The following is a 72,089-nucleotide window of genomic DNA, read 5'->3' as shown; positions in this document are numbered from 1 at the left end:
TTGGTCTCTGCGTTTGTGGAGAGGTGGCATCCAGAGACCAACACCTTCCATATGCCATTTGGGGAGATGACTGTGACTTTGGATAATGTCTCCCAAATCCTAGGCATTGCAATTAGAGGCAGAGCAGTGAGAGGGAACACAGAGTTGACCTGTTCACAATCGGAGAGTCTCCTACACCGTGCTTTGGGTGTCTCGGAGCTTGTGATTAAAGTGGAGATGGACGCGAGCCGGTTCATTTCAAAGGTAAGGCTGGAATTCCTGCGGAGCCAGTTTGCTGGGAAGGTCCGCGATAAAGGGGAAGGTGTCAACTTTGACGGAGGTACATAGGGCTATAAGAGATTATCTACTGTTTTTCTTTGGATGTACCATCTTCTCCAACAAGTCTGGGATTGGAGTGCCTGTTTATTATTTGACCAAGTTGCTGAAATTCAAAGAGATCGGCGAGTATGCTTGGGGTGCAGCAATTTTGGCCTTTTTGTATAGAGCACTTGGGACTGACACGTGTGCGAAGGTGAAAGGTGTTTCGGGCTTCCTGACTCTTCTATAGGTAAAACTTAAATATTTTGCAGATTCTTTTTAATATTAATTATATTATTCTATTAGTATGTTAACTGTGTGTGTATATATCTAGGCGTGGATCTATGAGTATTTCTCGCTATTCAGGCCAATCCCAAACTTTGAGTATCAGTTGGGTGGGTCACGTGTTCTTAGACATGCAGTTGGCGTTGTGCACTATGAGAACTCATGTCATGCATTGCAGTATTACCGAGCTATAATTGATGATATGACGGTGTGGAATGTAAGTATTTCAAATTTTTTCGATTTTTTTTTTTTGTAATTGATTATTTGAGTATGTGATTAATGACACATTTTATTTTGTTTAAGGTTGATTGGTGTCCATACGAGAATGTCAGAGCTAGCTATACGCCTAGTCAATGAAATTACCTTTTTTGAGGGAGTGATCTGCTTTTATGATGTTGTGGAGATTTACTGCATTGCAAGGGTTATGCGTCAGTTGGGTCATGTGCAGTTTATACCTGCAACTCCTCCAACACCAAATTACACGATCAAGACTGTAGCCAGACGCGGGTATGAAGTGAAATGGACATTGACAACTGTTGGGCCTGTATATTGGGAGTCGTGACAGAATCATGTGATCCAACCCAACAATCGAGGACCCATCTGTACTTATCCATGGGAGTGTTATTCAGAGTACATGGAGTGGTATGTGAGGCATTCTCACATTCGATTGATAAATCACGAGCAGTTTTCTATCCATTTCTCCATGGAGACACTTCCATCTTATGCACCGATTGTGAGTATTGTGATTTTCTAATTGTGTTTTGGTTACAGTCTTTTAAAATGGTAATTAATAATTGTTTTGTATTCTTATTTCGATAGAACAATGTCATCGATGAAACAAGTCAATTGCTAGAGAGAGGTTTGCAATTGGGTGAGAATAATATTCCCGAAGAAGCAAGGTTCTTGTTCGAGGAGGCGTACAACTTGACTAGGTGCAAATATAGTGGTGGGCGGTACAGACACAACTGATTTTTGAGTGCGGCTTCCTCCGATGTTGATGTTGAGTATGTATTTTTGAATTTGATGTATTTTGAAGTGGAAATTGATGTATTCGATTTGAATTTGATGTGGAAATTGATGTATTTGAAATTTTGTTTTGTTAAACAGGAGGAAGTAAGGTCGGAGCTCCTTAACTATAGCTCTCTCAGTTATGCCATGCGTGCGTCGTTCATGGAGTCCTCTCGTCAGAGTTGGAGAATGCTGGAAGTGCCACACCTCTACCAGAGATTGTTGTTTGTAATAACTGTCTAGTTTAGTCCTCTCCTCTCGTCTAGTTTGTAATAACTATGCGCCATTACTTGTAATATGGCGTTTGGGATTGTTATTTGTAACGACTTCTTTATTAGCAGGTTTATATTGATGAGTTTTGGATATGAATATGTCAATAAAACAAAGGAGGTTATGGCAAAAAAAATTCAGGAATTATAAGTTAGGTTTTTTACAGAGTTTATGTATTTGAATTTGATGGCGTATTCGAATTGAATTTGAAGTGGAATTTGATGTTTTGAAATGAATTTGAAAGTGTATATGAATTTGATGTTTTGAAAGTGGAATTTGTTTGTTTTTTTGGATATAAAAGTGTTGTAAAAACAAAATGAAAATCGAATTTTTTTTTGTCCAAACAACCTAGCCATGTCGTTCGGTATAAAGTCCGAACGACCCAGCCACATCGTTTGGTATAAAGACCAAACGACTAGCTCAAATTGTTTGGTGTAAAAACATAGAGCCCTGTCTTAAACGACCAACTCAGACCATTTGGTGTAATGGTCAAATGAACAGCCCACATCGTTTGGTTCGAAGGTGAAACGATTTGACCATGTCGTTTGGGGTAAAATCAAATTAAATTACACTTATTCCAAATTACATCAAAATATCATATTAACAAATAAAATCAAATTACACTTATTCCAAATCACTCGATTGCCGTCCGAATTAACTTAGTCAATCACTTGATTTCAAAATAAAATCAAATAAAAGCCCTAACATTATTTCCAAATAACATAAAAATAAAATAAAATTACACTTGTTCCAAATTACACCAAAATAACATGTCAAAATGAATTTACAAATTACATCAAAAATATTATATCGACAACATTATTTCCAAATCACTCGATTACTGTCCGATTTCCAAAATATCATATCGACAACATACGAACAACTTAGTCGATAACATGTACTTTTGGGTCTTCAACGGGCTTGTTTTTCCATATTAGATTGGGGATGTTCAATGCCATAAATTGCAATTGCCTTGCTGTGAATGCCAAATTCCAACTTTTAGTAATATCATATCGAGCTCTAAGTCATTGGTGCATTACTGGAGGAACCGAACAATCTTCAACAAGTTCAACATTGACAAAATGATTTCCACCAACATGTGCGCTACCCAACACTTTTTTCACTCTCTCAGGATTTATTTGGGTTCTCAGTGGCATGATAAGAAAGCACTGACGAGCTCCTAAATACAAGAGGACAACATTAAATCTTGAAGCAAATAGGTATCTAGCAAAGGGCATGCTCATCCACTTATTTAAGGGTGCATAACCTTCTTCATGTAGGATTTCCTTCATCGTATAAACAACCTCACTTTGACTGTACAAAATACAATAAAGGGGGAGGTTGTCAATAAGCTCTTGGTACAAGTCCTTTCTCATTTACGGCCATTCTTCTTGACTTTTTCCTAATACAATACAGAAAGCTCTATAACCGCAGTTGCCATCTCCAACAAGGTTATCGACTCTAACAATGTATTTATGTATTTCTTCAGGAATATCCAACCCGTAATCCTTAGGACCCTTCATTTTTCCAAAGTTTAACCTATCTTTCACATTTCGTGGTGTGGCTGTTTTTGGAGAAGTCTTATTTCTAAGTGTGGTTATTTTTGGTGTTTTTGGAGAACGCTTATTTCTTGGTGTGGTTGTTTTTGGTGTTGTTGGAGAAACCTTATTTGTTAGTGTGGTGTGAGCATTTTGGGTTGGTATTTTTGGAGAAGGCTTCTTTTTTGGTGTGGTGTGGATGTTTTGGGTGGGCGTAGTGTTTGGTTGTGACGAGACCCACTCCTTATGGTCACGTTGAGAATGTTCAAAATGAGATGGATCTCGCTTTGAAGAGTTCTCATCTCCAGTTGGTAGCTTTCTACTGCAGCTACCTTTCGGCCGACCTTTGGTTTTTGCTTCCTCACGAGGCGGTACTAGCCATGTACTTTTTGGTACGACAATCTCCATAAGCTTCCTAATCATAACCCTCTGCTCTTCTTCAGAAACCATTGCAAACCTTTTCATGAACAAGTCCATCGAAGGTGTAACATTGGGACCAACACCCACTGACACATTGGGAGAAACAGACAATGTTTTCTAAAAGGGGTCGATAGCAGTCAAAGGGATGGACCGCTCTTACTTTTCAAACTCAATTAATTCATGAGCACATGGCAGTCCATGGCTCGTGCGCAAATAACACCAACACCTGATCTCTCCATCTTTAACACGCTTTACGTTGATATCTATTTCTTCAAATAGCAAGTCCAAATACTTGCGGGAGACAAGGCCTCTGAGTTCACGAAACAAAGGAATCTGGTAGTGGTGTTGAGTTACAATCATACTTCTCTCGAAGGTAGCTCTAATCTCGGACATCTGGATCTTTAGAATCGGGTGGATTAAGCTAAACATACTCAAAAAATCATGATAGTTTGCATTTCCTAGTACACGCTTCACCTGAGCATGAGACCCTTCAACTTTATTGGTCGTTGTACTCCCAAAGTGAATGTGTTGGTTAGTCTAACATCATACGAATCGATCCCTGTGAGGAAACCAAGTCTCTCTCAAATAACTAACAAAATTGGAGTACTTAACCCCGTAATATTTTTCCAAAGCATCCCATCTACGCTGAAAAATAACCTCTGTCTTCGATTTGACTACAGTGTTCCACGAGAACTTGGCCTTCTCTACAAGTTCTGTAGTTGGAAAAATATTGTAACATTTTGAAAGGACACACGTAGCGATATGCCATCTACATTGATGCTTGTGTGCATTAAAGAAAACTTTGTCAGCGACACTCATCAGGGCCAAGTCCCTGTCAGACACGATCACGGATGGGCTTATGTCACCAAGCAAGCCACTAAACTGATGCAAGGCCTACTCATAGTCGACTGTTGTTTCAGACTGAAGCAGCACCTAACACATGGTGAAAGACTTCCACGTTGAACTCAACCCAACAAATTGTACAAAAGGCCACCAATACATGTTAGTTTTGTAGGTAGTGTCTAACATGAAAACTGTTAGAAAAGTCTGAGCCAACTTAACACCTTCTGGATGGGCCCATAACAATCCCATTATCTCATCGGTATTCTCATCCTGTCTCAACTCTTCAAAATAATGTTCTTTTGCTAACAACTCACACAATCTCTATAATTGTGTGAAACCGTTCATATCCAATTTCCTCACCTTCTGCCTTGCATGTAGACTTGGGATATACTAGATATGTTTTCATGATACATATTCTTGATGGAATCCAAAATTTGTTTAGGCTTTATTCCACACTTACTTATCTCTGACAAGTACTCGAACTCTGGAACGGTCAAACGAGTAGCAAATGCATGTCCTTCAAGGGTCTTCACCAATACATGGTTGTGAATACCATTTCTAATTTATATTTTCCAACTATTGACAGTGCCGCATTGGAAAACACCTTGTAACTTAAATGGACATCCTAATTTCTTGGTTTTTGACCTTCTCATATTAGCCCTCCCTTCGCCTTCCTTCTTGTGTGACCGATACACACCCGAGCACTCGCAAGCCATATTCAATCTTGCTACTCGGTTTTCCTTGGCCCACTCCGACTTTTCAATGACCACAACAACATTAACTTGTTTTCCTCTAGCGGTTGCCCAACCGATTGCCTCGCTACGTGTATGAAAGACCTAAACACATAAAAAACAACTATTATTAATACACTAATAAAATTATATTTAGAAAATTAAAAAAAAAAAAAATGAAATCAATGCCTACTCCATCATACCTCTTTTGTTGTAAAAATTTCTGTTGTATAACTTAAAATTGGTTGACAATCTACGTCATTTAAGTTTGCAGAGGATCGGTTCTCGGATAGTGCCAAAGAATCCTACATATAGAATAAAACAAGAGTCTCAAACAATTTGCATTTAGGTAATGAGGGATTTCAAAGTCACCAAAAAAAATGAACTTCTCATTAAATTTAGTCCAAACGACCCAGCCATGTAGTTCCATAGAGGGTCCAAATGACCCAGCCATGTAGTTCCATAGTGTCCCCAAACGACCCAGCCATGTAGTTCCATAGTGTACCCAAACAACCCAGCCATGTCGTTTGGGCTCGGGTTTTGCATTCATTCATTCAATCAATCAAGTGATTTGCATTCATTCAAATCAATGCTCTCTTGTAGATTCATTCATTCATTAATTCAATCAATCAAGTGTTTTTGTATTCATTATAATCAAGTGTTACCCCATTATTTAGGTTTGTACTTTGTTATCGATGATTTCTTGGCATCTCATTTGCTCTACTAGTCGCATCTTCAAATTCTTCACCTTCACCTTCAATATTTTGTGCCACTTCTTCACTTTCAACATTTCGTCTATTTTTTCCTTCTCTAATTTGTTGTTGCACCTCAAGTATTACCTCAAATGCTTCTTCTTCATCTTCATGTTCCATTTAGGATTTTGATTGAGTATTCTATATAGAGAAACTTGAGTATTCTATGTAAGGAGTAAAAGATTTTGATGAAAAAGGGAGTAAGGATAAGTAAATGAGAAACTTGAGTATTCTATGTAGAGATATTTGAAATTTTAATATATTTCAAATAATTGAGTGAAATATGTTTGTAAATCTTAAACCCTAAAACTAGTTTATTATTCACAATTGAAAAAAAAAAAGAAGAAAATAACAAGTTTAGATATAAAACAAATTATTATTTTAGATTTGGATAATTGAGTGAAATATGTTTGAAATAATTTTTTTTTATGTCGGTACGAAATTTGTAAACCCTAAACCCTAAACCAAAAACCCCCAAACTAGTTTATGATTCAAAATTTGAAAAAGAAAATAAAAAATAACAAGTTTAGATATAAAATAATTTATTATTTTGAATAATTAAGTGAAATATGTTGGTACGAAATTTGTAAATCCTGAACCCTAAACCCTAAACTCCAAACCCCCAAACTAGTTTATGATTCACAATTTGAAAAATAAAATAACAAATAATAAGTTTAGATATAAAACAAATTATTATTTCGAATAATTAATTGAAATATGTTGGTACGAAATTTGTGAACCCTGAACCCCAAACTAGTTTATGATTGACAATTGAAAAATAAAATAAAAAATAACAAGTTTCGATATAAAACAAATTATTATTTTAGATTTTGACATGTTTGATTACATTATTTTAGAGTTTGACATGTTTGATTACATATTTTAACTTGGTTATATAGATACTATGTCATAACAGATAAAGAGTGCAGAGTGCATGTAATTGTGTTGGTGTAACTAATTGTGTTGTTCCTAACCCAATTTTTTAAATCGGATTTCAATTTTCCTAATTCAATTGGGATGTGTTGATAATTGATCATTACTAATTCAATTTTGCAGATAATTGTTTAAATAAATTATTGTACACTTATGATTGATTAATGATTTGTATTATAAGAAAAGTGTTCGGTGTTTATGTATAAGAAAAGTGTAATTGGTGTTTATGTAATTAATTTTTATTGATTAATCGGGTTAATAATTGGTTAATCAGGAATTTCCTTGGTTGAGAACTTCTCAATTATTTTAGTCCAAACGACTTCACCATATTGTCCCAATTAGGGGTGACTTCGGATCGGATAAAGGGCTTTCGGAAAAAATTCCAACTTTTTTCAGGTGGCAATATCCTTTCCAAATCCGATCAAATTATTTTTCGGATGGCAATTTTTTTTCCGAATTCGGAAAGTTCAGAAAATCGGAATTTTTTTGAAAATTTCGAAATCCGCAAAATATGGAAGTAAATCGGAAATTTGAATTATATAATCGGATTCTCTTTTAGGATAACCATTTTTTTTTATCCAGTTAATACATTCATTTAGCAATAATTGTGAAATGTATTGATTCAATAAACAAGTTACACCTTTTAACATGTTCATTCAGGAAGTTTTTTTCTTCATGTTAATACATTAATTCAGTAAATAGGAAGATGGGAGAAATTGAGACATGTACTAGAATGACAATATTGACTTTTTGAAATTGTGAGAGAGACAATGTTCTACTTCTCTAGGGTTTTTATTTGGTTTGTAAACTATCTGCAGTTTTAATTTAGTAACTATATGAAATAGACAACTATATGTTAAAAATTTAGAAATTAATCGGAAATCGAATCGGATCGGATTTTGAAAACACATCCAATTCCGATCCAATTATTTTTTCGGAAAGATCGGATATCGGAATTTCGGATATTGGAACACAAATATCATGGCCAAATTCGGAAAAATTAGGTTTCCGAAAAAAAGAGACACCCCTATGCCCCATAGAAACCCTAAACGACCCAGCCATATTGCTTCCATGTGATACCAAATGGCATGGCATAGCCGTTTCAATGCACACACAAACGATGTGGTCAAGCCGTTTGAGTGTACACTCAAACGATATGGTGGTACCGTTTGAGTGTACACTCAAACGACATGCTCAGACCGTTCCATGGAGATTCCAGAGAGCCAAGTCTCAAAGGACAGGCTCAGACCGAGTGCGTGTATACTCAAACGATATGGCGGTATTATTTGAGTATACACTCAAACGATATAGCTATATCGTTTGAGTGTATACTTAAACGACATAGCGGGATCGTTTGAGTGCACACCCAAACGGCCCGAGGGGTTCGTTTTGGCGAGATCGGTTAAATTGGTTGCTGGGCCAGGGCTTTGATGGTAAACTTGTAATATGGCAAACTTGTAAAATTTCTTTTTTTTAGGAGTTGCCCAATCCAATTTGATGAGTGCCCGATTGAATCACCTATGAAAGATGTTCCAAATGACATATCACGACTTATTTCGTCTTTTTTGTCAACCACTGTCAAAGTGGGAACACAGTAATTAAAAAGATTATTTTTTCCCTATACAATGTAATATCAGGAAGCATGTGCACATTTTTTTTCACTATCGATTGTTCTCCCGTACAGTTTGGACCATGTTCCAAATGACGTAGGGCACCCCCTATCTTCTTTGCTGTGAAGAACTCTCCAAGTGGGAACAAAGCAATTTTAAAAATTATCGCCTTCGTATACAATGAAATATCAAGAAGATTATGCACTTTTCTTTGCACAATCTATTATTCTCCCCGACAACTATCATTGCAGAAAAATGAGGGCACTATGTATTTAAGTTATAATTAATCTCAAACACATTTGTGTTTTTCTTAACTAATATTGAAGTTTTTATTTATATAATTAACCAAGTTTTGTCATTCGAAGAATTTGATGGGTTTGTTTGTAAATTTTGAGTTTGTCAGACAATGGATTATATCATAACAATGTCAGTTGTTTTTAATGTGTATTGATTTGTACTATTTTCTTTTGATATCATTAGTAAGCGCAACTTTTTCGTACAGTTAGTTTGACTATTAACTTTAGAATTTGAATTTATTGATAATCGAAAAAAAGTGGTGGGGTAGTAAACAAAATTCGTTGTATATAAATCTCAAACACATGGGTGTATCTCAACTAATATTCAATATACTATTTATATAGTAAACCAAGTTTTGTCATTCGAAGAATTGAATGGACTTCTTTGTAAATATTGAGTTTAGTCAGACAATGGGTTATATCATAACAGTGTCCATTGTTTTTCATGTGTATTGATTTGTACTTTTTTTTCTATATCAATAGTGAGCGCAACTTTTTCGTACAGTTAGTTTGACTATTAAATTTAGACGTTGAATTTTTTGATAACTGAAAAAAAGTGGTGGGGTAGTAAACAAAATACATTATATATAAAGGCTTTCATGTGTATTGTTCTATACTCTTTTCTTTTGATATCAATAGTGAGCGCAACTTTTCCGTACAGTTAGTTTGATTATTAACTTTAGAATTTGAATTTATTGATAACCGAAACAAAGTGGTGGGGTAGTAAAGAAAATTCATTGTATATAAAGGCAATAGTATACATACTTATGGTAGGGTTGGATGAACGACGACGACAAAATTTCAAATTCCTATTATAGAGAAAGGTTGTATAATTTTATTTTATTTTGCATCTTATCCTAAATTATTTGGTTGAGCATATGAGTATGAGAATAAGATATAAATTTTTCGGATTGTACTGGGTAACTTGGGTGGTGTTATTTATTTTGGAAGAGAGAGGCTCGAGAAAATTGTCGGGATGGCATGAGAAAAATGGGTTGGTGTTAGGCTTTCATTTTTGATTTCTTTAATATACAAGTGTTGATTTGAAAGAAAATAGTTTGAAAATTGAAGAAAAAAATGGTTGGCCCATTGTTATAGTCCTATTTAATTTTTAAGAGAAACCAAGAAAATACCAAACCAAACCAAACCAAACACCAAACCAAAAAAACACCAACCATCTTTAAGAGAAACATTAAATTTTTGACATCAAATGACGCAGTTATGGATAAACTGCGCCATATAGCCCACACGGTTTTCTTAAAACCGCGCCACTTATGGTTTTCTCAAAGCCCAAGCCCACGCGGTTTTCCAGAAACCGCGTGCTATAATATTTGAACTCTCTTAATCTTGCGTGGTTCTCTTCATTTTTCATGTTCCCTCTAATCCTAAACTCATCTCCTTAGCAAAAAAAAAAAAAAACCAAACTCTTGACGATTTTTCAATGGATCATTCATCTTCTTCTGATTCTTCATCGAGCTCGAGCTCGAGCTATTCAAATGATAACACTGCAATTAAAACTTGTAAATTAATGGTTATTGCTCTACCTTTGGTTCGACATCGTCTGAGTTTATTATGTCAGCAAGAAGCGGAGTCTTCTTATAAACCACATGGTGGTTCGAAGAAAGGAAGAAAATACAAGAATCGTCAGTACGAGACAACACTGGCTCGTGTAAATGCTACCTACTTCGGCGCAAATCTTATATTTCGTGACCATGACTTTCAACGCCGATTTCGTATGGGTGAGTCATTGTTTACTTGTATTTTCAATCATCTTAACCATAATGTACCATATTTTCAACAAAAAATTAATAATGTGGGTAAGTTTGGGGATTAACCCAAAAATCAAAGTAATTGCTGCTATACGAATGCTTGCTTATGTGTCTCCAGTTGATCTAGTACGTAGATGACATGTTACATGTTGCTGAGCTAACTGTTCATGAATGCATGCGCTATTTCTATGATGGAATTATTAGAATTTTTGGAGGTGAATACTTGCGCAAACCAAATGCTGCAGATATTCAGCATTTACTTGAAGAGTCTGAGGAACGCGGATGGCCTAGAATGCTAAGAAGCATTGATTGCATGCACTAACAATGGAAGAATTGCCTATCCGCATGGCAAGGGTCTCACACTGGCCATGTGCATAAACCAACAGTGATTTTAGAGGTGGTTGCTTCTCGTGACACGTGGATTTGGCATGCTTTTTTTGGAATGGCGGGTTTTCACAATGATCTTAATGTGCTTGACCGCTCACCAATATTTGATGATATAGTCAATGATGAAGCTATTTCTTGCAACTACACTATGAATGGCCATCATTATGATATGGGCTATTACTTGGCTGACGGTATTTATCCTAATTATGCCACTTTGATTCAAACGATTGCTAAACCGACTGTTGCATAAGACAAATATTTTTCAAAGAAGCAAGAAGCTTCTAGAAAAGACATAGAGCGGGCGTTTGGTATATTGAAGTCGCGTTGGCAATTTTAGCGAATCCGTGCAGGTTATGGTATTTGGAGACCATGGCTACTGTTATGAAGGCTTGCATCATTTTACACACTATGATTGTGGAAGATGAATGCAAAACGGATATCCCGTAGTATATTCCTGAGTATGAAGTGCCATGTAGGGAAGGTGCATCTGAAGATCAATGCCACTTTGTTCTATCTCGTTGGGCATCTGGCGTCAAGAGGGTTCGTTCAAAAGTTGTTCATGATAGATTGAAGAATGACTTGGTCGAGCATTTGTGGAGTAGGCGTGGGCGGCGTGGTCAGGCTTGATTTCTATTTCTATTTGCACTTCATTTGGACTTTGTGTTTATTTATCATTTCAATTTCTATGTATTTGTGTTCCAAGTTTATTTCTATGTATTTGTGGTTTTATGAAAGGATTTGTGTATATGAGAATTTTGAAAATACAAAGTAGACTCTGCCGAATTTTTTTTAGAATGATAAAAAGTGTCAACTTTATATTAAGGTAACTTAACTCAAATTAAAAGAAAATATTCAATGAAAGTACATTCTAATTAAAATCAAAATACAAACTCAAATTAAAGTACGTCATAAATTAAAAGACAAATTAAACGACTCAAATTAAAAGACATACAAACTCAAATTTAAACTATGCACTATTTTGACTACTACCAGTGATATTGCCAAGTCGATTATTCATTTTTCGTAAAATTTCTGCCTTTTTGAGTTGCCAAATTTCGCGCTCATATTCGGGTAGTTCTTCTAATTTCATTCTTAGTATTTTCGCATCATTTTCATCTTCTCGAACTCGGAGCGCATCTTTCTTCAATTGAAGTTTTTCTTTTTGGATTTGGAGCTTCCAATCAATCTTACTTTTCTTTAATTGAAGTTTTTCGGATTCCATCTCATCTTTCTTCAATTGTCTTTGAGCTTCCAATTTTAGCCTTCTTTGGTGGTTTTAGAAAGTTCCACCAGAAAATTATCAAGTTTCTTAGCGAATTCCTCAACTTTAGAATCACCTTATTCTTTCTCTTTTTGCCTTATTCTCTTTTCTTCTTTCTTTCGAACATGCCTATCCTCAAGCCCATCAACTTGGTGTGGATCATAATCCATTGGTTGAGTTATGTTGTCGCAGTTGATATTGGAACTGATGAACCTCCTTCCCAACTGTTTGACTTTGACTTTTTAGGTGGGTCGCAAATCATTTCTCAATTGTAGCCTCTTCCATTTGGGTGAGTCTTTCACCATATTATAGCATTGCATCCATTTCCAAACCCCATTATGCATCCCATATGCACTTATTGCTTCCTCAACCTACCAATTAAGAAAAAACTAAATTAGAATTGAAAAATATATTTGTGAATCAAAATAACAAATAAATAGTAAATACTTACAATCATATTGTCATTATAGCCATTTGGAGGAGATTCTTGAATCTTAGAAAGAATAGCATGGAACTTGTTGATATTAGCTTGAATGAGAGTCTAACGGTGTTTTATGCCCGTCAAGTTGCGTTCGGTCATTCTTCCTAGATTTGCATGAAATGCATTTAGAATCATACTCCAAAATTCGTTTGACTTTTGCTCATTTCCTAATACACCATCATGACTAACGTGTAGCCAACTATTGGTGAGAGCAACATCTTCTTCTTGTATCCATGAAGCCCCCTCTAGATTTTGCTTTTGGTTTTTCACTAGCTATTGTTGTTTTAAGAGTAGAGAGTAGAGAGTAGAGAGTAGAGAGTAAAGAGTAAAGAAAAGAAGTGAGTGTAAAATCTATTGTGTGAGGGTTTCAATTTATAGTGTTAGAAAGATATAGCCGTTTTTTGCCTGTTTTTTCATTGAGAGTACGCAATGTTGGAAAAACCGCACCATAGAAGCCCACTTAGCAGCCCAAGTCCATGCGGTGTTAGAAAAACCGCAAGGGGGTTTTTGCCAAAACCGCATGAGAAATTTGATACAATACCAAAGCTAGAACCAAATTTTGGCCCATTTGGTGTTTGGTTTGGTGTTTTCATCAACATGTGACTTTCCTGAAGATGAAAAAACACCAAATTGTTGGAAATTTGGTGTTTGATACTAGGAAAGTATCTCACCTAAAGATGCTCTTAGGGCATAGTGCAAGCATTGATTAATGTGACAACCAATATGTTGTAGTTCTTACTCATAGGCCAGAGGTTCAAGAAACAAAGTAGGTCTACTTTGCAAGTGAGAAACTAATAATAATAATTTTAGATGAATAGATACTCATTTCGAGAAATAGCGTTAGCTTGAGAAATAATCTAAGGACACATGTAGGAATTCACTTATTTTGTTTGAGAGTTTGTACATTTTCTTAAAGCAGGTTGTTTTGTTTTTTGTTTTTTTCCTCAACAATAATTGGATATCAGAAGTCCACTTGAAAAATTAGGCCTAGCAGTCCGTACTGCAAGAAAACCATAATTGATTTGAAGATTGTCAACCTGAAAATAGTTTGAAAATTGAAGAAAGCGATAATGGCATTAAAAGATGTGCCCACAAAAAGTTAAGCATTGTAGTCCTATTAGGGCATAGTGCAAGCATTGATTAATGCGACAACCAATATGTTGTAGTTCTTACTCAAAGACTAGAGGTTCAAGAAACAAAGTAGGCCTACTTGGCCTACTTTGCAAGTGAGAAACTAATAATAATTTTAGATAAATAGATACTCATTTCGAGAAACAACGTTAGCTTGAGAAACAATCTAAGGACACATGTAGGAATTCACTTATTTTGTTGGGGAGTTTGTATATCTTCTTAAAGCAGGTGGTTTTTTTTTTTTTTTTTTTTTTTTTTTGGTTCCTCAACAATAATGGGATATTATAAGTCCACTTCAAAAATTAGGCCTAGCAGTTCGTATTGCAAGAAAACCATAGTTGTTTAATTGACCGGTGTAAAAAGGCGGACAGATTTATTTCAATGTTGAAGACTGGAAAACAAGTTTTAAAACTTTAACAAAACTTTAGAAGGCGTGCAAAGGAAATGCCAAGCACATTTATTTATGTTTTAAAATGTAAATGTATTTAACAACATGCCAAATTACAAAGACCTAAAGCCTTTTAAAAAAACATTACCATAAGAAATTAGTTAAGCATATCTATTCGATTTCTTATACACGCAATTGTATTTAACAATCATGTATGTTTAATCGAAAGATTTATCAGTTGACTCTGTTCATGAACGAACAACAAAAGTATAATGCCCATAACATTTCAACGTACAATATTTCCTTAAGGTTGTCACATATACAATATAATTTTCCTTTGCAATAAATTTGCATGTTCATCCAACGGTCAAAAAATATTTGTCGTTGGGGGTTGTCTCAGTTGTTGTACTATAAGAGTTCAATCAAAAAATTTATTTTTGAATAATTTTCTTTGTACATGTACCTTCCAAACTTGTTTATCACTTAAGCATAAATGGGTGGAGCTCCTGTCCGAACATTTGTAGCACCGAAGGTAATAGAAAAACTTAATTCCAAAATCGATCATAGGAAAAAAATTGAGTCATACCAAACCTAAATTTACCCATTTAAAGGAAAGGATTCATCTTTAATGATGATATTATGACATGTACTAATTTGTAACATTTTCTCAACATGTTTTTCTTTTACATATTTGTCAGCTATGTGAGCAAGAAGGACACACATGTCCAACTTGTCCCTACCTTAATCGAAGATGTAGGGAGGAAAATTGCAGAGGCATTATGTATTTGGTCAAAGTTTGGGATCGATCAGGCAAAGTAGTTGAAATGTGGCTCAAATGCAATTGGGTTGGATATTTTAGTAAGGAAATGCAATATACTGATTGCAACCAACCTATGCTTCCTAATGAGAAGAAGATCACACTTGTCCTAAATTGTTGTCTGTGTGGTATTAAATGTTGCTGTGTTGTTATCTATCCTAAGTGAAGTTTTATGTGTCTTAGGGGTGATGTCAGTGCTAAATGTGTTGTTGTCAACGTGAGGTAGGTGCGAAATAAAAGTTGTTTGTACTCACATAAAGATGACATACAACAATTGAAAGTTTAAATTTATGTCATAAAAATATGACACCACTTTGAAATTGTATAACTAATAGTAACTTCCCAATATGTAGTTGTCAACTTTTAACTTGACACAGAATCAGATGACGAAGGAACTCGTGGACAATGACGATGGGTAGTTTGAGGAATCAAAGTAGTCACAATAGCTTGTAGTTCATTGATACGTTGTAGAACTTGCTGCTGAAGGTCTCCCTGGTTCTCAAAAATTTGTCTCGGTTCCCCACAATTTGGGCGTGGTTTTCTAAAAATTGGGCTTGATTATACAAGAATTGTAACTGTTCTTCACCATACACCTCCACATGATCTTGCAAATTCATCAATTGTGCATGAATGAAGCCCTGACGCTTGTACATTGCCCTCATAACCTGGTCAAGAAAACGGATACCAACTGTAGGATTAACTATGTCCCTCAATGCATCTTCAGCAAAGTAATCTACTTGGGCTGGAGGTGAGTCCTCTTGCTCATGTTGAGTATTTCGCATCTCAATAGGAGTCCAAAAACCCGCAGCGTAAGTTCTGTAGCTGCTGTCGTTGCCTGCCTTTGAAATTTTCAGCCTAGAAAAACCAGTATAAAAACCCCAGCGTAACATGATTTTTGTGATTAAAGTTGGTAAGGGAGCATAATTCTTTCGAGCCTGTGTAATTGTGTTCCAAAGAAACTGCACCATACAAAATTCTTCTTTTTTGTTCTGCAAAACTCATAGTAGGTGGAGGATGGTCTTCGTAATGTCGCATGCTTTTGATGTACCGACTACATTGTGAGCCAACCACTATGTCACTGCTAGTTGGTTTCGCCTTAGGGAGTTTTGGTAAACACAACGTGATCCTCAATTGTATTCGCCATTAATGATGGTGTCAATCATCAATGTTTTGATAGTATCGTACGGTGACTTTTGGAGTGTTAGTACATTGTCCTTCATTGCAATGTGTGTACTCTTGGAAGCCAGTTGCTGAGTGAACTCAAACTCGTGTTTATTCAAATGAAGGAAAAAAACAACCGTTTTCAAATCTACCATTATTGTAAAACATTAAAACTAATTCCGGTGAATATGCAGCATCGGGGTGATGTAAAAGAGGTAACCAACCTTCACGTTGTAGTTCGATATAAAAAAGGTTAGAATAGGCCTTGATTGTAATTCTGTAAAAAAAACTTTGCTCAGGAACAATTTGTCTGTTTTGGGCCATTGATAAGTTAGGTTTTTGATGAGAAAGAGAGATGAGCATGGACGTAGGAAAATAAATATTGTTTTAGGGCATAAAACTCATGGGGGTGGATGGGTGTGTGTATAGGTGATTGGAGTTTCTTTTAGAGAGGGGGAGAGATAAGAAGGTGTTTTTTTTTTTTTTTTTTTTTTTTTTTTTTTTTTTTTTTTACAGCCGTACGTTGCAAGTTTTTTTTTTTAAATAAACATATTTGTATCCCTTATTTTCTTTTTCTTTAACAATTTTTTTTTTATAATATATATATAGTTTAAGCATGAGGGATGTCGCATGAGGGATTTCAAAAAATTGTTATATTGTTTAGCATAGCCGGAGAATTATTTAACATAAGCTATACTTAGGCATGACTGTAAAAGAATTATTTAATAAAGAAAAATCAATTTGTCAAACAAACTTTTTTTTTACACTTGTTTTTAAGTATAATATAAAAAAAAAATCACAACGTCATTAACTTCATAAAATCAGTGCGAATGCATGTGTGTCAATGCTATCAGTGGTTTGATATAATGGAGCCAGTTTTAAATAATGTAAGATCAATTATTGTCAAGGGATAAGAACGCACGTGTCACTTTATGACGCATGATTTATTGCATACTGTAATTTAATATAAAGTTTGACAAAATTGAAAAAAGTAGAAGGAGAAGGGTCTTTATAGGGATTAAAGCATTGGATTTGCTTCTTTCAAATTGACAGCACGCAGTTCATTATTTGAATGAGACTTGTGTAATTAATATAGTAACATAAATTGTTTTCCCTTGTACAATATCAAAGCAACACTTTCGGGTACACTATATTGGTAGTACTGTTAGATGGACCGGGTGGTAAGATAACATTAATCCTCTTGGAAGATGTGCATCTTGATAGTGCGACATATAGTTGTCCATGACTGAATGCGGGTGTTTGTAGGTCAACGCCAACGTACTTCACCGATTGTCCTTGGGACTTATTTATTGTCATAGCAAATGCTAGTCTCACTGGAAATTGACATCCGGACATTTGAAAAGGCATCTCAATAGCAGATGGAGACAGAGATATTCTAGGAATAAACACAGTTTCTCCGGCTTTTGCCCTAGTTAAAATTATTGCTTGAATCACTCTTTTTTCACCACGAAGCACGATTAGTCGTGTCCCGTTGCAGAGTCCATCCCTCGGTGCAATATTCCTAAGCAACTTTATAGGGCATCCGACCTTCAGCTGTAGATTAAAAGGCGGTAAGCTGGCCGGGGGGATCAAGAGAGTTAAGAAACTCACTTGGATAACGGGATCCGTTGTTTTCAGAATTGTTAACATCGTCGATGATTTTATCTGCCGCTAAGTAAGAAAGCTTTTCTCCAGGAAACAAATTTAGAGTTGCTTCGTTGATTACACTGACGTCGTCGTTTCGTGCAGAGAGTATAGTTCGTTCATTTAGAAAAGCTGGTGATGCTATGCCCGCCACATCCAAATTTGGATAAACTGATGAAATGAGTTCTTCTTGATTTCCACACTTACGTATGCCTGTAGGCAGCTCAACCATTTTCGTAGGATTCATTCCAATCTAAAAGTTTAGAAAAAACAAAATTAGATGTCGCTCAACTTTGACTAAAGATATATCTATAGTAAAACACCATAACTAAAGATTTGAATTAACAACTTACCTCGACCAAGTAATTGGCAAAGTTTGCATTATCAGGGTCTAACACATCAAGGTGTATGTTTTGGACCAAGTGCACAACATTCACATGCCGCCATAGCTGAGATCTCCTCAATGATGCACCTATAAATTGCTCCTGAACCCCTTTTGGTATAATAGGGAGGGTTTGTCTAAAATCACCTCCAAGAACAACAGTTATTCCACCGAATGGATTTGAATTATCCCTGATATCTCGAAGTTTCCTTTCAACAGCTTCCACACAGTGTCTATGTTGCATCGACACTTCATCCTAAATTATTAAGCTTGTCTCTTTGAAAATATCAGCATGTATTGAGTTCTTGGTAAAACTGCAAAATGTTTCATCCATCACATTTAAAGGAATTTTAAAAGTCGAATGTGCCGTTCTTCCACCAGACAACAACAACGCTGCAATTCCAAATGAAGCAACTGTTATTACTATATGGCCAAGACTGCGACAAGTTGCAGCAATTGTGTTGTACACAAATGTTTTACCAGACCCTGCTGCTCCATCCAAAAAAAAACTTCTCCTCAATTGTTTACCACTGAATCTGTTATCTTGGTATGGGCGTCATGTTGTTTGTCATTTAGTTGCAAGGCATTCGAGGTGGCCTCTGCGTGGAGCCCATTATGCTGGAGTTGTCTTTGCTCCCAAATGAGTATGTTATTTGTAACTACATCCCAGTTTCTTCTGGGTTTAGGCATGTCTGGGAAATCAGATAATGTTCTTCCTGGTTAAAAAAGCAATTGGTTCAACAAATATAAACCATAATCAGCTACTTGTTATTCGATTGGGAATTGGGAAAGTGTTACGTATTTTCATTGCAAGGTCATCACAGATACTTGTTGCAGATTCATTCCACAATAGTACAGGACTTGTGGGGGAACATTCCAAAAGCATAATGCTGAACAACCTTCGCAGTTGATTGCCAGTGTTGATTATAGACACCTCTTGTAGACATTGCCTCCATTCATCGTCATCTTCTAACAAACCACGTGTAACACATGTCGCTTTAAATGTACTATATTCAGATCCGTTAACAGTACGAAGATCTGAAAAGGATGTAGGACCTCTGACCACTGTCAAGAGTAAGTGGAGGTAGAAACGTTCTCCAACATTTGGATTTACAAAGTACATTCTCCCAATAGCGCAACACTGATCTCTCTTCTTCCATTTTTTTTTTAAACATAGCGGAATTCCTGATAAGTAAATGCACGGGCCTCTGCATCTCGAGCACACTGTTAAAAAAAAGTTGTTAGAGTTGATTTATGTCTTTCTGCTCTAGCAACAACTGCAGCCTTGGTGTCTCTTGCATTGAAAACAACATGATGTATTCCTTCAAGATGAACTGCTAATCTTTCAACTTTTGGGTATTCTATGTGCAAAGGAAATTCAAGCAAACGCCATGCTGCCTCTGGTGGTCCCATATACCTTGCATTAATGTACTGTTGGATCTCGTCATCAGAGCCAAATATCACCATAGTTGCCCTATTGTGACCTTTGTATATGTATTTGTGAATAAATTTAATGGCACGGACCAATGAACATACTTCAACGTTTATATGGCAATTGAACATTTCTGATAAGAAGGTTGTAAGGCACTACATCCATGTTATCAACTTTATAATTCCAAACTTCGTACTCCTTACCAGTATTGCGTCTATGGTAAATAGGATACCCAACTTGATCCATTGTTGTTTCATTGATGAATGCACATAGATAATGTTTGGTACACTTTCCATTCTCCATGCATGGGGCTTGTGGATTCTTGGCGCCACAGGGTCCGTGAACCATACACCTCTTTACAGTTTCAAAAAGTGTTCATTGGGAGATAGGGTTCGGAGAATTCTGCACACACTATCTTATCCACCTGTTTGAGAAAGATAAGGGCATGCATGTGTGGCAGACCTCGTTTCTAGAATTCAATTGTATATAGATGTGCAACTGCTTCGCCGAACACACCATTTATGAGTATTTATTCCATAATGGCTTTCCTTTTCAACTTAAATACACGTGCGACCACTTCAGGACGATCCGAAGTAGTTTGGTGCTGCTTGAGTGCTCTTCTAATCTCTGGACAGTTTGGGTTTGTCATAGCAGTAAGAAACACATCCGGATGTTTATTGTAACGCATTATGGCCATGGAGTCCTGGTAAATTTTGTACATTTGTCTTGGGTTCCCTGTATGACTCGACGAGAGAATGTAACGCTGGCCGATATCTTCTAGAGGTAATCCTTCTATGGAAATGTCTGTCAAACACTTATACAAATCCACACGAATGTTGTCTTGGTTCATCCGAACATAACGCAAATGGTTATGTTCAATTGTAGCCCAGGCATCCACTATCCACTGTTGAAATAGAGAACCTCCCCTTAAAATAGATGAGTATTCTGTGGGCCGATCAAATAAACGATAAGCGTAATATTGTACTTGAGTCAAACAGTCTTCACCTGGACAATTGTTAGCAATATCCCATTAACGCAGATCTGGTGCCCAACCAAGGTCTCCTCTAGGGAAAAGTAGCACATAATGTAGAGGTGAACATGCTGGGTGATACTCACTTATCCTTTCTAGTCCACCTTCTTTATAATGCAGAATGATGCCTCGTAACATATCACATTTACTTTCATCCCCAGGCAACACAACGACAATTTCAGAAGTCGATGGAAGATTATACCGACGTCGATCAATACCAGGCGTGTATTATATGTGTAACTTGTATTTGTAATATGTATTTATTTATTTATTTATTAATTAAATTTTTTTAAAATTTGTTTGATTGGATTTGGGATATGTGGGCATGATTTCTGGGCCCGAGTCTGTGTTGGGCTTATGTTTCAAACCCAGGAATATATATTCATATTTTTCCAGAGAATAGGGTTTTTGGATAAAAATAAAATAAAATGGAGGCGGAGATAAGAAAACTCGCTTGCTAGAGAGTTGGAGTGTAATGATTCAAACTATGAGGGATTCGTGGAGCTTTTAATTAATGTGAGTAGTTAGTTTTTCTACTTCACGTGTATACAGAAACAACTTTACTGTCCAATGTTTTCACTCATTTTTATTGTTTATTCTTCATCATCCTGTCGTTATTGTTAAACTGGTTAAATGTTAGTATATTGTTTTGTTATTATTGAAACTGTCATAACTGGTGGAACTCTGAAAATGAAGTGCTAAAAATGAAGTGCTGAGAATCGTCCTGTAAAGTATGTTTGAACTTGTATATAGTATTGATTTGGTTGATTGTGGATTGTTGATGTTTGGTTGATGTCGGGGGCTGTTAGAGCTTTGAAAAGGCATTAATGGCAGCCAGAGAAATCGCCCAGTAGCTTAGATTATTTAAATTTTGTTGTTGGGGTTTTGGTTATGTACTTGAATGGATTATTGGTGATGGGGTAGTGTAGTGTGTGTGTGAGGGCTGTTAATGGGTGCTGTTGAAGCTTGGAAATGGTGTTAATGGCGGACGAGATCTGTTGGGGAGTGATTTCAAAAATTAGTGAACTCGAGTTTGGTGTTTATGAAAGGGGTAGGGTTTTGGTCCAGGAGTCAAACCGCTGGGGTAAGGGTGGCTGAAGAGAGGAGTGGTGGTGGCTAGAATTCGCGCTGGTGCACTGGTGAGGGTGAGGGGAATCAAGGTTGATTATGTCTAGGGGTTGGGTTTTCCTTGGGGTTCAAAACCAAATGGTTTCGGTTAGGTTTGGAGTGGTGGCGGACGAGTGGTGGCTAGTGGTGGAGGAGAGCTGCTCACTTGGTGAGGAAGATGACTCTGTTGGGTCTTGGGTCAAAAAGTTTAAGTTTTGTTTGGGCCGGTTCAATTAGTTGTTTTGGGCTGGAACTTAGTTTTGTTTCTTTGGGGCCAGTTTCTATTTTTGGTTGGGCCGGACCACATTAGTTGTTTTGGGCCAGTTTCTAATTCTTTTGTTTTGGGCCAAACTAATTAGTGTGTTGGGTCAGTTTCTATTTTTGGTTTCGGGCCTTGGTTTTTGGGGCTTGTATTGTTTAATTAGATTAGGACAATGGGCTGAACTGTTTTAAATATGGGTTTGGTTTTGAACCTTGATTTTGGACTATTGACTGTTTAGTTACTTACCATTTTATGTTGTAAATTGTATGAACCAGTCCAATAATAGAATATTGTGAAAGCCTATATAAATTGGTTTGTCATTATCTAAGAAAGATTTGACGTTGATGTTGTGTATTTTAACACGAGACGAGATAGAAAATCTTAGGAGACATAATATTTCTAAAACGCTATAAAAATGTTATGCGGTACGTTTGGAGAAATTGTGACATTATGTGGTATGTGGAAATTGTTGTTATGTTAAATGATATCATATGTTAGGATATCTATTAAATGCAATATCTTTGAGAAATTGATATAAATGCTCCATTATTATATATGTGAGATGCTACTAAGAGGTAGTATAGTATTTGTGGATATTTTCCCACGGGATTGTGGCTTAGTGCAATAATATATTGGCACGTGAAAGAATGAAAGTTGTTATGAGATGTATTGAAATATATTGTGGCTTAGTGCAATAACGTATTTGACATGCACGTGATATAGTGAAATGATTATGAGATATAAATGTATGACACCTGAATAAATTACGTAACGAAAATCCTAGAACCTAGCTACCACAACTCATGTGATTTGGCCCTTGTGATGGGCGTATGTGATATGCTTGGCCCTTCTAGGCGTTTCAGTGAATCTGAATGGCCCTTCTAGCGTAAGTAATTTGATTGGCCTTTCTGGCGTTTCAGTGAATCTGAATGGCCTTTCTAGCATAGCCGAATAGTGGCTTGATTATTCCGTTCGCAAAATTAGAACGAGATGCGCGATATTTTATGCCGAATAGTGGCAGTACTCACATAATAGCGTTGGTGTGGGGGTTACCTGGTATGCGATATCCCGCTTAGGGTAACTACGCACGGAGTGGTTCATTATGTGAGGGGAGGCATGTGGATGTACATGTTCGGAGTTGGGTAGCAATTGTGGTAGCCAGGGAAACTAGGTAAGACATAGAGATGACGTGATTCTAGAGACACTTGAAGAAACTCTAAACAATAATTGTGATGATATATCAAAGTGTACGTTAAATCTATAATAAATGATTGATGGTGGTTGTGAAATTGGTTCAATGAGATGATTGGAATTATGTATATGATATGTTTGGTTTATTGTAATTTATGTTGCATTCACAAAGGTTTTGCAGAAGGGTGGGTTAAATTGATTATTTATGCAGGTGTGACCCACTTTGTGATTTGGTTTACACCAGTGTAAGTATATAGTAAGTTTTAGTTTGGTTATTATATTATTAGATACAGTTAATCTAGTACGGTTTAAAGTTAAGGCGCCTCAGTGGAGGAACTAAATGCCTTATTATTATTAAGTTGGAAGCTAAGGCGCCTCAATGGAGGAACTACCTGCCTTAACTATTATAATTAAGAATGTTGTATTAGTCGTTGGAAGTTAAGGCGCCTCGGTGGAGGAACTAACTGCCTTATGGATTGTGTATATATATGTATAATTATATGTTGTATTTTAGGGCTACTCACACCAGCATTGTTTATAATGTTGACCAGATTTGCATGTTTGCTTATCTGGTGTGTTCATTAAATGAACATAGTTGATAAGTCTTGGCAGAATTAGTGTTGAGGAAGGTTGGTTGCTGCTTGTGGTTTGCATTAGCGTCACATTCAGGATATGTTTTGTTTTCTCTTAAGGTGTAATAGATTTTAGTTGAGACAAATGTTGTTTGTATTTTCAGTTGTAATTATAATTAAAGAGTTATTGAAAGGAGATTTGTAACCTAATCATATTTGTGAATTTTTGTAATGAAGATGACTTTTGTTTATTTGAAATTTTTATTGGTTTTAAATTATCCGCATATTTAAACTGATTTTGGGTTTTTGGAAGTTGAGAGTGCATCACACCTCGAAAATCGAAGAGTCAAGAACAAATATTGTTTTTCCGATTTTGTCAAAATTTGGGGTGTGACAGTATGTACGCTGGAATATTATTGTCTATAGTTGCATTTGACATTAGGATGTCATTTGTATTTTTAAAAAACTTGGACCATGCATTCGCTTGAATAAGCACCCCCTGAATAATACTTAACACCTCTGTTAACAAATGTGGATTGCGTTGCCTTCTATATTCCAGAGCGACACTTGCATCGTAAATGTATAGTTGGGCCTATTTCGAGTCAACATCACCGTTTGGTAATAGTGATCCAATTTTATGGCACAATTCTCCATGAATAGTAAATGATTTTGGACCATGGCCTCTGAGGACACGATCATTTGCTTTAACACCCAGGCTTGTAAAGGCATTGCATGCGTTGTACCCTCGAATGTTTTTACGGAAATCTTTTGCTAGCCAATCAACACCTTCGAATAGTGATTTTAGGGGTTAGGGTAAAGGTTGAAGGAAAGGGACTTTTATTTTTCCTTGTAGACAACACGACCCAAATAAAGACTTCTTCTTGGTAGACCTGGTCAATTGCTCAGCTCTCCAATGGAGGGCAAAGCAAGACTAACATTGGATGTTCATTTCGCCAAGATCATGGCGCACATCTGGAACAACAGGCAGGGACCCAAATGGGTTCCCAAGCTCAAATACATCATAATCTTCTTCGTCGGACGTTTTTGTGTCGCCTTCAGAGATTTGGTTAAATTCCACCTCCTTTTGAGAATGTATTAAGTCTATATCAGACATACTCATAAGAGTAGTATCAACTGATCTGAAATTCAAAATATAGAACCAATCATATTTTACTGACCACAAGATACCAAAACAAAGATCGAGATTCCAATAATAATTTATATCAGACTTACTAGCCATTATGCAAGGAAGAAGATCCAAGTTGGAAAGCAAAAGTGAGATTACGTGTAGAACGTGGAGAATGATGACACATATTTTCGGCGCCAGAATGTGATGCAAACAATTTTTTACAAATTGCCTATCATTTGGACGTTGTAAAATTGGTGTCTCATCATCAACGACATTTTTACCTTTGTCGCTCTGTTTAGACGGGTTAATATAGAATGTTAGGAACCTTTGAAAACATTGTCTGTAGTGGATGAAGAATAACACTTTGCACTTGAGAAACGCTCAGCAATCGTAAAGTTATTTCCCTCTCTCTACGCGCACGTTGAGCCAGTGCATATCGATTGGGTTGTTCAATTATGTTTGAACGATTAACCATTACGACTTGATGTAGGCCTTGATGGTTTTCGTCACAATTTATATCTTTTTGAGAATGTAAGTCTATCTCAGACGTACTCACAGGAGTAGTATTAACTGATCTGAAATTCAAAATAGAGGTACCAATGAGGTTTTAATCACCATAAAATAACAATATGAAAAGTTTATAGGAGTAATATTAGACTTACTGGCTGCTTTGCAAGGGAGATGATCTAAGTTGGAGGCCGGAGGTAAAACTATGTGTCGATACTGGAGAAGCGTGGTGCAAGTATTCGCAGGTAGAATGTAATGGTGACAATTGATTGCCAAATTGCATATCATTTGGACACTGTGATATCAACATGGGATCATGTGTGGAACCTCCTGAAACATAGTTTGTAACTGACGAAGGAACAAAAGTTCCAACTGGAGAAGTGAGCTGCAATCGCAAAGTTCGTTCCCTTTCTTTACGCACACGATGAGCTAGTTCATATCGATTTGGTCATTCAATAATGGAAGAATGATTTACGATGACGACCTCAAGTGGCAGTGGATGTTCTGTTGTTGGGCGTAATGTTGGAGTTACAATCTTCTTTGCTCTTTGACGACGTATTTGCAATTGGGGTGTTCTTCGATGACAAAGTTGCTCCAAAATGGAACCATGAAGAATCTGTAGTAGCAGTAGCTTTAAAACCAGTATGATTTTATTTCACCTGAGTTGATGTTATACAAAGAAAAACTAAGTTTTGATAGTGGGTTTACCTCAATTTGTGTTGATGTTTGCATTCGAATGTACTCTTGCACTATTTCTTAATTCACTAGCGCTATTGTTTCACAATCCATGTTTAACTTATGGAGTAAATTTGAATCAATTTGTGTGATTGTTTGAATCAGCATACTGAAAACAAATATAATGTTACATTAGATATACATTGGAAGTTAGATTGTATGTTGAGACGAAAACAATAAGGATTAACTCATGAATGAACATTGAATCGGGGAATCTTACCACCGCCCGGACAACTGTTTGTGTTACCTTATACCTGAAACTCAATAAAGTTGTTATCTTGAAACTAAAAACCAAGCAAGGGAAAACATCGTCATATACTAAATCCATTAAATCCATTCTGTCTGAACTGAAAACATTCTTAAAAAAACAAAATAACCTTGTATCTTCAATGGAAGACATCATCATAAAGCAACACTGACCATCGTTGTGGCAATCAATTTTTTTTTGGTTTCTCTATGTATTTTTTCCCAAGGAAAACTGACCTATCATGCTGGAAATTGAGGCGAGGCATAACAGAAAATAGTTTTGTAAAGTAATGAATGGCATACCAACTACGACAGAAGCAGTTAGAGGAGAGAATCTGGATGCAAAAAAGGTGGGGTTGAAATTTTTTCCCAATGGACTATGGTGGTTGAGGTATACAATTTGAGGTAGGGACTATGGTGGGGTATACAATTTGAATAGAGACACAGAAAAAAGTCCGACCTATGTAAATAGTTTTTCTACTAACTTTCATTTATGGAACTATGCATTGTGTATAGAATGCACGAAATGTGGCTCAAAATAGAATCTTGTGCATTGAAGAGTTATTATTTGTTTTTATTTTTGGTTTTTTTACTGGTAGGAACATGGTGTCCGTGGAGTTGATACGGAACATCTGTGAAATAATTTCTTTATATGTTAATTGTTGGATGATCTGACATTTGTTGCACAGTACTTTCTGTATAGATTAGTAACTATGGCATGATCTGGCATCTGTTGCACAGTGGAAATCATACTGTATTTTATTGTATAGACTAGGTATAACCCGTGCCTTCGGCACGAGTGTTTTTATGTTTTTTAGAAAAAGAAAGTTGATATATATAATTACTCAATATCATTTGTTTAATGTTCACAAAAAAAACATATATTCCTAAGACATGTCAACTTTAATATGTAGTTGCAGTTTTTGACTTAATTGAGTAATTTTTAATTATATTAATATGAGCTTTTATTGTCAACACAGTACATATTTTTATTTAGATACTTTAGTAGGATTTTTTTTTTTCAATAAAAAAAATATAGCTAATTGTTAATGATGTTATTAGATTCATTTGATCTACATTTCTAGTGGCCATGCTTATTGGTATAGATTTTTAAAATCATGGAATATGTCTAGAAACTTGACAATGGTATATGTACGTATTTTGCAAAATAGACCTCATTAATTAAATATATTGCATACAAAGACACAATATATGGTTAAGGAGCTGCTTAATTCTTACAATTTTCAAGCAACTTGTACAATTATGACTCCCACCAAATATCACCTACAATAAACTTCATTAAAGATGTGGCAACTCTTTGTACAATAAAGTAAAAAACTTTGATAAAATAAAATACACAACAATACAGTATTAACGAAATATGCATTAAGTTAAACCCATGCAAGGTTCAACCACCCATAAGGTCAAGCTTTAGTGATGATCTTCCAAAAAATGCCAACTCTTACTCGTACTTCTCAATTCATTTTGGGAGGTTCATCAATTTCCACAATCCACTTGTATTCGATGGACTATAAGGTTGGTGGTACCCTGCTGTCGAGCCAATGCAAACACCTTATACTAATTTCTCTTGGGCATTCTTGATTGAGACGTATGTTTGATGCAACTTGGTGAATACCCATTGCAATATATGCAATAGGTAGGTGTTGCAGTCCCATGGAAAAAAATAATGTTAGACTTTAGGAGGCTAAATTTATCATCTAGGATTATCGGGAAAAAAAGAGCAATTTAACATCACTCGACTTTAAGCTCGATCAAGTCGACTTAGCTTAGTGAAAATTCCACTATTTGAAAGTACTTATAAAAACTCATCTAGCCATCAACAATAGTGTTGTCTTTGTTCTTAGCCATCAAATTTGTCAAATCTCAAAAAGTCTGCAGTACAGTAACTGTTTTTTGTTCCTAGTTGATTCGAAAATGGTATCGATTTCAAATACCATAAGAATTCTATAATTCATAGATTTTTTTTCCTGACTTTCTTGAGAAGAGTCCTAGGGATTCTTATTGTATTATGAAAAAGAGATGCAAAAGTGTACCTTTAGTCCTAAATTAGGTATGGGGATTGTGAAAACATATTTACGCTACGGTCTGAAAATTTTGGTTCTACATGACACCACTCATGAAACTATTTAATCTAACAATGGAGGATGAGTAACGACAGCAACACACAAATGAAATCCTTTCAACAAATTAATTAGCATATACGATAAAAAAAACACATTCATTCCATTTCAAAATCTATAGAGAAAAGAAAATGACCTTTATCTTGGAAACCACTATTGTGGAAGTCACGAACATACCTATAAGAAAAAAGGAAAATAAAAAGTCTAACTTCAAATGGTGAAGATTGACTACAATGAATACACACAAATCATTTTCAATCCAAAAACTGGTTTTATAGACATGTTGCCATTGCTTCTTATATACCTCTGGTCCATATAATATTCTACCACTCAAAAAACCCTAGCAAGAATCATTAACACCTACCATGCTAGCCACTACTTCTTCCACGAACAAATTATAACTAAATCAGGGCAAAAAATTATGCTTATATGATGACCCTCAAAGCAATTAAAATTGAGAACGTGCTGACGAAGAAAACAAAAGTACTTCCTACCATTTTCTTGGATACATGCTATATGAAAACAAAATAAAAACATTTGCAATTAATTTAGGATCAGAACCCTATTCATCAATAATAGGATGGTCCTAACCTCGACCAGACACGGTATGTTAGCACTCAATGCATGAACACTTCGCGACTGTAATCCTAAGTGCATACATAAACAATTATTCTTAAAGATGTGGACCGAAAGTATAAGATTTAACAAAAGTTTAGAATGAACATCCACACAAAAAAAAAAAAAAAATGCTAACCATAGAAACACAAAGTACAAAATTGGTCATATTATGAATAAACAAATTCATGCTTCAGCAATATATGAAATGCATAAACAAACTAAACGACACCCAAATGCCTCAACCCCACTAAGTTATATGTATATTAGAAAATAATATATAGAGATAAGGAACAAGAGTATTTCTTTCCAGTATTATCAGGTGCAAGGGAATGCCTGGCGTTCTAGGCTCCCCAAATTGTGTTTTTGTTAACAATTTGCCTGCGGAGACCCACCGGTTCAAAAATGAAACAATGGCCACTACAATTATTAGGAGATGAGATCGAGTATCCCTTGTACAAGAATAATCCTCTCCTATTATCTTCCTACTCACCCCGCTTGAGCTATTATTGTTTTAAGGCTACCTCCCCATGCTTTATGTTGCTCGCCTCCGCTTAGGTAGTATTGCTTGTATGTTTTCCAACCTTTTCAACTACCAACTTGCCTCTCATGAATACACGTACAGTTCAGTATGCAAACACGACCACTATATATTATGGCAACCAAAAGGGCATAGTTCTTTTAGTTCAAACCATACTATTCTGTAAACATATATAATTAAAAAAATCTGACCTATATAGAAACAACACGACAAACCATGGAAAGTATAGTCTTAAGCATACTGGAAAAGAAAAAGAAATATGAAACATAGCAAAGTCTATGTAAGGATCAAACAACCGTCGGTTGCAAGGCTTTGAGTCTACGTGTGATTGGAACAATTAAAATTAGAAATAGGATGCCCGTACCATTTCTATGAAATAAAATAAAACTTAGAAGCCTATGTTATCTTATAATGATTATTGTCTCGTTTTAAGGGTCACTCAACGAACTTGTTGTGTTTTGTGTTCTTTCACAGCTTTTTCCTAAATATATGAAGTCAAAGCAATAAATTAAAGAGGAACATCTAAAATTAATGTCATCTTTCACTTTTGCTTTTTTTCCAAATCTTTCGGTAAAGTAAAGGATATAGTATGTAAAATTTTCACGAGTAATATACCTTGTTTAGAAAAAATCAAAGTTTAGAAAAATACTACAAAATAATAATAATAATAATAATAATCAAGCAACTGTAACTTAAAATGAGCAAGTAACACGCACAACACTTCACCCCAAAGAAATCTGAGATCCATGAGCACCGATGAAGTGGGATAAGATGTGCTTCAACTCAAATAAAGTACCGTAAGAAACGAAAGTATATAGTCCAATTCATGCCAACGAAACATTAAAAATCTACCGAGCTTAGTCCTTTCAAAAAGAAAAAAGAAAAGAAACTGAAAATTAGTGGTTTAGTAACTATGCAAGGGCTTGTAACGTGCGTTTGGAATTTATTCTCCTTGATAATGCTACTTTTCAAGTTAACACTATAAACTCATTTCCAATTCATATTGTCTTCTACTCAGTCACCTACAACATCAACGTTCATAACTACTCTGAAAATTAGCATGTACTAATTTTTTTTAGCTAGATTAAATAATTGTTTATTGATAGTGATGTAAAATAAGTCGTCACTATCACTATTTGAACAACAATGATAAAGATATTCTTAATAGATAAATTCAAACAGGCACTATCTAATAAAATTTCATGTGATGTAAGCGAGATACCTCGACAAACGATAGGAACAAAATTGCAAATTACATATTCAAAATTGATATGGCAAAACAATACAACAAAAACTCTATTTAATATCAATTTAACACCCATGTAAAGGAAGTATATGTAGGAAATTCACTAGCATGGAGAATCAATTCCTTTTATATGTGTTGCAAGGTGTCTCCGTAGAAACGTTAAACACACAAAAATTGACCTTAAAGTCTAGCCTGAGGCTCTAAGTAGGTCATTATGAACTAATAAGAACCAAGCAAGCAAGATTTTTCTTCAATAGATGTCTTCCCTTGCCAGCAGAGACGTAGCCAGGAGTTTGGGTGGGGGGGGCAAGGTGTATGAGGGGGCAATAGTACACTATCTCAAAAAAAATTGGAAGGGCGAAGCCTTATATATTATTAAGGAATTTTCGCATTGATTGTAGTATAATTTCTTGTGTTTTCTAAAAATTTGGGGGCAACTGCCTCCCTCCGCCCCCCGTCTCCGTCCTTGCTTGCCAGAAAAGAGCTGACCATATGTGTGGAAGGTCCAATGTAATAAGAACATGTTTTGCAAATGGAATAAGTAAGGCACTAAGCCACCAATGTCATTTACCAATTCAGCACACACCAAAAATCATAACAACTTTCGTTTGTTATGCTCAAGTAGGTTGCGCACTAAAAACATATGGTATCAAACAGACAAGACAAATTAAATAAACAAAGCATATACGCTCAACCATATTAACAATCAAACTATCAAAGTGAAATAGCAAATATTTCTATGGGTAAACCATTATTTCTGCATATTTCCAATCATATAAGCTTACAAAAGTTACTCCCTTTAGCTTCATATAAATCATAAACCAAGGTACAAACAACACATTGGAAATTATTGGCATGAGGCTATGAGCAATATTAGGATCAATCGGACATCAAACTAAAAAAATTATACACTTTTAAACCTCTAAAAATTCTTAAACACTTGTGAAATTTACTCCCTCCCTTTGTTTACAATATAAACATGTGACAAAAAGAGAAACTATATATATATATCTAAAATTTATACTCATAAAACCATTGAGTTGCACTATAGAAAAAAAATTGGGCATTTGAAAAAAAAATTATACCTAGCGCGCATTTGGAATTTATTCTCCTTGATAATGCTACTTTTCAAGCTAACACTATAAACTCATTCTCAATTCACGGGAGCCTAAATTCACAAATTAGTCGAATGTCACATTGTATCCTCTGTTGTGTAGGTTGTGTTCGAATTTTTTAAAGCATTCTAAGTTGTGTGGTTATTGTACTAAATATTTATATAACAAATAGATGTGTCATTCTAATGCAATGAGCACAACAAATCCATGCTCAGTGATGATACAAAAAGCAAAAAATACAATACTATCAGGATGCACACTTGATCATGCATCCTCTTCTCTATCATGCGTTGTTCCACAACGATTAATGCAAATCATTTTGACTCTGGGGACAAAAATAGGATCCACCAACCCAATACCAATACAAATCTCCTATTAAGTTAAAAACTATTAAATTAAAACCCCATACAATAATAAATTATAATTTGAGACACCACCGATTTACCAAATTGAAGTTATTTCAGTAGCAACATAAATATGGGATCGAAGATACGAAAATCAAAATATAGAGATTGAATATAAGAAGAAAGAGACAACGTATACCTAATCGTGGAGTTTCAGAATCAATTAACCAAGAATTCGGCAAGTGCGAATTGATATTGTTATTTTTAAATCACCACCAATTCCGATTGACCAATTCAGGTTAGGGGGTTGAAAAAGTGGAGAGAGTGGCACTCTTAGACAATTAACACCCTTCCAGCTAGTGAGTAATACATAAGTCAGTAGTCACTCTAAAAAAACCTACCCAAATTTGAATACAACTTAAGAAATTTGTGATATGAAATTAACATGTAAAACAACTTACATTTGAACACACTCAAGAGGCGTAAGATGGAATTGTACCATGTGATTAGACAATACCATTAGAAAGCTCTTTCCGAGCCGGTCGTTTTGACATATAGTAAACCCAATTCCGAGGTCTGAGTCCAAAGATATGGCCTGTGGAAGTTTTGTTGACTTTTATGCGTTATTTCTGCCCGCGTTGATTTTGAGTTTTTAGTTTTGACTGGGATTTAAAAAGGTTTTTTCTCCTTGAAATTTGGGCTTTAACCATAGAATTTCTTAGCAACCAAGTTTTGCTAATTTCTCTTGCAAAAGTGACATATTTCTTCACATATTTGACTCCGAGACTTGAAATACACAGAAGCACATAAACCTACTTTTATTTATACTAGCTAATTGGCCCGGTCATTGCCGAGCTTGCTACATTGATAGTGATCTGCTAAAACCAATAAAAAATCTCGAAACCCACAATTGTTACAAGGAAAGGAATACTTACAGGTTGGACGGTGTATGTATGTCCCCAAGAAGAAACAGAGGAGGAGGAGGAGGGAAGTTGGGTTTGGCTTTTATATATAAAAAAGAAAAGTTGTTGTACTTTAAAAACATTTGGGTAAAATTTGAAGAAGCCCAAATTCAATATAGTTTAGAACTTCAAAAACAAAAAGTCTACGAAACTCAGGCCCAACAACAGCTTTTCTTGTTTATAAACCCAACTTCCATCTTCTTCTTGCGGACATACGTACACCGTCCAACCTGTAAGTATTATTTTCCTTATAATAATTGTGGGTTTCAAGATTTAATATTGGTTTTAGCTAGAATCAGATGCAAGCTTTGTCTTGCTCAAATTTTGAATCAGACACGTGTCAATGTTAGTTAACAAACTTTTATCTACTCCTTTGTGGGTATCGGTTTCAATTTTTGTACCCCCTTAACAACTCATAAGAGTATATGCATTGTAGTCGACAATTTTAAATAGGCCGAAAACCTTAAAAGTTACTTATAGATTTGGAGACCATTACAGTAAACACATAAGGTGGTAGATTCTTTTAGATTCACGACACAAAAGCTTGTCTTTAGTTGTAAATCGTTGTTTCTAGGCATTTCTCATTGTAACTTAGGTAGTTTAAATAATTTGCTACCAGCACTCAGGAGTTCACCCTTTGACCACCAAATATTATAATACAAATAGTAACTATTGTCTGAAAAAATATGGTCATAATCTTAGTTTCAAATTGTTGTTTTTATTGGTAAAACCTACTTACCATCATGCTGGTTCCTTTTTTTTTGCAGGTGAGTGCTCCTGGTGAGGGGCTCAAGGCAATCGGGGGCCCTAAGCAAAGTTCTAATAAAATTGTTACATCTTATAGATCGATATGATTTGTTTACGTTATTTCATATGAATGCAAATGCTTAGTTTATTTAACAAAAATTTAAAAGATAACCATTATTGTAAAAATTGATCATAACATTTTTTTTTCTTTCTTGAATAGTCTCCCCCACAAACATTTTTTTTTTATAACAAAAAATTTAGAAGATAACAATTATTGTAAAAATTGATCCTAACATTTTTTTTCTTTCTTGAATAGTCTCCCTACAAACATTTTTTTTTTATAACAAGAAATTTAAAAGATAACAATTATTGTCAAAATTGATCCTAACATTTTCTTTATTCTTTTTTTTGAATAGTCTCCCCACAAACATTTTTTTTTAACAAAAATTTAGAAGATAACAATTATTGTAAAAATTGATCCTAACATTTTCTTTTTTCCTTCTTGAAGAGTCTCCCCCACAAAAATTTTTTTTTTATAACAAAAAATTTAGAAGATAACAATTATTGTAAAAATTGATCCTAACATTTTATTTTTTCTTTCTTGAATAATCTCTCCCTCAAACATTTTTTTTTATAACAAAGAAATTTAAAAGATAATAATTATTGTCACAATTGATCTTAACATTTTCTTTATTCTTTCTTGAATAGTCTCTCCACAACCTTTTTTTTTTAATTGAATTTTATTGATAAAAAGAACATAAATACAAAATGAAGTAGAAACATAGGAGTGTTGTTAGGGAGATCCTCACATACAGAGAGATCTAAGACAAAACACCATAAATACATGAGGAATAGTGGAAGAATAAAAAAATATCCTACACCTGTAACATTGTAGAAGATCATGGCCAAACAACAATGTCACAAACTTGAAATTTCAATATATTTATTTAATAAAGAATTACACAAGAGAGAAAGAGATAATTCTACACCAAATTAAACAATATAAAAAAACCAAATAAGACAAAAGAATGATATAAATAATATTGAAGTATTGGCTTCAATTTGATAAATTGTTATAGGGTGTTGAATAAGTTTAATTAGTTAAGGAGGCGTGCCTGTTTATTTATTGGAGAAGGCAAAAACGCTAGGAAAACGAAGAGGTTTAATGCAATTTTCTAATTTCCAATTTTTCAATGTAAAATCGTTTATTTAACGGATTAAAATAAATGAAAAACAAATAGTGAGTTTTTTTTTCACAATAAAACAATAATAGACTTAGAACTGTAGGTGGGTTAGGATATATTGGGCCTTTGGACATCGGGCCTGGTATTACATTTGAAGTGGGTTGGAGTTATTAAAAGACTGCAATCCAAGTAGAATTCAATCTGATTTCCTTCATTCACTTAGGGTGTCTATTAAGAAAATACGATTGGAGTTCTCACATTTTTATATATAAGTAGAAGAGAAGATGAAGAAGTATGGCTTGCAGCTCAGAATTCCCCAGCAAAGCAGGCAACCGATGGGGCCTCCTGCCGCCCGTGCTCCTGTTTTTGGTGATAATGATGATGACGATGATGTAAATAGAGATATTTCTCGTCAGGCAACCAAGAAGAAGGCCCTGAAGGATGTTGAAGAGCAGCACAAGAAAGCCTTGGAAGACGATCCAACTGTCTTTGATTATGATGGGGTGTATGACCAAATGAAAGAGGCAGCAGTAGTCCGCCCCTTAGTACAAGATCGCGAACAGAGGCAGTCGAAATATATAGGGAGATTAATGGAGAAAGCTAAACAAAGAGAACAAGAACATGAAATCATATACGAGAGAAAGCTTGCCAAAGAGAGAAGCAAAGATGAACACATTTACAAAGACAAGGACAAATATATTACAAGTGCTTATAAGAAAAAACTTGCGGAGCAGGAAAAATGGATGCAAGAAGAGCGTAGGCGTGAGCTTCGTGAGGAGAAAGAGGATGTTACTAAGAAAAGTGACATTCTTGACTTCTACTTTAACCTTTCAAAGAATGTTGCCTATGGCGCGAAAGCGGCTGAATCTAGCAGGCAAGTTGAGCAGGATGAAATAATCAACACTGATGCCTCAGGGAAAGAAGTCGTTCCAAGGGCCAATTCACCTTCAAACTCTGCTAAGGCGAATGTGACAGAACAAGATGAAAATTCACCCCATTCTAAGGAGAATAATGATTCTTTAGATGTGAAATCTGAGGTCAAGACTTCCGTGCAAGATAACACTGTTGCTGAACAGCCACCAGCTGAGCAAAAGAAACATAATCCTCAGAAAAGAAAAGAAGATGAGGTGGCCGCAGCCAAAGCACGCTTTTTGGCACGCAAAAAAACAAAAGAGAACTAGGTAGAAATGTTTTATCCTGTTTCTTTCTTTTGTCTGTTGTTTTTGGTTCCATTTTCTTTCTATTTCTAGGAATGGAGTCACATAATTTATTTGTTAAGATGTCTATTCTCCTAAAATAAAATCAATATATATCATTGTGACTGTTAATGATGTTAGATATGATAATTGCTCGACTGAAACTTGGAACAGTTAAATTTGGTGGAAAGTTGTGAATTTGGAAAGTCAGAAATGAACCATAGTTGTTTCCGCAAAAAGAATGGAAGAAAAACGAAAATGCTCACATAAAATGATTGGTAATAGTATAGTGTTGACTGTGTTATTCATATTTCATAGATGTGTTACATGAACACACCATATTTCAAAATTAATCCGTGAGGGATACGTACATACACGAACACATATTGTATGTGTTTTATCTCAATCATTGATATTTCACCGTGTCAGACACTTCGTATTAGAGTCGGATATGGACACACGTATCTGTGTCAATGTACTTTAGATTCATAGAATTCTTGGTAAATCGGTTTCCTCTTTTTTTGAAAATGACCTTTGGATTTATGGTCCTATGTTGTTCACTTAAAGATCTTAGGATATTTTGTTGGAAGATCCGGCAGAAAGGCACGCGAAAGAATGGCCTTTTCTTATGTTTGGTAACTTCCCATTAGAGCATTCCCAATGCAAGTCACTATGAGGGGAAATAGGGACTTGTCACCCTTATGGAGGCTTTGTTTTGGAACCATTTTGTTATATTCACCTGAAACCATTTTGAAAGTGCCCAAGGCTTTGTTTTGGAAGTCTAGGTTATGTTATGAACTTTGCGATGGACACATAGATACACATTTGTGCGTATCTTGAGGCTGCGTTGTGCCAAAAATCTGATTGAGAAATAAAATAATGTGGATTATAGCGATTGTTTAGTTGTTTGGGTTTTACGTGACTTACTCTTACTTTGTGGACAGTTCGATGGAAATGGAATGGGTAACATTACTTGTTCTGTTAGTTCCGTATTGTCGGACAATGCCATCTCTTCGACTTCCAGTTGGACTTGGCTTTCTAGTTATAGTATCAGCAATGATATTTCAGCCTTGGAAAGAATTTTCTGCCCTCCTCCCAAAATGGGCAAGGTGGGGAGCATTTGTGGTATTTGGCTACCCTTTGGCCTACACCTATTTGTTTGTGCAAAGTAAGTGTTGTTTTTTGATTCTAGTTTTATGATGTCTTTTTTAAGCAAACAAGCAACGGACATGGGATAATTGGTACAGTGATTGTTCTCCCGCTTGTGTTTGGAGAACCAACTGCTACTGCTTAACTGAAGTCCAGACTTGTGCATCGGTAAGCAAATGGTTAATATCTCGTTTTGGTTACAATACCTTCTCTCTTTTTTTGGATTTGAGCTCGTCTTCTGGTTAGCTTTTTTATAGTTTTTCACATCTTAATTGTCGTTTGAGTTTGTATGAGCTATTAATTGCATCTAGTGCTGGTGAAAGTCAAGATTTAGTCGGATCTTCTCTATGACCACTTTTAGTACTTTATTTGTTAGCATAGTTGCTACTCCTGACTCTTTGAGTTGTATAAACGAATCGCTAGAAACAAATACAACGAGGGATAAGGATGTTGCAGTGAAGAGGATGGATACATTTTTTAAGTGCATGTATTCGGCTATTTACAACATCACCATATATGTCCAGTTAAAGCAATGCTCCCTATTGCTAGAGACAAGCCTACCTTTATGTGCAGGGAGGAAAAATCTCCCTATTGCTAAAAGTGGAAGGCACACTCGTTTGGATTTTCCTCTTAAGAATTACACTGCTAAATGTCCATGTATAGTGAGTACTGGCTCCGTTCACAGAAATTGGGGGTTAAGCACTAAATGGAGACTTAGCAAAGTGTTTTTGATTAAAGTGATCTGGTATCCTTTAGATATGAGGACTCTGTTTCATGTTGCCAGTCACATTAAGAGATTACAGTGAGGTCTCAAACAGATGTTGGAATCTCATTTCGTAGATTTAGTTACGTGTCTAATCTGCATTGTGTCCCCACATAATGTACTTACTGTCAAAAGCATAATAGATCCTGAAACTGCTTCAAACTGCTTGGGTTGCTGGGTTGTCACTGTAGTGACCTGTAGAGTTAGTTAATCTTTTGTTTTTGTTGTACATGGTATAGTGATTCGTGCCGATGTATACATAAATGAATTGCAAAAGTAATAATCAGGTTTTGGTTCCTAAATGTGCATCTTTGCATGATGAGTTGTGTAATTTGGAGAAAATGTTTCTAAAGTCTGTAGGGAACCTTCTCCCTACTTGGTTTGTGAACCTCCTTAATACATCTCATGGTACTTGAGTTTATGGGCTTCCATAAACTGTTTAGTGGTTTTATGTGTCGCAAGAGGTTCTTGAAGAAAGGTCTAGTTCAATCAGGCTCTTTCTGTTAGGGGCCAGAGACATGACGTAAATGTGGTCGTTATGTTGCAAATATTAGTTGTAATATAAGATTTAGATTTAATGAATAGGTTTTCCCATTATGGTCTCTATATATGTAAGTCACTCTGGGTGTTTTCTGCTACATTATCAGGGTAAACTTATGATCTAGCATCTTCATAACCTTTAGATGAAGTTACTGCATGCTGCTTTTATGATTTTCTATTCACTACAAAATAAGGTAGGTTCCTCAATAGAATATTTAAACTACAGTTCTGTTTTGTACTCAGAAAAAAATTAATCAGAGAAAGTGGTGAAAGACGCTGTAGTGTGGTAAATTCCAGGTTCAATTGTAGCTAGGTGGTTGACATGCTCTGGGTTTATAAACTGAAACTTTGTGAAACCCTTTTTTTCTTTAACCATCACATTTCTTATGTTTCTGTGATTTTCACTAAATCGTGGACTTTTTTTTAACAATTTTATTTTGGTAAAGTTTATCTCTGAAGGTAACTTATTAATAATAGTAATTGTTAGTACTGATTTGATGAGTAAAACATACAAATCACGAGAAGAAGAAAAAAATACGAAGTTCGATAGAAGTCAAGGTTAACTACTAAATGAGGACGTAGCAAAGTACTTTAGATCTAAGGACACTCTTTTGTGTTAGCCGTCATTGAGAGGTTAGAGGGTGATCACAGACAGATGGCGTATATATTCATTTCATTGATTTAGCTAGATTTCTAGTCTGAGTTCTGTCACAACATATTGTACTTATTGTCAAATTTAAAGTAAAGCCCTGAAATTGCTTTAAAGTATAAGTTGCAATAATCATCTCTTTAGAGTTAGTTAATTGTTTTCTTCTTTTATCGTCCATGGTATAGGGATTTATGTAGGTGGATACATAATGAATTGCAAAAGTAATATTCAGGTTTTGTTTCCTAAATATGCATTTTTTTGCATGGTGACTGGTGATTGGTGTGCTTTACAAAAAACTGTTTCTAGTCATGATCTTCATTGGACTCTAACCCTCCAGTGAACCTTCTCCCTAGTTGACTTCTAAGCCTCCTTAATGCATCTTATACTAAAATTACTTAAATTGATTGGCTTCCATAGATTGGTCAGTGAGTTTATTATGCATGGCAAGATGTGCTTGAAGAAAGTCTAGTTCAACTTCTGTAAAATGTGAGTCTCTTTCTATTAGGGGTTGCAGGGACATAAAAATAGCATCATAGTCATAAAAGTGGTCATTGTTCAGCAAATGCACTTGTAATATATACGAATCAGGTTTAACCAAAAGGTTTTCTGTGATGGTCTCTATCTTAGTAACTCACTTTGGGTGTTTTCTACATGAAGTTTTTACAGGTTTTGTTCCATGCCAATTGAACACCCATCTACTACCAGTTCAGGGTAACCTGTAGATGAAATTACTACATACTAATTTTATACCATTTCTGCTAATTGCAAAAATAAGGTAGGTTCCTCAATAAGTTATTTGAAGTACATTCAAGTTTTTACCAAAAAGAAAATCAGGTGGAAGTGGTGAAAGATGCTGCAGTGTGGTCAAGAACTAAAACTCATGTCCAGTTGTAATTAGATGTTGACAAGCAGGGGCTTATGTGTTTTGCTTATCCAGTGATTGCAAAGAGAAATATTGTGAAACATTTTTTGTTGTGTGGTCATCATGTTCTTATGTCAATGAAATTTGACTTCAATCGCTATGCTTTCTAAGCTCACTCTCAATTTGACTTTGTTCAGGTAGAGGTGGCAGTAGGCTAGTAGTTGCAGTGTGTTGCATTTACCTGCTTTTGACGGTAGAAGACTGCCGCATAGTTTATGATGGGGAACTTTGTCTTTATGTTGTATTGTGCAGTAATTTGTTAGATGATATATTTGTGCACTCTGGAAGTGCATTTTATTATGACGTTATGACTATACTTGATTCTATGTTGGAGGTTACGATTTTTGAGATATTCTTTTAAGGTTTCATGCTTTGCCTTTCTGTTAAGAGTTAATTGAGTACCTTTTTGTGAATTCTTGCAACGGTTTTTCCGTAGTTTAATTCGCTCTTCTAGTACTTCTATTTTAAGATTTTCATTATGCTAGCCAAGGTTTAGTATGCAACTTCTGGGTTGGTTTATCTTCGCTCTTAATGGGAGTAATGGAAGTATTGAGACCACCCAGATTCAGGGATTCTGTTTTCTTTTTTCCTGCGCTGTGTTACTTCAAAATTCTGAACATGAACAATATTATTTTCATGTCTGATGGGGCTGTGCTTGCTACTTCAAAAAAAGAAACGAAGAGAGTACACCATGTGACTTGGTGTGCAAAGGAGTCGCATGGTATGATAATTTGAACCTGAAATATAATCTGTGGGGGTCTTCAACCTTATAAACGCTTGGAGGCCTATCAGCAAAAGAGTGTTGGCTTGTTGCTACCTACAAAAGAGTTCAGTTCATAATGTTAACGCCTACTAGAACACCCCGTTTGGCCATACGGTTACACACTTGACATGGAACCTCCATTTATACCAAAAGCATGTATGCTGCTGCAAAACCAGATTCAACAAACAGTCTTGTCCACCCCTTTTTAAACTGCTCATTTTATATATTCTACTATGGTCTATAGCCAAACATTCAGCAAATTAGTCTATAGTTGTCACTTTGTCCCAGTCCTTTACACATAATCGCATGGGTCCGTTAAGACTTTTAGAAGAACTACTAGCTAGGGAAGACGTACCAACGTGGATGAGGTACACAATGCTTGTGATTCTACTCAGCTTCTGGACGCTCTACAACCATTTCTTTGTCAAATGTAAGTGTTGTTGTTTCCTTCTTTTTTTTTTCATAAAATTTAATGAATTTTCAGCAGACATGGGTTGATTGGTACAGATATACGTGTCCCACGTACGGATGCTTGGAGAAGCAGTTGCTGAAGTGGATCATTAACTATATATTTTTAAGTTTACACTCCTACTATAGCTATGAAATGAGGCAGTGACGGCTGCGATCATAGTTGTAGCACACTGATGATATCTCCCCCGAAAAATATCAACCAAACTGAAGAGGCCTCTAGACATATAGCTATGTGATGGCCTTATCCACAAGTCCACTTGCTTTGAAAGATGTAAACTTCTTGACTAGCTTCAATTTGGTACCAGTGATAAGTTTGTTCTTTCAGCCTTAGAGCTTCATGACCAAACTCTCTTTATGTTCCATTTCTTTCTTTCTTTTTCTTTCCAAGCACCTAGCTTTTTTTAACGTCATTCGCCGTCGCATTATTAGTGAGAACTGAGATAAGCGAATGAGATGATCGAAGCCTTTATGTATGTTTCCTGTCTCGTCATTAGTACCCATTCAACTTCATTTTCTTATAATGAGTGTGTCACTTCTATCTGGAGAGGGAAAGGAGCTGCTCTCCCAATCAATGAATTGAAGAAATCATTACTGATGGAAAACCTACTTGGCTACACAGATATGAAGTACCTTCGAGAGGTTCTTTAGGTTTGTGTGATTGTCGTCGCTACACCATGTTTATGAATGGTAGTAGTTAGTGATTATCTATAGCTTGAATCTTTTTAGGGTGCAGGTTGTTCCCCCCTGTAATCTTTTTGTACTGTACCTTTTTCTTTTCTTTTTAATAGAGTTTTTTAAAAGAAAAAAAAATCCTAGTTTTAGCTTTTATGAACGTATTATTCTTCAATTGATGTCAATTCTTTGATTGGATTGTCGGAATCAGTATATGTAGTCCAGTTTTGAAATAGACCCAAGTGCATGGAAAAGGAGGGATGAGCCCATGTTAGGAAGAATTGAGAAGAGGAATATAGAAAGTGTTCTCAGTATCCTTGCAAAGGACAAGGGACTAAGGACCAATAGATGTTTGAAGTGATCTCTAACATTCAATATCAGTTAATGACGACACTCTTACCGACACCGATAATAGTCCATAAAGGGGTTCCTCATCACCACCAAGTGGCACAGATACTCTAGTCCTCTTCAATGGTGGCTAAAGTACATTTTGAGTTTGATTAATGTTAGGTATTATTGTCATCACCAAAATGAACAAAATTGGTCCACTTCAGAATTAATTTGAACTTTTAACCACCATGTTTACATTTGTGAACCTTGTTAGTAGAAAAACGTATTTGGGAGCTTTATGAGGCAAATTACAGCCAAGTCTTCTAAAGTTGCCTTTTGAGATTTTTTATGGTAGGTTACCTATAAATGTCAGTACTTTGATATTGTTTTTATCAGAGATATTGGCTTTTGTACTTCCTCCTCTGTTTCTCTCTGTCAACTATTTTGTTACCAAACACCACTCTCTTCGAGGACAAACTTCAAAATCTGTAAATCGCTCCTAACATGAGGGAAGAAACACTTGATGTCAAAAACAGCAAACCATACTTGATCACCTTGGAAAAATCTGATCTTATGGTTAATGACAATTTAATCCTCTCTGAGGTCCCTTCTAACATCGTACTGTCTCCATCTTCATATGAGTCGATCGAGCAACCTTTAAGTATCAATGGATGCTTTTTGGGGTTTGACTCCGATGACTCAAAGAGTAGACATGTGGTGCCTCTAGGCAAGCTCAAGGGTATAAGGTTCATGAGTATATTTAGATTCAAAGTCTGGTGGACGACACATTGGGTGGGAAACAATGGTAGCGACGTTGAATATGAAACTCAAGTAATGATATTGAACAAGCCGGACTATGGTGGACCTCATGTCCTGTTTCTTCCTCTCATTGAAGGACCTTTTCACGCTTCTCTTCAACCTGGTGATGACGATAATGTTGATATTTGCGTGGAAAGTGGTTCTACTCAAGTAACTAGCATTACACCATAACTGCTATTTTGTAACAGGGCAAATTTTCAATAAGTAACGGAAGAAAGTGGTTCTACTCAAGTAACTAGCATTACACCATAACTGCTATTTTGTAACAGGGCAAATTTTCAATAAGTAACGGAAATAATCAAGTGGATATATCCGCTACTTATGAAAATTAAAATCTTGAATTATAATATAATAATATTTTCACATTTTTTTTGGATATGCTAACACTTATATCCGTGAGAAAAGTAGAAAATTAGGCAACAAAATTAAAATAATTTGAAAAAGAAAAAAAACCCTGGTGGGCCAAGATTTTTGGTCACGCTTTTTTCATTTTTCCCCGTTTTTTCCGGCTAACACTTAATTAGCCAATTCTAATTTCGCCGTTTTTAAGTTAGGAAGGAAACAAAAGAAAAAACTCTCTTAAGAACCCTAATCTTGTGAAACGGTCTTGCGATTTCTTTCTCTACTTCTCTACTTCTACTCAGAGCAAGATCCTCACGCAGGTGAGAAGACAGCCCTTATGAAGCTCGATGACTCTGCTGTCATTCGAACAGAGGACAACAGAGCTTGGGATGAAAGCATTAATTTGCACGGAAAGGAAGTAAGAAGTTCTTTTATAGCGTCTGCTCCTATAGAGAGCAAAAATGGTGAGAGGTGGCATGAGAAAGGACAAGAAGAACAAAGCGAAAAGGAAAAATGATTCTACGAAAGACAAAGGGATCGCTAAATTTTCACCGGATGCTACCCAAAAGTTCATAACATCTTCGATTACACTACACTTCCGTCTTTGTAATGAAGGAAGTATTGCAGCAAGTGGTACCTTCCCTAGGAAGAAACCGAGGCATCCAAAGTCTATTCAAACACGCTTGGACTCAAATACAAGCAATGAGTCAACTAAAACAGTCCATGCAATGAAGAAATAAAGGAAATTGATGTCTTGATTGACTTTTGTAGTGGTGCTAATACCTTCGTGAATTTTGAAAAGAAAGACACTCTAGTTGGTCGTAAAGATGTAAAAATAGCTTCACCGATGGTAAAGCTCGAGAATTAGAGTGTAAAATAGAGAAACTTGAGAGAGAGCTAAGAGAAGCTGCATGAAGTCGAGGTCTCTCTTTACTCGATAGTCGCAGAGCATGGGAATTCGACAAATAGGGTTTATGCTCCAGCTCGGCGCCTTTCCGGTTATACTTACATGCTTGAAGATGGATCGCCAGCTAGCGAGGAGAGTCTTCGCTAAAACTACTTGCTTCTCGGATTAGTTTTGGTTGTGAAAGCATGTGCAATCGATGTCCCAAGGTTCAGTATAAACTCACTCTTTGCTGTTTTTTTTCCTTGAAATTTTCATCAATATACCTCCCAGATTTTAAATTTGCGAGTTTGAATGTGGTCAAGACATCAAGTGTATCTAGACTCTTTCTTGCTTATAAGCTGCGTCCTCTACTTACGCTCAACCACATGGCTCTCATAAAGTTCAGCCGTGTCTACCGGGCTTGAGCTTTTGCAAAGACAAAGCGATGAAACTTTACAAACCAATATGTCTAGCTTAGATGTTCTCCAAACCTGTTTCTTTGTTATCATATCCCAATTGTTGCACATTTAATTCTCCGTGAACTCTTCCACTTCTCAGTCAGTTCATTGTTGAAAAACAGGTTAACTTTTTGGTCATCAAATTCAGTTGTCTTCTTTGAGCAAGCATCGAAAAGCCGATGAGAAGTTGCAGCTACAAGCTCCCTCTACACCCTATATTGAAATCAATGAATTTGGGAAGCCAAACAAAAAGAGATCTTCATTAATGAAACAGAAGGTGTCAATTTACCTATTTGTTCAAGTAATGTTAGTTAAAATATTATTTATAACCTTTTTTTTTTTTTTTTTTTTTTTGAATTGCATATCAAATTTTGTGATTGAATGGAACTCAATGAAATCAAATTTTCAAGTTTTTATATAAGACCTAGAAGAATTAATACACATACGAAGTTGAAGCTCACAGTAGAATATCGATTATCGAATATTCACGAGAGAAAGCTTGTAGCCTGGTAAAACAGGTTTAATATCTTGTTATTCTATGTAATTTGAGTTTAATGTTGTTGAAAATTTGAATGTATGATTTGATGTTATTAGATAGTGATAGCATCAGGGTATGATGAAACACGCGTTTGATTGGACAATTATAGCATTGAATGCTCATTTTGCTGGAGCTGTCAAGTTGCATGGTTGTTCTATATGTTCATCTGGAGGTAATTGGTAGCAAATGGGTCAATATTGGCTTTGTTAAAGGCCCGGGTTTCTTCCAAATCTTTCAAACTTTGGTCACAGCCACTAGCTCTACCCTTGATTTCGTTGAATTGAGGATGGGTCTGTTTTTCGATGCACCCGGTTTAAATCTGTTAATGGGTATGGTGAAAATTCAACTCAATTGTGCATCTATAGTTTAAAAGTATAATTTTGTCATCTTTGTTCCTTCCAGATTGATTGGTTATGAAGGCCTAGAAGTTATAAACCCCGACGGAGGAACAGAAGATGCAGAAGAAGAAGCTCATAAAGGAAGATGGAAGCAAGAGTTTTTTTTCCACACAAAAAGATATTATGAACTATGTTTGACCCATATTTATTTTTCCAGGATCATGATAGTTACTGGAGGATGATGCAAAACTATGTTGGCGCATATATCACCTCCATGGTCACACTTCCTGTTCTCATATTTGAACCAATGACCATGATCTAGAAAATGGCTGAGGTATGCCATCTTAGTATTCTCCAAGGCTTGCCTGTGATGATTATAAAGAAGGAAGCCAAATTGCTTGGTTTATTTACTGCTGCTTATACCCATATTGTTCATGTATTGTGCAGTTAATGGAGTACTCCTACTTATTAGATCTACCGGACAAATCTGAAGATCCCTACATGCGATTGGTGTATGCTTGTAAGTATTATCTTCTTTGTATATATATATATATATATATATATATATAAATATATATATATATATATATATATATATATATATATATATATATATATATATGCAGTTCTTCCAAATTGTGTGGTATTTGATTCATGAATTGTGTATATTTCATGCGGCTTCATGGGCAATATCTATCTACTTTGCCCATGAAATGGAGAACTTCTTTAGCAATTATGGATGTTCTCGCTTTTATTTATTTATTATTATTATTATAGTAGTTCATGCTTCACATTGATGTTGTTGTGCAAAACGGCGAAATAGCAAATGCACTTCTCAGTGGGACTTTTACAATTGCATAACCATCTCGACAATGTTACTTCTTGTTATAACTTCTAAGCTACCAATAGATATTATTCATGGTGCTCAATATTGCTGATGTTTGATTTGAACAAATTCTTTGCACTTATCAATGTTAAGTAATATATGTTGTTATTTCAGTGTATTAAACGATCATCACTTTCTTGAAGAAAGTAAGTAGCTGGTGTTTTGGTTGAATCTGGAACTGAAGTCCCAACCGCGGAAAGAGGTTAGCTCTGTAGTTTTTTATCCTTATTTTCAATTTTCTTTCTGTTTGAACAAAACAGTTAATAGTTTTCAAACTTTCTCTTCATAGGATTTTCGCCTGTTGAAAAATTTCCACAAGTCAAATTTGCACCTTACAAGAACGTTGATTATATATGGAATCCAGCTGTAAGTCATGAAGTGCATGAGAAATAGGGAGGTGAATCTCTAAATGGGTTCCTTCTTTCTATATTTTTAGCTATTCACTCCTTTCCACCAACTTCTAGAAAGGTGAAATGATGGAGCTTGTCAATTTTTTCAGGGATCAAATATTATGTGGAACAAATATGACTTTCCTGTATTCCTTCTATCCCGGATAGTACAAGAACCCCGCAAGAGGTAATGCAAGAAGTCTGTAAAAATAGCCAAGGTGGCCGATTTGTAAAAAATAGCAAATTTGGTTTGCGACTTTTGATTCCCATAACAACATCTTGGGATCTTATTGAAGTATCACAATGGAGTGTTTATAATAAAGCACTGAATGTTTCTAGAATCTAGATTCATATTTATGTACTTCGTTACCAAGCTAATGTTAAGTACAAAACTTCACCCATGTATCAGTCTTTTCCAGTGGCCTTAGTTATCTCAACTTTCAAGTTTGACTGAGTATCAGAAAATAGCATTCTGAGATACGGTATCTTTAGGAAGATCTTGCTGGTATCTTTCTAAAGACGCTCTCATTTAGTGTTTGCATAGAAAAAATTATATTCATCAAGATCTCTTCTATATCCTACAACTTTGAGTTTTCCCAATGGGAATAGATTAGTATATTTCCCCACAATTTAATAAGTTAATGCTCAACATTGAAGAATGTACGAGTTTAGTGTTAGGACCAACACAGTTATATAAGTATTTGTATATAAGTAGTCCAATTATTGTGTTATGGTGTTACCTAAGTTTGTGAAACATTAAACTCAAAAAAAAAGACCTTTAATGGTCAGTTGATCTTTGAACCATTGTGTATAAACTAATAATGTAAAGATCTCAAACTTCTTGTTCTTGGCACATGCATGCCCAATCGGAGAGTGATTTTCTTTGCTCACAATCTATGGAATGAAAGTGTTTAGATTATGTTGATTGGCATCTATTCTTGCTTGTATTTCAGATTCTCATCTAATCAAATTCCTTATAAATTTTCAGATTGTTTGGTAAGAATGAGAAGAACAAGCGAGCATATAGTGTAGACGTGAATGAGTTCGATCTTGTGATGCAGGTAAAATGTTTACTCTTATATTGATAACTTTAGGTGGAAGCTTTATATAAGGTCCTTCAACTTTAACAATCCACATTAAATTTGATATCTTTAACTAGACAACGAAGGCGGGAACCCATGATTCAGAATCTTGTCAAAGGCAGCAGTCTTGTTTGCCTTTGGGTGGCTACAGGTGAGAAATCATACTCTCTATCTCTCTCTGTGCATGTGTTACAAATAGGAGTTTAATTGAGATTATAATGAGATATATAATGGGGTTGATTTTCAATTCAGTCAGCCTGATAATAGAAATACTACATGAAAACCTTGTTTGCTGTTAAAAATGTTTCAATTTTTTATCCATATTTGAGAATAAAGAAAGTTCCAAAATCTCGAGAGATATTATGATTTTGGGAGGTTCATAATAAATTTAGGCCACACTTAGTTTAAGTAAGAGGCAGCGCGATTGACATGATTTAGTAATTTTGAAATATTTCAAGATTTTATGTTGATGGAGATTTTATGTGTTCTGTTTTCTGAAAAATATGAAGAATCTTTAGAGGAGAAGAAAGTATAATGCTTAAGCTATATGTGTAACATTATGTGAATTGAAGTTTACTCAATCGGACTTAGTACGATTTTTTTCAATGGTGGATATCTTGATTTGCCAAAATATTGACATATGGGATGGTTTTACTCAATCGTCTCTCTAGTTCCTAATATTTCTCATTGATACTGATTTGTTGCAACCGAATTTTCCCATACCTTCATGTTTTCTCGGTGTATAAGCCAATGTTTCTTAATGTTGGTCATGACCTGAACATTTTAGTTTCTATATCGCCGTAATATTACATGCTATGAAGTCTTGTTTGTTGAAGGACCATTCCATTGTTTTTGACTTATAACCTTCGGTTGCCTGTTTTCGACATTTGAAGGGCGTGTCTTGTCTTCACTCCCGCCAATTAGTATTACATCAGGACAGCCCAAGCCTATCTTATTAGTAGTGGCGTCCATGGATTCCGCGTTTTTTTTCCGTGACAAAAGTCCTGGTGCAGATTCTCCTTTATCTGTATGTTGAAAGCCTTCTATTGCAATTCCTATAGTCTTTATAGCAAATTCAGAGATAATTTTCCTGTGTGTTGAATATATTGTTAAAAATTGAATAGCTATTTCAAACAATGTTCAGGGAATGATTTCATTGTTGGCAGCAGTTGATGCTCTTTCCCATATTGATGGTGTAAATGAGCTTAAGAAGCAGGTATGTTTGAGATTGATATCGTCGGGAATTTTTATGTACAATTTATGTGTTGTAATTACTTTACAAGTTATTTTGAAAATTATTAGGCGTTCATCCCATAACTGCTTCTTAAATGTCAATATCTGTAGGCAGCAGGGGAATTGTTTATAGTCTGTATAAACACTGCAAATAACAGTATCACAATGGTTTGTGGTTTTGCAGAGTATTATCCTTTGATATCACAAAACGGTACTTGGATAAGAGCATCCCCAACTGTTGTGTCAAATGCTAGAAAAACAATGTTATTTCTCATTTTTTGTGGCTAAATTTGGCCATAAAATAACCGATGACTTTGTGCTTGATTTAGCAACCACGCTGCGGCAAGTCTCTGGCTGCATTTTAACTAGTCCTCTCCGCATGGTGACCTTTTTTCTCGATATTATTTTATGTCCGTTGAAAGAAATATAGCCTTAAAATATGAGTGTTTGGTAGATTCCGGATACCATATGACATAATTTCTAATAGTAGCTTCATGAGCTACTATTAGAAATTATCTTTTGAAAGATCTCGGTTTGTCAAATTTCCGATCCCGAAAACGAACTACCATTGTTTCTACCTTCTATGTGCGATATCATCACGGTATTTTCTTATGAACTTGATCCTCTCGTCCTTGGGAAAGTTCATTCATTATTAGACTGGATACAATGCTAATATAGCCGATGCGCCTATTGTTTTAAAACTTAACAGGAAATTGAGAAGTATAAGTTGGGAAATCCCCAATCATTTCGTTATCTTAACCAGTTAAATTGCTATGAACTAGTTGGTGTAAGCGATGCTCATGAATACCTTGCCACTTTCAGAGCTATGGATATAACAGAATTCTTGGGCGCAATTGGTGCACAAACCGGATATTTTTAATTTCTTTACAACTTGCATTGATAAGAGCCACGTCCTCATTCTTCTATTTTCCAGGATTCAATATTCAAAGTTGTCGCGGTGATTCATCATCTTGGTAATATCAAATTCGATAAGGGGGAAGAAAGTGATTCATCAATTCTAAAAGATGAGACATCCAATTTTCATCTTCACATGACCGCAAAACTTCTCATGTACTCTACTGGATCCTTTATAGTAGCATACTAGATGGTTACATTTTGTTAGATATACTGGTGGCTGGAATTTTTTTTATTAATGTCATCATTTCAGGTGCTTATATAAGGGTCCTAGACATCATTTTGGGCTTGTTAAATGTTGTGGGAGCATGGACCCATTATTCACTTTGTGAAGTTTCTTTCTATTTTTATGGAAAGTATATTTGGATATGGCTGCTTTTCTAAAGAGATTTTGGGTAAGGGAAGAATGGCTTTCCATGATTCTCCGCTCGCTTTATGGCGAGTGGTTTTGTGATTGTCTTTTTATCATACCATGCTAGCTAACATCGAATCCTTAAATTTCTTGTAGGTCAACGCATCATCTTAATTGGTTAAGTGATCTACGGGATCAAGTCGAGCATACTAGAATTTTGAATGTTGTTTATCGATCAGCATCTGCTTTAGGATCACGCCTACCCTCTATAGCTAGCGCAAAGAGCAAGGGTTCTTTGGGGCGCCATGCCATTTTACCTCGAAAGAGTACTCAGGTAACTTTGTACCAACTTTGAAAACTTATGTCTGTTTTTGAGCAACTAGGGATGTGGTTTATTGTGCTAAATGATTCGTTCGAACAATTGATGTTACAAACTTCTTATGCTTATGTTAGAATTTAAGGAAATAATATTGTCTTTGCCGAACAAGTATTAGGCTGCAAAGAGGATAAATTGCAAGGCATTGCCTTGGTGGTTTGGCCTTTCTCTTTGGTACTTTAGTAGCACATTAAGCTATGTGACATGGACACTTCATATTTTGAAAGCCTCAGTAATGAATTGACTCTTGCATAAAAAAAAAAATCTTTCTAGTAGGGAAAGGTTTGTGTTGTGTCTCCGAAACAAATGCTAATATGTGCCCAATAAGATAAGTATCCGCATATCCGTGTGGACACAAACACATTGACGCATAAAATTTCTAATTGTGGTTACCCTGATAGACTAAGAACACTCTCTGTTAACATATAGTCACAATTCCATGAGATGCCCCTAGCATTGATTTCCTTGTAAGGAGGCTTTATAAGGTTTTAACCCCAAGAAATATTTGTGTAACTAGAGGATTGAAATATTTTTTTACCTAACTATGTCCTACTTCATATAGGTTGCCATGTCGAAAACCAACACACACCTGTCAATGTTTCTCGATATTTCAATTCTTGCCGGGCTTTGTCAAATAAGTGGTGATATCGTGGGAGAAGTTATGAGAATTGCAGATGTGCACCCCTAAAACCGATGGGGGAACACTTTCGAGAGCAATAACAAAGCGACCAGATGATCTACTCAATACAATGGGATATTCTATGACAAAGATATTAGACATCCCAAGATTAGGTTAGGTGAAGTCATTTCTATATAAGTTTGATTTGTAAATTGGGATTTGGACTAGTGTCTATATTTTTATAATAATGTTTAATTGATTAGTGGTTTTGTTTTTTGTTATTATATGTTGATTAAATTTGTGGAATGTGATATCTCTATAAGATGGAATATTCATATGTGCAGGGTGAACTTTTTTTGACATTTTGACCCAGGAAAAAAAAAAAAAATAAAAAAATAAATAAATATATATATATATATATATATATATATTTTTTTTTTAACTGACAAAAATTTAGTAACGGATATATCCGTTACACACATCGATATCAATAGCAAGTGGCACATTTATTACTAACGGATGTATCCATTACACATATCGATATTAATAGCAAGTGGCACATCTATTACTAACGGATATATCTGTGACATATGAAAATTGATTTCCCGCCAGAAAAGTAACTAAAGCAAATACCAAACGTTACTAACACTTATATCCGTTAGAAATGAATAGATTAAATGCCGATCAACAGTTGGCTATCCGTTACAAAGAATTATAGTAACGGATATAAGCGTTACTAAGATTAATTTAAGTAACAGTTATATCCGTTACTAAATTTTGCCTAAGTGACTGTAACACCCCAGAACTAACGGATATAAGCGTTAGTAAAAATATAAGTAACGGATATAGCTGTTAGTAAAAACCTTTTTTGGTGTAGTATAGCTCTTTCTTCAGGTGTTCCATGCACATTCATGTTGGTGATAACCCATACAATTTAATCAAAGAAGCCATGAAAGTTGTAAGGGCTCATTTAGGCACCTTTAAGCTCCTAGAGGAGAAGAGTGCTCCGGTATAGTTGATAAATTTGGTTGGTGCACTTGGGATGCATTCTACCTGAATGTGCAACCTAAAGGAATATGGGAAGGTGTGAAGGGTCTAGTTGAGAATGGTTGTCCTCCAGGACTAGTACTTATCGACGATGGGTGGCAATCCATTTGTCATAACGATGACCCGATAACAAGCCAAGAAGAAATGAACAGGACGGCAGCGGGGGAACAAATGCCATGTAGACTCGTAAAATTTCAAGAGAACTATAAATTCATAGACTACCATAGCAAAAGACTGATGCCAACCGAAATGAGTAGCAATGATGCTAATGGTGATGTGTCCTTAAATGAAGGCATGGGTGCCTTTGTTAGGGACCTAAAGGGAGCCTTTAAGAGCATCGAATATATATATGTTTGGCATGCTTTATGTGGTTATTGGGGTGGTGTAAGACCCCAAGTCCTAGGTATGCCTGAATCAAATATCATAGCGCCTAAGCTCTCACCTAGCCTAGGGTTGACCATGGAAGACCTAGCTGTTGATAAGATAGTGAATAATGGAGTGGGCTTGGTTCCACCTGACATGGTCCACCAAATGTATGAAGGGTTTCATTCATATCTTGAATCTGTTGGAATTGATGGAGTGAAGGTGGATGTCATTCATGTAAGTTTTTCATACACCTCCATATCGTTACCCTCTACTTCTTTAATTGCACACACACACACACACATATCAAAAGGCAAAACAAAGCAGGACTAGATTAATTGTTTTCAATGCTTGTTGATTCAGAAAGGTTTATCTGACTGAAAAATTAAGGACCCAGTCTGGTATCTTCGTATGATTCATATCTCAGATCTTCAAAACTTTGATATCATTGGGATGCATACAAACCTCGAGATTTGTATCATGTAGATCATTTGTTCGAAAAGTTGGTCAGAAATCCGACAATGTATACGTAGACTTGCTCTGTATATTTTTAGGGTACCATAACTTAATATAGAGTGTGGGTCTATGTAGTATATAAAACTTTGAACTTTGGACATTAGGGCTAAATTGTTTTAATTACTAAAAGTTTATTTAGCATGTAAAGAGTGGCTCCTATACGTCTTGTTTTTCTTCTCAGAGTTTTCTAAGATTGCATTACTTGATATGATACCAGTGTCTATCTTAGATCCATGCTAAGTTGCCAAATCTGCTGAAACTTAACTTGTCTATAATGTATTTAGCTACCTACCTTCTAGTTGTAAAAACTTTCTATGTATCTTACATGGAATGATTTAAAACTCCATGACGTTGCAATGAAATCTGATAACTTTATTTAATTAAATCTTGAAGTAGACATTATTTTCACCAGAGGACCTTGTGAAAATCATTGATTAATGTGAACTGCCTCTGTTTGGCACTGTTCTGTTTCCCCTATACGAAGGCTCAAGTTATATATGACATTAGCCTCAAGTGGATGACGTTCAAGTCAACTATGACTACTAAGTAGATACTTCCATTCAAAGATAATCCCGAACTACTTCTTTTGTATGTTATAATGTCTTAGGATACAGTTACAAGAATGGAAAAATGTTCTGAGAGTCAATTTGGACAACATATGGAATATAGAAAGTATAGAGTTTCTTGGAAGGTGATGCACATGCATTATAGGTGCCTTATTAGTAAGGTTCTTATTTTGGGTATTTTTGGAATTCAATGTTACTCTTGTCATTTTGCTTTTAGTATCAGACATGATATTCCTTGCATCAAACTGCTTGACTAATTTTGTAGTTCTTAAGCCTTTGATCAATCGTTTAAGCGTGTCTCATTAAAAATTTGACTACTAAAATGCATCACCTTCAAATCATTTTTCACCTGGACATGTTGGATATACAGTACTAACCTCTTGATGTTTGAATGGATGGTTTCCGATCAAGCTGGAACTTCTTCCAGGTCTGCAATTCTACCCAAACTGCTTTAGTTACTTCCCTTACACAACATAGTTTCTGTTTCCATGGAGTTAATTGCAATGTCTAATTTCCTGTTTCACTTGACGATATAAAAGAAATCAAGCACTGGCTGATAATGATAAAGCTTTGTGATGTGCTTTAGAACGAGGAGAAGAAGTTCAAGTAAATCTGGAGCCAGAGTATCCTAGGTAGTTCGATGCATTACTCTTCCAGTTAGTTGCACCTACTATATTTCAGGTGATAATATAATTTTGCTACCTTTCATTTCATCCATGGTCACCTTTTGATGATCCTATAAATTTATCTATGTTCATGCTCTCGTAATCTAAAAGAGAGTTCATTGCTAGTTCAGTTGACAAAAGCATCTTATCAGTAAATGGTTAAAGTCAAATATCAGTTGTGTGATAGGTAAAGTTTAACGTATGAGGAACCACCATGAAACTGTCCCACATTTGTGATCAGAGACTTATATTGAGCTATTGGCTTAAGCAGTTGAACTAAATTGTTTTGGTTGAACTATGGCCTTTTAGGTACATGAGAGTTTGTGTTAGGTAGCCCCCCACCCCTCTCTAATCCTTTGTGTATACTTTAATACTTTGATGATTGACTGTTTCATGACTTGTGGCAGTGATTCCAAGTCCAGCAGCCTGCACTCCAATCACTTGGGCAGAGTGATCTCTAAAAATGATGTCAGCACCACCAATTTCTGGATTTCCAATGGAGGAACCATCGGTATTGGCTTTCAACATTCCAAAATTAGGTGGAATCCAACTTACTTCCTTGATGCATCTTAAACGTGATCGACCCTTGATGTTCAGTGAGTGAAGAACCAATAGGTCTTCAATAGATAGTGTTAAACATGAATCCTGTAGCAATCATACCCGATGCTTTAATCCTGTTCTTAATGTAAGAATTTTGCATCTGTTTGTCTTCAAAGTAGATTCTATTTCTTGTCTTCCATATCTGTGACATTATATGTGCAACAACAGAGTTCCAGAGCTCTTTTATGATAGGGCTAAGAAGTTTAGGAGCTGTTAGGATGCCGTGAAAACTGTTGGTATGTTGCACCTTGTGAACTTCAACGAGTCATGTCCAAAACTCTTTAGTAGATTCACATTCCCAGAGCATATGGATAGCAGATTCTTCTTCTTTCTTGTAGAGACGACATCTAGAAACCATGTGTATTCTTTCTTTCTGACTTTGTCATCGGTAGGTACTGTGTTGTGAATTAGTTTCCACACTACACTATCTAGCAGTTTCAGGGTGTAAGTACTTCATACTTGCTTGTGAATAGATGGGAAGATTAAGCACACTTACACTAGTATGTTTTCAGAAACTTAGTTATTTGCCATGCAAGTGTGACATCTTCATATGTGAAATAGTATTCAATGTCAGTTTGGTGACTTCGACTGGAGTTGAGTAGTTACATGTTTGATTTCCTGCTTGGTGTACGTGGTTTTATTTTGATTGGATTTAATGTGACAATTTTGTTAGATGTTTATAATTTTTTTCATTATAGATAACATTTAGTTATTTATTTTTCGAATATCTATGTAAACAGGTGACAACAGGAAGAAAGGCAGTAACATTATTACTATCTTACCTGATATTCACAAGACCATTAACGGGGCAGCATGGGACAAGCCTCATACTCATAGCCATGGGAATTGCAATGAAGCTGGTGCTAGATAACAACTCGAACAAAAAGAGAAATGTAAGAGACCCATCAAAGCCCTCGTTCAAAGAAAAGAAGATTCAATTGGGCACTATGGACGAAGATGAAGAAAGAAAATCGTTAGTTTGAAAAAAGTAAACTATATCTTGTAGTTTGTGGCTAAAAAAATATAAAATAGGGAAAAAGAAATATGAGAGAGAGGGGAGAGGGCCAAGGGGCGGGATTCAACTTAGGAATGATTGCTCGAGGTGTTTATGATTAATGAGCCTATTAGAGTTCGTTGAAAGTTTAATGGTTGATCAAAGACGCCTTAGGCTGTTTTTTTTTTTTTTTCAAAGGAAAAGGTTGGATAGAAAGGTTTCTATTTTATACATGTGTTTAGTACTTCCATAATAGGCTATAGTTGCTCTTTCATGACAAATACTTATTCAATATATTTGTTTTAATGTTTTTCGTTTCAAGTTTCTAGTAGTAGTTTGAGGTAATTTAATCTTTCTTTCTTTGGCGTTACTGGTTTCTTGAATAGATTTGTATTAATTTCGTTGACTTTGGTAGAGTTGTTTATGATTAAGATATAAGGCATTGATTCTTAGAGAGTAAATCCGTGGATGAGAATTGACTTCAAGTTTCATATCAAGAGTGGTTCAATTTTGCTAAAGATTCAGTGGGAAATGGATTTCACTACATTGCTATCAAGGTAATTAATGAAATGTTATTGTTTGTTTATTGGTGTTGTTGTTAAGCTAAAACTTTACTTGTTTGTTTGTAGGGGTGTGAAAGTGCACTTTCATGCATTCAGAAAACAATGTCGTTTGCTTTTGATTGCTTCAAGGTGCACTTTTTATTTGCTTATTTTCGTGAATTTAGTATCTCTATACCGTATCGATTTTTGCTTTATTAGCTAATTTGCTTGAATTTAGTATCTAGGTATTGTTTTGATTTTCCTTGGTTTAAAAGTGCGTTTTTTATTTTCTTGAAGTTCTTGGTTTAAAATAAATTATTGAAGGAACTTGTGTTCTTAGATTTAGGGGTTTTCTCTTGCTAATGGTGCGTTTTTTAGGTGATTTGGGTTTTTGTTTGGAATTCTAGTTTACAAGATGTTTGAAAAGATTAGCACTTTGTTACAATAGGGCGTTGTCTAACTCCATACTTCAGTTTCTAAAGAATCATGGTGATGTTTAACAGGTCACAATAAACATTGTGGGAATTATTAAAAAAAAAGACTAAATAAAAAATAAACAGTGAGAATGTTGTTTGGTTGCTTTTTGGCCTTTCTTACTTTGTTAGTAAACAAGATTGAAGTGACTGTACTAGTTGATTAATATTGATTGTAATCTGATAAAATCTTATTTTATTTTGAGAATTGGGGTTTACATTGGAAGTCCATTTTCACATTACATTTGAGGCTAGTGTTGGAATTGGTGTAGGTGCTAGCAAATTCGATCTGGTTTGTGAATTGGTATGTATTGGTCTATGGGTTTGGTTTCACAAGTAGTTCATGACGGTGGTTGCCATGTTTGGCCCACATTCCTTTAGTGGTATGTCTGTTCACTTAGAAAGCCCTTAGGCCTACTTTCTCACAATTCAAGGAGCATAAAACTAAATTAACAAAAACCAAAAGCTTGCTACTTTTATGGTTTCTTCTTGAACCATATGTTTCAATACTTTTTATGCACCGATTTTATGTAATCATTGTTTATGTCGTTGAGATATGGGAGCAGACAACAAATGCTCTATCTTTGGGGGTGTCAAGTATTTAATTAATTGCATGAATTTAATTAGTATGATGTTCATTATTTGTTTTGTGATTTTTTTGGAATTAGATGGGCTTTGTGGAGCGGCACTAGGATTTATATGAGTGAAGCCATCGTCACTAGTGCTTGTTATTGCATTTTGAAGATTCGGGATTGTTTGGAAAAGCGTATAGAAATTTGTAACCCTTAGTAAATCTGAATTTGTAACCCTCAAAACTCTTTTGAAGTTATATATATGGTTTAATGAATATAATATTTTTTTTTCAGGTGTTTGCTTGTGTTTATTTTACTCGTAAAATGGTATGAAAAAATATTGGTAATTTTATTTGCTTCTATATGAAACTAGGAGGTGCAGGTTCAGGGTAGGAAAAAAATTAAAATAATTTTTTTTTACTATATCAACACATTAGTAACGGTTGTAAACCATTGCAAAGTAAAAAATAGTACCCATCCATAATCGTTACAAATCAAACTACGCAACGCTTTTTAACCGTTAGTAATTGTCATTTTGCAACTGTTAATAACCGTTGGAAATTTTAGTTTGCAACACTTTTTAACTGTTAGTAATTGTCACTCTGCAACGGTTAATAACCGTTGGAAATTTTGGTTTGCAACGCTTTTTAACCGTTGGAAATTTTGGTTTGTAACGCTTTTTAACCGTTGCAAATATTTCCAACACTTTACCCACGCCCTATTTGCAACTCTTAAAAAGCGTTGCGAAAATTATTAACAACGGTTTTTTGCCGTTGCAAATAGCCTGTTATGGTGTAGTGTATACATTATAAATATAACCCTATTAAGAAAATTAAAAATTAAAAATAGAGACAGTAGAATTAGGATGCAATTTGTCCTCCCACAATTTCAACATTGTCTTTTACTTTCTTTGCTAAATTCTTTATTGGTATATATGACAATTCACCATGGCCTAAAAATACAGGGGTCTCCTGTTGGAGCTCAATACATATTTCATATTTGTTCCCTAGGCATTGTTGAAACCACTTTACAGTCACAAAGTCGTGGGCTCGAGTCACATTTGTGGCCGTTCAGTACTTCAGTTGTATCTTTTGGTTCCTTAGACTCATAAACGCTTTTAATAGTGTGTGTCGGTCAGCTTGATTTTTTCAGTCAAAGAGGTTGCTCACTTTCATTGGACATCGCCACTTAGTCAGTGATCATCCTACATACTATACAATACAAACAAAACCATACATGACCAGTCCCATATGTGTGCGTACAGTTTCTGTTGTTTACCTGACATCGTAAGTGCATTAGCTATGGGCTGGATGTAGTTGCTTGAGATGATGTCTGAGGATTATGGTGGCAGAGTAGAGCTTGTTAAAGCTTACTACAAAGCTCTTACTGCTTCTGTGAAAAAGCATTTCAAGGGGAATGGTGTTATTGCTAGCATGGAGCATTGCAACAATTTCATGTTCCTTAGAACTGAAGCCATCTCGCTTGGTCGAGTTGGTATGTATATGACAAATTTTTTGTAGCATATTATTTTCAACTTGAACTTTAAGCTAAACATTTTTCTAATTTATCTGTAGGTTAATATATATAATTGTACATTACCTGAAGCAAACAAATGGAACCTTTTCCTGAATCAACTCTTGCAATAGACGATTTTTGGTGTACTGATCCATCAGGTGATCCAAATGGAACATTTTGGCTGCAAGGATGTCACATGGTACATTGCGCATATAATAGCTTGTGGATGGGTAACTTCATACACCCTGATTGGGACATGTTCCAGTCAACTCACCCATGTGCTGAATTCCATGCTGCGTTGAGGGCGATTTCTGGAGGTCCAATATATGTCAGTGACTCAGTTGGTAAACACGACTTCCAGCTTCTAAAAATTCTAGTTTTACCTGATGGATCGATCTTGAGGTGTGAATCTTACGCACTTCCAACTAAGGATTGTCTCTTTGAAGATCCATTGCATGTCGGGAAAACTATGCTCAAGATATGGAACTTGAACAAGGTAACTATTGTGAATAACTAATTGCGGAAACAACATTATCCACACCAAATAGATCAACCCTATATAAGGATTGATCCTTCTCACTAGACAAAACTTCAACACCCTCCAAGTCCTATCTCAACACTTCTCAATGTCACTTAAACAAGCATATAAAGTAAAACAATTAATGTAAAAGAGAACACACCACAAGACAAGGATATATCGTGGTTCGGCAATTTGCCTACGTCCACACTGCGAGTTCCAAGCTTTACTAGATGTCTAGAGTAACAGATTACAAGAGCTCTCAATTCACTCACAAAGAATGAACACTCAACTCACTAAGAATTTCTCTCTTACAATCTATCTTCTTTTTTTCTTTTAGTTAGGTTAAGTTTTTACAAAAAAAACTTATATTTATACTATTTCTGAAAACAGTCGAAATCCTGTTGAAAAACAATGGGGCACGGGCACGCCTAACAACCTATTCGTTCGCCAAAGAGAGGAGCGTGGGCGCACCCTTGTCCAGGCATACTTAGAGCATGGGCGAGCTTAACAACCTGTTCGCCAAAGAGAAAAAAAAAAAACTCTTTTTTTCTCTACATTCTCCACCTCAGTGAGGTTTTAACACATAAAACCAAGCCAAACACATCCAGCAAGAAGTACTAGTCTCGGAGCTCGTCGTCAACTACCCTGAAGGGCCATGCCCACAAAAGGCTCTTTCAAACATGTAGGATTTGGAGCAAGTCCAAACAGTGTTGGAACTTAACTCCAGCGACAACCATTGTCAGCATATCAGCAGGATTGTCATGGGTGTATGTCCACTTTCTCAAGTGCTATATCCCCATCCTCAATGACATCCCGTACAAAGTGATAACGGACATCAATATGCTTGGTCCGAGCATGATGAACCTGGTTCTTCGCCAAATGAATAGCACTCTGACTATCACAATACAAAATAACACTGTTCTGCTCAATACCCATATCATCCAGAAGACCTTGAAGTCATAGTGCCTCTTTCACTGCCTCTGCCACTGCCATATACTCTGCCTTAGTAGTAGATAGAAAAATTGTAGCCTATAACATAGACCTCCAACTAACCGGTGCACCATGCATCATAAACACATAACCAGTAGTCGATCATCCTCTATCTAGATCACCTACATAATATGAATCTACATACTCACTGACATAACAAATGCCTCCACTATAAACTAATCCCACATCCAAGGTACCCTTCAAGTACCTCAATACCCATTTCACTGCTTTCCAATGCTGCTTACAACACTAACTGCCTGTGAAATGTCTGGGCGTGTGCACACCATAGCATACATCAAACTGCCCACTGCACTTACATAAGGAACATGAGCCATATGCTTTTGTTCCTCCATCGAACTAGGAGAGAACTTAGGTGAAAGCCTAAAATGCCCAGCCAAAGGAGTAGAAACCGACTTTCCATTCTCCATACCAAAACGAGAAATTACTTTATGAAGGTATTTCTTCTAAGATACAACTATCTGTCGCTTCTTCCTATCTCTGTCAATCTCCATGCCCAATATCTTCTTGGCTCCACCTAAGTTTTTCATCTCAAACTCAAAGCTAAGTTGAGATTTCAACTTGTCTATCTCCACCATGCTTTTGGAAGCAATAAGTATGTCATCCACATAAAGTAGGAGATAGATTAAGTCATTACCACGAAGCCTATGAAAGTAACCCCAACAGTCATACTTACTTCGGGTATACTCATGTTGCATCATAAACGTGTCAAAGTGCTTGTACCATTGCCTTAGCGATTACTTTAAACCATGCAATGACCGATTCAACTTGCACACATGATCTTCTTTCTTAGCAACAACAAAACCTTCATGTTGTCTCATATAGATCTCTTCCTCCAAGTCTCCATGCAAGAAAGCAGTTTTCACATCAAGTTGCTCTAACTCCAAGTTGAAGTGAGCAACTAAAGTCAATAACACACGAATGGAAGTATGTTTGACCATCGGGGAAAATATCTCATTGTAGTCGACTCCTTCCTTCTATGAGAAACCCTTTGCTAGCACTCTTGCCTTGTACCCAGTATTGTCAGACTCAGGAAGGACCTCTTTCTTTTTGAACACCCATTTACTGCCGATAGTTCTTTTGCCCTTTGGCAATAAAACTAGGTCCCATGTGTGATTTTTATCAAGAGATTTCATCTCTTCTTGTATAGCAACCAACCAATCTCTGTAATGAGTATCTCTAATAGCTTCCTTGAAGCTATCTAGCCCATCATCTTCAATATTTAGTGCATATGCCACTAAATCCACCTGACCATAGTGTTTCACCGGCTTCTCGTGCCCATACTTATGCACTTCTTTAACTTGTCTCTTTGGCATAGGGCCAGCCACTACAAGTTGTGGATGCTCAGGCTATTCTTCCTGTTGTTGCGTGCAAGGCCCAAAATTTCGATATCGGTTGATATATCGGTGTACTCAAAAACCGAGATATATCGGATATATCAGATATCTCAATTTTTTTGGTGACCAGTCCAAAGTTTCTAAAATATCGGATATCTCACTGATATATCTCGGATATCTCGCCGATATATCTCGGATATTTCGAAAATTTCAATATTAAGTTATTAACAATTGGTCAAAAAGTCAACTGATATATATCGATTATCTCGAAAATATTGATTATATCGGCGATATAAACTTTCATATCGGAAATTCCGATATATCTCATAAAAAAAAGGGTTCAATATTCGGTGGATATATGTCGGAAATATCGATATCGGTGTACCAATTTACCGAGATATATCGGCGAGATATCGATATCTCGGCGATATTTTGGGCCATGGTTACGTGGTTCCATGATCTGGTACCTCATCATGAACCAACCAATCATCTGCTGCATCAGACAACTCAAGCTCAATAACTTGAACTTCTATAGACTCACCATTTTGCCCAGTTTTTTCTGGCTTACTGAAAGATAGCACGGAAGTCTCATCAAAGGTAACATTTTTGCTGACCAGGAACTTGTGGTCTTCTAGACACCACAATCTGTATCCCTTTACCCCATTTGCAAAGATTAAGAATATGGCCTTCTTAGCTCTAGGATCTAGCTTGATTTCCCTCACATGGTAGTAAGCAGTCAATCCAAACACTCGCAAAATACTATAATCAGCTGGGTTATCTGACCACACCTCATAAGGTGTCTTGCAATCTATAGCTGGAACTGGTGACCTATTGTACAGGTAACACGCCATGGACACTGCATCTGCCCAATACTCTTTGCCTAGACTGACATTAGACAACAAACATGTAGCTCTTTCAAGTAAGGTTCTAATCATCCTCTCTGCCATTCCATTCTGCTTAGGCGTGCCCCTGACTGTCCAATGTCTGGCAATTCCCTGTTGCGCACAAAACTCTTGGAAAGGCCTATAGGTATACTCAATACCATTATCAGACCGTAGAGTCATCACCTTCAATTCATATTTGTGCGATTCTCAACCCTTGCCTTCCACTTTTTAAATATCTCAAACACTTCATCTTTCATTTTCATCATATACACCCACACATAGCGAGTATGATCATCAATGAATGAGACATAATAATGGTTACCTCCTTTTGAATCCACTCTGGAGGGTCCCCAAACATCTGTATGCACATAATCAAGGATGTCTGTTATCGTGTGCTTGCTTAAACTGAACTTGACTCTGCACTGCTTCCCATAGATGCAATGCTCACAAAACCCCATACTTGGCTTCTTCAAGTCCTTCAAGAACTCTCGCTTGCACTACTCAGACAAACCTTTTTCACTTATATGCCCTAAACGCACATGCCACATCTTAGTGCACTCAGAATTATCACTACATGCACCCACTACTACATCGTCTATCACTATACTACCCATCAAAGTATACAAGGTTCCATGTCTTTGACCCTTCATAACAACTAAAGAGCCGCTAACAATATTTAGGACTCCACCTTCCCCTACAAACTTGTGGCCTTTGGAATCCAAGGTACCAAGAGAAATAAGGTTTTTCTTTAGCTCATGAACATGCCTCACATCGGTTAAAGTCTTCACTACACCATCATACATCTTGACCCATATAGTTCCAATTCCTACTGTCTTACAAGCAACGTCATTACCCATCAAAACGGAACCACCATCAATGCTCTCATAAGAAGTAAACCATTTTTTATTTGGGCACATATGGTAGGAACATCCAGAATCAATAATCTACCTTTCAACCATATAGTCTTGTGTGGACACACAGAGATTCACATCGTCCCCTTCAGAGCCGGAAGCAAAAATTGCCTCAACTTTAGCCTTACCTTTCTTCTTACCATTGTTCTTGTTATCTTTCTTCGGGTGAAGACAATTACTTGCGTAATGTCCCTTTTCATCGCAATTGTAGCACTTCACATGTTTCAACGGCTTCTTTGACTTGGACCTAGACCTCTCATTGCTTGTAGAGGCCTGTTCATACGACCTTCCTCTTGCCACTAGCCATTGTCCTGCATCAATGTTATTCTCAACTCATGTCTTCTTCATCAACTCATAAGAAAGAAGCGCACTTTGAACTTCGTCAAGATCAACATCTTCTCTGTTCATAAAGGTAGTCATTAGATGCTCATAGCTTTCAGGCAAAGAGAATATTAAACATGCCGCTTGATCCTCATCATCCATCTTCATGCCAACATTCAAAAAATCTGATAGGCGTCGACGGAACTCACTAACGTGCTCTTGCATCGTTGAACCATCCACCATCATGTACTGATAAAGACGCTTCTTAAGGTACATTTTGTTCGTCATGCTAACCGAGTTGCTGAGTCTACTCAGGAAATCTAGCCCGGCTAGCCACCAGTCATTGCTTCTTGAACCCCCCAAAACAATCCGGGAGATCAGGTCGTCCAAATACAACACAGAAAAACTACTTTTTAAGGCGAACTTCCTAGGTTACCACAGGAAACCAGCTCTATTGTTTCAAGCCAATGGCCACACAAAAACACAAACTTACACAAGCATTTCTAAGCAACATGATCAAAGCTTTCAATGATGAGCGAATCCAACACTTGAGAGGAGCCATGTTCTATGGAGGTCGCCACAGCTAAATCAGTAACGGCCATTTCCAGATCTCCAATAACCTGAGGCAGGTCGGCCGATACACCAGCAGTAGAAGAAGACAACACATCAAGAACATTACTAGCATCTTTGAGAGCGTCGTTCACTCGACCTCCCGAAGCCCCACGTTCATGTTCTTCCCACAGTTCCTCATATTTTCTCTCTAGCTCCTCTACTTCTAAACATACGTCATCATATGCCACCTTCACCTGCATTGTGACCTGTTTACACTTCTCAGCGAAGTCATTCGCTGTGGTCAAATTTCTTTTCAACTCCTCCACCCCGTTGACAGCCACCGTCTTCTCTAGAGTCACCGAGGTGAGCTACAGTTTCAAAGCGTTGAGTTCCTTCTTCTCAGATTGTTGCACCTCTCGAAGAGACTACAACTTATCCTTTAAGGACTTAACATCAGTCTTCTCCATCTCAGCGATCTGAGCCACTGTTTTCAATTTTTGGTACCCAGCAATGAACTGCATCAGTAAGATCACAACACAGCATCAGAACCAAGCAACGACATGAAACAGAACAAAGCAAAACGAACTGCAACAAAAGAAGTACTTACCAAGCAGCACGCTGTATCCATGGCCCTCAGGTTCTCTTCCAGTTCCTTAGAATCTAAATCTTTCCTATCACCATCCAATGTCATCCCTTCCAGTAAGCAAGCCGTTACAGCTGCCGACTTGTAGCTACAATCCGACCTCTTAACAAGACGTTTCTTACTAGACATTTCATCTACATACACCAAGTTGTGCTCCAGCTCATCTCTCCCAGTACCAAAATGACCCTTCCCAGTCTCCCTAACAGTAGCCTTCCCCTTCATCTTACCAGCAGTATCTCCAATCTCCAGCTACACGGGTCGGCACGATCTCAGTGCTCTCATCACCCAGAACACTAAAGTCAATCTGAGGCCTCGACCTAGGGCTACGAACTGCCTTCCCACCCGGTTAAGCCCCACTACCGGATCCCACGTCCCCGAAGCACATCTTTGTCTTTGCCTTTGACAACCTTAGCGGCGTCACGCTTTCGGTCAGATCTGCCTTTCTTTTTCAGCGAAGCTACGCCATGCGAGACTTGAAGTTGATAACCTCCAAGTCCAAGGGAGAGCTACTAGACCCCCCTCCCCCTTCAGGTCGCCTAATCGACCTACCAGCCCCCGAGGCACCAGCACCTCCGCTGGGTCGCTTAGGACTAACACGGCCTAGGTTCCTGTCCTCCCTTGTCACTAGATCGCTCTTCCACTTCTCCATCGCTAGTCCACCAGAAGATTCACCAACAGCAAGACCCCGGACTCTCTTTTTCTGATTCCTCCTATTCTCCCTGACAACGTGCCCTCCTCGCTCTAGAAAATAATGCGCGACCTCTGGCAGTTTCTCTTGTTTCTGAGCCCGAGTTAACTTAGCAAACTTCTCTATCACCTTTCGATTAGTTCGCTTCTTTATAGTAAGCTCTGCAAAAATAGCACAGAACCATGTTAGTCAACATATCAACAATTCAAACATCAAAACAACAAAATAATCCACTCCTACCCACCCAAAAAATTGCAAACCCTAGTTTGCAAACTACATCCTCGGGCACAGAAGTTCCCCACTAACAACAACGGCTTCCTCTCCCAAGCCTCATTGCTCACACCATCCAACACGCTAGATCTTCCAGTCACTGTTTGCAAGCTAAAGTTAAAAAGCACTAGATCGCTTTACCGAGTAATGCTCAATAATGTCAGCGACCTCTATGTGGTATTCACCACTCGCGTTCAACATATCAAATACCCTAAGTAGCCGACAAGGTATTACCCACAAACTGGCAGGGCGCTTTCCAATAGAACTTCAAAAAGTCGCAAGTCAGCTTCAAGAACGGTATCCTCATACCAGCCCTCAGCTGCCCCTCGCAGACTATTATCCCGTAGTTCGGTGGTGTGTACATCTCACTAAACACTTTTACGTTCTTCTCCAGTTCGTGTATCTCCAGGTCGCCCCCCTAGATACCATAAACCTCTGAAGATCAGTGAAAGCTTTAATGGCACGTTTATCTACAACTCTAGGAGGTCCCACTAGAGGACAACCCCTCATCACGACCTGAAGTACTAGCCACAGCTGCAACAGATTCAAATCGTATTTCCTCCTCCACATCCTCACTACCAAATCTTACAGACTCCTCCCTCTCCTCCTCCATTTCCTCACAACTCAACGATACTTCTCGAATCTCTTCAGATCGAGTGTCGTCCGAATCAGACATTCCTTGTTTTTAGTGATTACAGATACTAAACAAGACAAGCTAAAGACAACCTAACAACTGAGCGAAACAAAAAAGAACACAAGAAAAATGAGCAGCAACAATGGCAGAAGCACTAACCTGAAGAGTTCTAGTCTCTGCAATTCTGGAAACAAAACAAAAAATGACTTTTCGAATCTCCAAAAGTCGTTTTATACAACCGCCCCTCCAGTTCCCAATGCATCATGATTACAACCTAAGCCCTAGCCTACACACGTCTACCAAAGACCTGTCTTTTCAAAGTTTTGAAAAAAGCGGTGACACGTTTCCTCACCAACTGCCCAGATTCTGTCACATGCCAGTCACGTGCCAACTATCACCCCACATCAGTTCGTCATACAACACGACCTAACTTCTATAGCACGGTGGGTATTTTCACACCAGTTCACATCTCCACTCATGCTCAACACACGCCACCATTTTCTCTCAGCAGGTCGCTTCAATGAACAGTGTGCCCTACTGAGAAGGGGCTGTGTGAGGGAGTGATATCCTCATTCAAAAATATCAAGTACGTGTTGAGCATAGCGAAAATACCACACCGACCTTTTACCTAGTTCCCCGAACTCAGAGCGACCTACATCATCAACTCAGATCCACGAAGCTACGAGATCGCTCAAGAACATATCGACTCACATATATTCACACAGAGCGTTCTATCTAATGATTCAGACTACCTTCTAGAAACAATCATTGTCAAAGCTGTACTTATACACTTCATCACCGCAAATTATGAACCATTGTAACCACTCCCCATCATTACAGAATTCCTACCACCACCATTTCAACACTCCTTCTCAATCTCGACCATACATTTGTGGTTGTCAGTACACGTGTTGGATAGAGATCCACATTCACCAGCTATAAATACCACCCATATGAACTATGCCAGACCTGATTCTTCTCTCCCCCCAGAATCGAGAAATAGATACGTAGGCAGTTCGCTCAACAATGAACTCGGTCTTTTCCATTTCTAAATCCATTCTCCTTTCCTATCATATTTGTAAGGGATAACTAAAACGCTCCTTTACACTCATAAAACCATCGGAAAGCATAGAACTCTCATTGGAACCATTTACTTTCGAACTTCTAACAGTTTCTCCAATTAAGATATTTTCCAAGAAACTTATTCAGTTTGCTACTATTGGTTTAGTGAATATGCTCAACACTGGTGGACAATTCAATCCCTGTCCTTCAACGATGATGCCATTTCGGTTCAAATTGGCATTAAAAGAACTGGAGAAATGAGGTTGTTTGCATCAGAGAAACAATCAGTAGTTACTTACTAGTTACTGACTAATTGGCTATGTTTAAACACTAATGAATATAAATCCCACGTGTTTAGACCTAATAAGAATGTGACATGTCAACATCACATTTGAAGGTTAGATCGATCAATAACTAATCAACGACTTGGCTATGAGGAATTGAACTTTTCTTAATATACTAGCAACTCAAGGGTGTTGATGTAGTTACATTTAGTATATATACTTTATTGTTATTGATTGCTTCTTTCAGGAAAACCATTTTAGCTCTAACTATGTAAACTTGTCGCCACTTTACATTGTTGGTCCCACTTATATGTTGTTTTGATATGACTAGATGTTATTCTACTTAAGTTGTTTCTTTTGCAACAGTTTTGAAGCCATATTTTTCAATTTTCTTCCCTTAGATATTACGAGTCGGATTAACATTGCTGGAATCTCTCGTTAACGTATACTATTCTTATCGATTTTCTTTTTCTTACTTTTATAATAAACCGTACCCTTCTTGATTCACTTGCTCTTTAATTTTATATACTAGTCATAGTGGAATGACGACTTCATGATATGATGCAGGTGCATGGATTGATTAATAAATGAATAGATGGCAGCTAGGTTTTTTGGTGTTGGAAGTGCGCACAACACGCTAAAATATGGTTAGGATAGCGTTGGTGTCATGTAGTTTTTTTTTTGTTTGCTTTAATTTATTGTGATTCTTTTGATATTGGAATGACTTATTTTGTTGGGAGTCAAACTGGATGATAGATACTAGATTTGATTCTTGAAATCAATAGAAGTCAATTGTTTTGAATGTTGTTTCTTAGTTTTTTAATTTCGATCCTGAGTGGATGTTGTTTCCATATCATAAAACAGGTTAAAGCGATTTTGGTTTTGATGTTTTGATAAATGTACGTGGATGTTGTTTCTGTCATAAAGCAGGTTAATGGGATTTTGGTTATGATGTATAGGATGCAGGTTGAGAAATGAATACGATCGAATACAAAAATGAGAAAAGGTTTTAAAAAAAAAATTATTTTCATTTGTCTTGCTTTTGGAAAAAGTGACATAATATCTATTAAAAATGACACAACTGACAACTCTTATATGTCACTTTCTTTTTCATACGAGTTACATGGAGTTGATTTCCAAAAGTGACACAAGAAATGAGGGGTTTTTGTGTCGCTTTTGACGTACATATATCACGCTTTGGTCCAAAAGTGATACAACTAGTATACCTAATGTGTCGCTTTTGACATACTTGTATCTCGCTTTGGTCCAAAAGTGACACAACTAGTATACTTAATGTGTTACTTTTAACGAAATTATGTCCTACTTTGGTCCAAAAGGGATACAACTAGTGTTACTTTTGACAAGTCATGTGACACTTTTTCTTAAAAGTGACATAAGATGCTATTCTTATTAACAAAAAGTGACACATTTAGTAAGGCTTTTGTGTCACTTTTGGTTGAACTTTATGTGTTTGGGGTTGTTACGTCACTTCATAATTAATTTCAGAAATGACACAAGGGAATTCTTGTGTCACTTAAAAAGTGACACAAAAAGCCCTTCCTTTAATAGATATCCTTAACGCACTTTGGAGACAACATCCCAACTTCAGTTGGCGAAATAACTCACAAGTCACACCTTCAGGTTTTGGTAATCAAAATGTTAGGCCTACTAACAACTACAACCAATTTCAACCAAGACAAAGGCAAGGGCAAGGTAATTATAATAACAATAGAGATCTTATCCCGGTAAATAACAATTATCACAACCTACCAGTTAATCATCAACGTGAGATAGTTCCTGTCACACAACCTGTGGCCGCTCAACTTTCCCAACTGGATCGATTCGATGCCTACATGCAAGCTCAACAACATATATTACAATCCATTAAGCAATCCATACAATAGTTAGCCCAAGATAAGACCCAACCAAAAGGCGTGTTTCCAGGTCAAGCTATATCTAATCCTAAATCATCAAACACAGCCTTTGAAGTAATCAGTAATCTTAGTAACAATAATTTAAACCATGGTAAGCTAAATACAGTCACTACCCTTTGTTCGGGTAGAGTGGTTGATAACACAAAAATCCATACTAATAGCACACCAAATTCAAGGACGAGTCAGAACAGGCAAAGGCATATACAATCCTGCATTAGTAGTACGTGTGTCCCTTAGAAACCTGGCAGACCTGACAATGAGCAACAAATTAACTTTTGAACATCCTTGCTTAAACCCAGCCAAAAATAACAGTTCGATAAGAGTTTGAGTGTCTTGTCACGACCAAAATGTCCCTCATTATGTATGTAATTAGATGAGGATACGTGGATGAAGGCTACAATTTCATACAAAAAGGCATCTTTAAATAGAAAATCGTCTTGTAAAGAAAATGCAGATAGTTGTCGTCCCTCCTTTATATCAGATAAAATAGGTGCAAAATAAGGATCCGACAGGGTACAAATCAGGAAAAAGGGTCAAAACCCATCACTGTAGATCATAAGAAGATCAGTAAAATAGGAACGACGACAACATTAGCCACACAGTTTTGGACAGCGTAAAATAATAGTAAAGTCTTGTAAGGAACTGGACCAACACATCTACCTGACACTGACAAAGTCTTGCAAGGAACTAGACCAACACATCTACCTGACACTGACATTGTAGGGGAGTAATATCCTCATTAAGGAATATCACACACGTGTAGCATAAGCAAACTCAGGACATCGATCTCCAAGACCGATCTGTGAGCAGCTCCCTTGTGAAGACATACGCGCGCAGCATAGGCGAACCCAAGACATCGACCTCCAAGACCGATCTGTGAGCAGCTCCCTTGTGAAGACATACGCGTGCAGCATAGGCGAACCCAAGATATCGACCTCCAAGACCGATCTGTGAGCAGCTCCTTTCATGTAGGTGGTACGTTTAAGGTCG

At 36.4% G+C, this 72,089-nt stretch overlaps 2 protein-coding genes, 3 long non-coding RNA genes and 1 pseudogene across 10 annotated transcripts; 5 read left to right on the top strand and 1 right to left on the bottom strand.

The window, feature by feature from the left end:
• Positions 1-17,503: 17,503 nt before the first annotated feature.
• LOC147505060 (uncharacterized) lies at positions 17,504-19,527 on the bottom strand. The gene is given in 5 exon segments (XM_086605458.1): positions 17,504-17,956; positions 17,958-18,275; positions 18,376-18,660; positions 18,933-19,120; positions 19,203-19,527. Coding segments are annotated over 5 exon segments (1,569 nt in total).
• A 16,136-nt stretch (positions 19,528-35,663) lies between these two features.
• On the top strand, positions 35,664-41,142 carry LOC147505059 (uncharacterized). 4 transcript variants are annotated; one of them, XR_015193176.1, is made up of 4 exons: positions 35,704-36,691; positions 37,651-37,815; positions 37,920-38,023; positions 40,867-41,142. XR_015193176.1 is itself a non-coding variant. In XM_086557658.1 (2 exons), exon 1 carries the CDS (start codon positions 35,795-35,797, stop codon positions 36,689-36,691), a length of 897 nt encoding a protein of 298 aa, XP_086413784.1. In that variant the 5' UTR covers positions 35,705-35,794; the 3' UTR covers positions 40,867-41,142. The 4 variants fall into 4 exon arrangements, 1 of the variants encoding a protein (XP_086413784.1); XR_015193175.1 differs by having other exon boundaries at positions 37,651-37,831; XR_015193177.1 differs by lacking the exon at positions 37,651-37,815 and having other exon boundaries at positions 35,664-36,691.
• Positions 41,143-43,385: 2,243 nt separating this feature from the next.
• LOC147505055 (galactinol--sucrose galactosyltransferase-like) lies at positions 43,386-69,183 on the top strand (annotated as a pseudogene).
• On the top strand, positions 47,377-47,783 carry LOC147505058 (uncharacterized). The gene is made up of 3 exons (XR_015220525.1): positions 47,377-47,434; positions 47,522-47,598; positions 47,732-47,783. It is a non-coding gene; the product is annotated as an uncharacterized LOC147505058 (long non-coding RNA).
• On the top strand, positions 50,874-51,220 carry LOC147505057 (uncharacterized). Its single transcript, XR_015220526.1, has 2 exons — positions 50,874-51,007; positions 51,105-51,220. It is a non-coding gene; the product is annotated as an uncharacterized LOC147505057 (long non-coding RNA).
• Positions 54,661-57,608, top strand: LOC147505056 (uncharacterized). Of its 3 annotated transcripts, XR_015220522.1 has the most exons (5): positions 54,674-55,371; positions 55,763-56,191; positions 56,294-56,343; positions 57,365-57,506; positions 57,579-57,608. It is a non-coding gene; the product is annotated as an uncharacterized LOC147505056 (long non-coding RNA). The 3 variants fall into 3 exon arrangements; XR_015220523.1 differs by lacking the exons at positions 57,365-57,506; positions 57,579-57,608 and having other exon boundaries at positions 54,661-55,117; positions 55,230-55,371; positions 55,763-57,001; XR_015220524.1 differs by lacking the exons at positions 57,365-57,506; positions 57,579-57,608 and having other exon boundaries at positions 54,689-55,371; positions 55,763-56,040; positions 56,124-57,001.
• Positions 69,184-72,089: the final 2,906 nt, after the last annotated feature.

The sequence above is a fragment of the Coptis chinensis genome, chromosome 4 (assembly GCF_015680905.1).
Source record: "Coptis chinensis isolate HL-2020 chromosome 4, ASM1568090v1, whole genome shotgun sequence".
Taxonomy (NCBI): Eukaryota; Viridiplantae; Streptophyta; class Magnoliopsida; order Ranunculales; family Ranunculaceae; genus Coptis; species Coptis chinensis.
The sequence above is the reverse complement of the archived record's forward strand: the minus strand, read 5'-3'. Positions and strand labels throughout refer to the sequence as shown.

Excerpts from the sequence above, each read along its gene's own strand:
- LOC147505059 (XM_086557658.1), top strand. The coding sequence starts at position 35,795 with ATGAAGAAGTATGGCTTGCAGCTCAGAATTCCCCAGCAAAGCAGGCAA.